General features: G+C 50.2%; 2 protein-coding genes and 1 long non-coding RNA gene across 7 annotated transcripts; 2 read left to right on the top strand and 1 right to left on the bottom strand.

Moving 5' to 3' along the window:
* The first annotated feature begins 2,032 nt into the window (after nt 1-2,032).
* SERPINA5 (serpin family A member 5) lies at nt 2,033-11,977 on the top strand. Of its 3 annotated transcripts, none has more exons than XM_025443548.3 (5): nt 2,033-2,174; nt 7,689-8,321; nt 9,689-9,959; nt 10,279-10,426; nt 10,955-11,977. In XM_025443548.3, the coding sequence occupies exons 2-5, from the start codon at nt 7,706-7,708 to the stop codon at nt 11,141-11,143; spliced, it is 1,224 nt and encodes a 407-aa protein (XP_025299333.1). In that variant the 5' UTR covers nt 2,033-2,174; nt 7,689-7,705; the 3' UTR covers nt 11,144-11,977. The 3 variants fall into 3 exon arrangements, with proteins under 3 accessions (XP_025299333.1, XP_025299335.1, XP_025299334.1); XM_025443550.3 differs by lacking the exon at nt 2,033-2,174 and adding an exon at nt 2,303-2,419; XM_025443549.3 differs by lacking the exon at nt 2,033-2,174 and adding an exon at nt 5,876-6,231.
* An 11,150-nt stretch (nt 11,978-23,127) lies between these two features.
* SERPINA3 (serpin family A member 3) lies at nt 23,128-34,012 on the top strand. Of its 3 annotated transcripts, none has more exons than XM_035719998.2 (5): nt 23,128-23,279; nt 24,798-25,451; nt 27,498-27,771; nt 30,332-30,482; nt 32,327-34,012. In XM_035719998.2, exons 2-5 carry the CDS (start codon nt 24,815-24,817, stop codon nt 32,459-32,461), a joined length of 1,197 nt encoding a protein of 398 aa, XP_035575891.1. In that variant the 5' UTR covers nt 23,128-23,279; nt 24,798-24,814; the 3' UTR covers nt 32,462-34,012. The 3 variants fall into 3 exon arrangements, with proteins under 3 accessions (XP_035575891.1, XP_025299244.1, XP_025299245.1); XM_025443459.2 differs by lacking the exon at nt 32,327-34,012 and adding an exon at nt 31,544-31,955; XM_025443460.2 differs by lacking the exon at nt 32,327-34,012 and adding an exon at nt 31,544-31,955 and having other exon boundaries at nt 23,173-23,275.
* Nucleotides 28,463-31,676, bottom strand: LOC112657431 (uncharacterized). Its single transcript, XR_007412525.1, has 2 exons — nt 30,218-31,676; nt 28,463-29,251 (listed from the first exon to the last, which is right to left on the bottom strand). It is a non-coding gene; the product is annotated as an uncharacterized LOC112657431 (long non-coding RNA).
* Nucleotides 34,013-70,135: the final 36,123 nt, after the last annotated feature.

Here is a 70,135-nt window from a genome sequence, read left to right on the forward strand (position 1 = left end):
CCCACCGCCCTGCCGAAATCCCTCTCTTCGGACCTTAACCCAGTCTCTGCCTCCTTCCTTTGGGGCACCTTCGGGGCAGCCGGGGCAGGGAGTAAGGGGCTGCCACAGACTTTCCCCCAATTCTCAAGCTATGCCTTACAGCACAGTCTTGGAAAGTAGTCCATGTGATGTCTCCAGGAACAGCCCACAGCTGGAGAAGTCCTACTTCCCTTGGTTAATCCCATCTTTCCCAAATACTTCCATGCGGAGCCCATTCTGGGGTATTGTACACGTTACCTGTTCTTGCTGTAACTAATTCATGCCAACGTAGTGGCTTGGAACAGCACAAACTTATTCTCCTACACTTTGGGGTCCAAAGTCCAAACTAAGTCTCACTGGGCCGACACGGAGAAGTTAGCAGGGCTTTCTCCTCCTGGAGTTCCTTGGCCATCGAACATCCTTGGATCCCCACATGGCAAGGTCTTCTGCTTCCCTGGTCATGTTGCCTTCTTCTGAGCCTGATTCCTCACTGCCTTCACTTGTAAGGGGCCCTATAATGAGGTTTAGGACCCACCTGGATAATCTGTGCTAGTCTTCTGCATTTCAAGATCCTTCACTTTGGAACGTCTGGGTGGCTCAGTGGTCGAGCATCTGCCTTCGGCTCAGGTCGTGATCCCAGGGTGCTGGGATCGAGTCCTGCATCGGGATCCCTGCAGGAAGGCTGCTTCTCCCCCTTTGCCTGTGTCTCTGCCTCTCTCCCTCTGTCTCTCAGGAATAAATAAAATCTTTTAAAACAAAAATTCTTCACTTAATCACATCTGCAGAGTCCCTTTTGTCATATAAGGGAAGATCCACAGATCCTGGGTATTAGGATGTGGCTATCTTTGGGGGACATGTTATCCACCCCAGCACAGGCATGTAATACGATTTCCACCCTACAGAACACAGTTTAGGAATCTCTAGGTTCTTTAAAGGACTCTTGCTATGTCACATGGGACAATGGACGGAAGAGACCTAGCTTTCCCCTTGCTAACGCTCCCCCTTATTAGCTGTGTGCCTTTGGGCTGATTACCTAACCTCTCTCTGCTTCTGTCTTCTCACTGATCCGATGGAGATACTAGTACCCACCTTCCAGCACATCTGGGAGGCAGCGAGCACAAAGTAAGTGCTCAATGCCCGGTAGTGATGGTGTTAACCTGTGGACTGAGGTGGGCCTCAGTCTCCTCCTGGTCTCAGAGGCAGTAGAGGGACCCTGTTTGCTGAACACCAAGATCGCTTCCCCTGGGCAACGTCTGGCCCCCTGTCTCCTCTGCCAATTCCCCACCCCAGCTCACCCACATCACCCCTGGGTCTTGGCCACACGCAGGACACCTGACACCAGGGCCCGGGGACCTTGGGAATGAAGCAAGGGTTGAGCCAGCACCCTGCACCAGTATCTTGGAAATGCTCTTGAAATGGCGGGGCTGAGTTCCAGAGCCCCAAGGTCAAGGTCAAAAAGGGCAGTTCAGCTCCAGCTGAGCCTACTGAAAACCCAGATACAGTCCTTTCCTAAGGAAAAAGCCTTGACCTTGAAGTTGGTGACCTGGGCACCAGGCACCATTCTGTCCCTAATTTGATGTCCCGCTCATCTTTCTGAGCCTCAATTCAGTTATTTGCACAGCAAGGGGACTGGATCCAATGGTCCCTGCATCCAGCCATGGTGACAGTCCCTCTGACTTCCTCTAGACTCTCACCATTGAAGGAATCCTGTAAGCTCTGCCTGGGAATCCGGTAGTGTTGGGGGGTGTGGAGACCTCGGGCTCGCACGATCCTGCCCCAGATGTAGAGCCAAGTGGCTGTGGGAGCAGAGGAATCAGCCTGGAGAAAGGAAGGCTTGCCAGAGGGTGTCCCTTTCTCTGTGTCTGGAATGCCAGCAGCAGGTGGCCTCCCTGGGGACCCCGTGCTGTGGAGGCCAACGGGGGTCTGTGTAAGACTGGTGAGTGGGTGGCCCCAGGTCAGAGCTCAGGTGGCTGTGCCTGCAGCCTACCCGTTGGCAAGAAGCCCTCCAGGACAGGACGGGGCAGGGCCAAGGGGGCGGGGGCGGAGTCAGGGCTCTGCCCAGGTCAGTGACAAATGCTCCTTCCAACAGCTTCTGGTTTTCGCTGAGCGTGAGGGACTGGGACCTCCACTGTGTGCACGCTTGACTGTGAGACAGAGTAAGTACAGGCATTGAAGACGGACAGGGGGCCCACGGGCTTGAGGGCATGGGGCTTGATAGGATACTGGGGTTCTGGGATTTGAGAGGCTTCGAAGCTTTGGGGCAGCGCCAGAGTGACCAGGAAAACTTCCCGCGGGGGTGGGGAGAGAGCCAGGGCCTCAGAGGCCGCAGAGTCCACCCTCTGCCCCAGAACTGTGAACTTGGGCACACACTACATCTGGCAGCACCTTGGTGTCCTTTTAGGTAAGATGCGAATTATTACACCTTCCCCACAGTGGCTGTGAAGATTCGGTATGTGGTAGCTCTCGCCCAGGAGGGATTTTGATCCCTGCGGCACATCTGGCAACATCTGGAGACATTTGTAGTGGGCACAGCTGGGGACAGAGTTGCACTGGCGTCTAGTGGGTAGAGGTCAGGGATGCCCCTAAATCGCTGACAAGGCACAGGAGAGCCCCCATGACAAAGAACAGCTCCGAGGTGGAGAAACCCCGAGACAAGGTAGAGGGGACAGAGTCTGGTCCACAGGCGGTGCTCCTCTGTCTGGCTTTCGGCACCTGCCATCTCGGACCTTTAGAAATCAGGAGAAACGACGGAACAGCTCTGTTTCCCTGAGTCAGGGCGGCCCCGGCTGGAGCTGCCACCTACAGGGGTCTCAGGGGCTGCTCGAGCTCCGGATGCTGTGTGGCGATTTGTTAAATAGGCGAAACTTGGACATAAAATAAGTATACTTTTCGGTTTTTCTAAGGAGAGGGGCAGTTGCTGCCCAGCGTCCTTGGTCACGGATCAAGAAGCATGAAGGATAAGGCGGTGGGCAGAGGGGGCCGGGAGGCGATGGGTTCGTTTGTGCTGGTGGTAGTTTCACGGGTGTACATGGCCCAGGGCTTTTTGTATGTCACTCGTATCTCAAGAAATGAGTTTTTAGGAAGGAAAAGGGAAATGGAAGCCGAATAGCAGAGGAGAGTTGTTCCAAGCCACCTGGCAAGTTAGCCCTGGGTGCAGGAGGGCTTCGCGTCCAGCACAGGTTCTAAAGCCTCTGAGCCATAGAGAAGGACTTCATTCATTCATTCATTCATTCATTCATTCTTCCAAAAAGGGGTCTGAGCACCAGCCCTTGGCTGCAAACCTCACAGCAAGAGCCTTTTCGGTTGCTTTTCGGTTGCTCTCTGCTAGGAGCTCGTGCTCTAGTTGGGAACAGAGGCCGGGAGGCAGGAAGGCACCTGCAAATGCACGTGGGACCCGGGCTTCCATCACTGTGGGGGCTCAGGGGCCATCCTAGAGAATAACAATGCACGGGGAGGGGCCGGGCAGGGGCAAGGCATGACAACAGCGAGGAGCAGCAGACAGGTCTCCTTAGGCACACACCTCCCACAGCTGAGCTCCAAGTTGACCTGGTAGGACTTTGGGACCTAGCATTCGGAATAAGTGCAGCAGTTTTGGAGTCCATGGATGGTGGGGATTAGTGGGAGGACTTCCTCAGCGCCTGCCCAGGCCCTGCCCTGCCCAGCCCGGCCGGCTCAAGTCACTCTGGCCTGGGGTGCCAGATGCGCTGGATCCATCTGCTCTTCTCCCTCGGACATGCGGGGACCTCTCTGCAGAAACACTGGCATCGGGGGGCCCAGGAGAGGGCCAACGAGGCCAGGCTCCACTCTCCTGATTGAGAGCCCATCTCCCAGGGGCCAGGCTCCCAGGGCCTGGAGCAGACTCGCCCCAGCTCACAGTTGGCACAAAACTCTGTCAAAGCTGTGTCTTTCCGCCGGAGGCCTAGTAATATGATGACAGCACAGTCCGGGTTTGAAACTGGGAAGCCTAAAACCAGCACCCTCATGCCTCCACTCTCTCGGACCCCCTATTTCCTCCTCTGTACAATGATGGTGAAGATACCAGCTCCGTGTTGCTGTGGAGGAGCATAAATGAGCTTGGGCGAGACCTGGGGATACTCACGAGGACCTAGCTACAGGGGAGAGGGAACAAGGTATCTGTCTCAGAACCGTGAAAGGAAGAACGAGGCAGTGTGTACACCAGTCACAGGAATCTGGATTTTAATCCCGGCTCCATCACTCACTGGCTGAGACAAGCTATATACCATTTTGCTCAGCCTCAGTTTACCCATCCGCAAAATGGTCTCAATGATGTTTCTTCCTTTGATGGGTAGATGCAGTAATATTTGTAGAGTATTGAAGAGGTTGTTAATGAACACTGTTTTGGGTTTCTTTTTTTTTAAGATTTTATTTGTTTATTCATGAGAGACACAGAGAGAGGCAGAGACACGGGCAGAGGGGGAAGCAGGCTCCCTGCGGGGAGCCTGAGCCTGATGCAAGAGTTGATCTCAGGACCCCAGGATCACACCCTGAGCTGAAGGCAGGGGCTCAACCACTGAGCCACCCAGGCGTCCTCAAACACTGGTTTTAGTAAGAGAGAGAGAGTGAGCCCAAGTGGAGAGTTCTAGGTCCCAAACCTGCAGCCCAGGGGAGAGGGCATGAGGCTGGGGCCGCCTCCAAGGAGACCCCGGTATCTGGGGAGACTCGGTGGGTGCTGAGAAAGTGGCTCTGGCCCACCAGACCTCTGGTGCTTGGTGGGGGGCAAAGGGGCAGTGGTGGGGAGAATTGTTTATGAACAAGCTGAGGCCTGCAGAGAGGAAGGAACTGGCTCAAGGCCACCGGGCCAGCTGAAGGCACAGGAGGCCAGAACTCTCTCTCCTGCCTGCGGCAACTGCCTCTGGGCTCCATCCAAGCAGGAACCTCCCTCGGTGTCTGCAACTATTCTCTGAAAGCATTTCTTTTGAGGCAATTATCAGCTCGGTGTTAATCTGTGATAATAAGGGAGCGGAGGTTGAGCTGAAGTGTTTGCTCAGCAGCATCCTGCTACATTGACGGCTCTAACACTTTGCAGGAGGGACCATACTGTGCTGTAAAATTGGCTAGTTTAAAGGACACAGAGATTAAACCACCCACCCACATCCTCTAAAGACTGACACCCAGGGTGCAAACAGAAAGGGGGTGTCAACCTGGGAAGCCCAGACCCTGTGGCTTAATTATCTGCAGATGAGCAGCTATAGTGCTGGCTGCTGAGGCTGGGGATCCAGAGACTGGAGGCGGTGGCACAGAAGGAGGGCCCGGGAGCTGGGGAAGCCAAATGGCCTGGCGGTGTAGAGCACGGGCTGTGAGCATCGGAACTGAGCTTTGCTGGGACGCCTGGGTGGCTCAGCGGTTGAACATCTGCCTTTGGCCTAGAGTGTGGTCCCGGGGTCCCGGGATCGAGTCCCGCATTGGGCTCCCTGCATGGAGCCTGCTTCTCCCTCTGCCTGTGTCTCTGCCCCTCTCTCTGTATCTCTTATGAATAGATAAATAAAATCTTAAAAAAAAAAAAAAAGAACTGAGCTTTGCCGCCATCGGCCAGGGACTCGGCCTGTCTGAGCGTCAGGAGACCCCTCTGAACGGCGCTAATAGCAGAACCCGCCTCTGAAGGTGGGTGTGAGGCCGAGGGAGGGCAGATAGGAGGAGACAGCGCAGCACCCAACAGCAGGCCCGTGACTGCTGAGGCTGCAGTATTTGATTCTGGGTGGCCGGAGCTTCTGCAAACAGAATGTTCTAAATGAGCCTCCTTTGTGAGCTCAGGTGCGATCTAAACGCCAGGGTTGGTGAGCGTTCCCTGCTCAGGTCACTTGATTTTGCTCAAACTCAGGACTGCAGCCGGGTCAGCCTGACTCCCAAGGTCACTGGCCCCTCTCCCCCTGCCCCCCCACAGTGGGGCACTTGTATGCAATGCCCATTGCAGCTGTTTGAGGCCTTTGGGTTTGGGGTTTGTGTGGGTCATGTGACTCTGGCAGGACCCTGAGGCTGGGGACTTGATGACACTGTGTCCTTGGAGGAAGAAGACCCAGCTGGAGGGAGATCTCACCCTCTAGGGCTTTTCTCAGCACACAGGCCACTAGGCCCACACGAGAGCAAGTGTGCAGTGAAAGAATGTACCCCACAGCACAGCTGAGGAACCGGCGACCTCGGTGGGGCTTTGACTGGAAGCTGCCACAGCCACGGCTGACACTTCCACTGCAACAGGTGTGAGCCTTGACCTGTGTCGACTCCTTAAAGCCCCCAGTCAGCACCTGGGACAGGTAGTGGAGTCACCTCCGCTGCACAGATTGGGGTGGGGGGGTGGTCAGTGGCTCAGGGCATGACCGACTTACCCCAAGCCACACTCATGGGAAGTACTGGGGCTGAGCTTTGAACTCAGGAGGCCGGGCTGCCGAGTCTGGGCTGGTCACGGGGGACCATGGACATGGGGGACTTTGGAAGGCCTGGGCCCAGGAAGGTTTTCTGGTTGGAGAGGAAGGGTCTAGGCAGATGGACCAGGAGAGGAGGGAGGAGGCAGGGGCTGAGGACCTCTCAGGGCCCACCTAGGAGGCCTCCTTCTCTGGGGGACAGAAGGAAGAAGACATGTCTTGGCTCAGGGTTGCAGTAACAAAGCAGCACACAAGAGGAAATGGGTCTGGAAGGGCTGATTCCTCCCGAGGCCTGTCGCCTGGACCCGCAGATGCTGGCCCCGTCCCTGTGTCCTCATGTGGACGCCTGTGTGTGTCTGGGTCCTCACCTCTTCTCACAAGGCCTGCCCATACAACCTTGTTTTGACTTCATCACTTCTTTAAAGACCCTTCCTCCCAATACGGTCACATTCTGAGGTGCGAGGTGTTAGGACTTCATTGTAGGAATGTGGGGGACACAGTTCAGCCACCACAGAGTAGGAGGGAAGTCGAGATGCTCACAATCAGAGCGTAGAATTTTCTCATGGGGTTGGGAGTGGGGAGGTGCCTCTGATGAGGAGCAAGGATGGCCCCCGGGTCCTTGCACAGCCCCGCTTCCCGCCCCAGGGGGTGGGTGGGAAGAAGGAGAAAAGAACTAATTGGCATCCACGTGTTCCCCAGCACATCTCTGGAGCCTGGCACCCTGCCGGCCATGGGGGAGATGCTCAATATGTATTTGCTGAGTGAACGAGGATAAATCCAGCAGTGCCGAGGGGCCCGTGGTGGGGGAGTGGTAATTGGTCTGAGTTCACAGAAGGACCACTGGGCCTTGCAAACGCTGCCTCCAGGGATTGAAGTGACAGTCACAGGCCACCTTGGAAGCAGGCTTCTCATTGCCTGGGAACCTCAGAGATGCTGATGAGGCAGAGAGAAGAGAGCCATGCACTCTCACGTCCCACCCCCTGTAGCACGAACCCTGATACGGACGAGAGGATTCTTGCTCTGGTGGCCAGCCCCCACTTCTGCTCTGCGAACTCTGCTTTCTCCTTCCTCTCCCGACCTTTAGGTGCTCACGTCCCCCAAGTCTCTGTCCTCGAGCCTCCACGGCTCTCCTTACCCCGCTCTCCCAACTGCACAGGCTCATTATCTCCCTTAGATGCTGCATGCTGGGTGGTCACAAGCCTGGGACACCGGCCCTACATACCCAGTCCCCTCTCTGAGGAGGTGCCCCCGCTGTGCACCCTCCCTGAGGACACCTCCCCACTGTCCTTTCAGAGCGAGGAGCAGCCACCATGCAGCTCTGCCTCCTTCTGTGCCTGATGCTCTTCAGCTCGCCGGGCACCAGCCTACACCGCCACCGCCCCCGGGAGACGAAGAAGAGGGTCAAGGAGCCGCCTGTGGCCAGCACGGTGGCCCCCGCCAGCAGGGACTTCGCCTTCGACCTCTACAGGGCCTTGGCTACGGCTGCCCCTGATCAGAATATCTTCTTCTCCCCTCTGAGCATCTCCACGACCCTGGCCATGCTGTCCCTGGGGGCTGGATCGTCCACAAAGGTGCAGATCCTAGAAGGCCTGGGCCTCCATCCCCAGGAGGGCTTGGAGGAGGCGCTGCACCGCAGGATCCACCAGCTGCTGTGGGACTTCGCCCAGCCCAGGGAGGACATCCAGCTGAGCCTCGGCAACGCCCTGTTCATCAGCCCCACCGTGCGTCTCCAGGACACCTTCCTCCAGGCCGTGAAGATGCTGTACCTGGCAGACACTTTCCCCACCAACTTTGGGGACCCTGCAGGGGCCCAGAAGCAGATCAACGATTACGTGGCGAAGCAAACCAAAGGCAAGATCGTGGACTTGGCTAAGGACCTGGATAGCACTGAGGCCATGGTGATGGTGAATTACATTTTCTTTAAAGGTAAGACCCCGGTGCTCTGGGCCGAATGCTCTCCTTTCCTCTGCTTTTGTCAAAACGGCCCCCAAGTCCCACACCCATAAAGGAGAGAGAGTAGAGTTAGTCCCTTCTGGTGCCTTGTTGACAGAGTGAGGCCAACAATCAGCAGAGGGTAGGTCAGGCATCTTCCTATGGTATAAGGGGGGGTCAGTGACCCCAGCTGCTGTCCCCCCTCCACCTGCTACCCTGGGAAGAGCTGGCTCTTGTTCATGGCCCTTGGGACCCAACTTCCACCACGAGATTGCCATGGCCACCGTACAGCCACTCAGGAAAGGATTGTGAGTCTTAGAGGGGCCTTGGAGGGCTTCCCCCTGCCCCAACATCCTTGCCCCCATGCCCTCCGAGGGGCTAGGCTCTTCTTTCAGCAGAGAAATCCCTCGACAAGCACCTGGCCTCAGGAGAGTCTCCCCCCGCCCACAACAGCTGATCCCCCAGCTCCATCTCCCTTACGTTTCTGGTGGATACCCCTACTCATCTCCACTCTCATGTCTGCTTCTCCTTCTCGATGCAGAGCCCCTTTGGTGCCCCCATATGGGGCCTGGCTGAGGATGTGGAGGCAGGAGTAGATAAAGAGGGGGACAGGGAGAGAGGAAAGAGGGAAACAGCTTGTTAACTGCCTCCCCCTTCCTAGGAGCACAGATGGCGAGCATCCAGCTTGGAGTCCGAGTTTTCATGTCTCCCCCCCACCCCCCATGCAGGACTCTCTCTCTCTGACACCAGGCTGCAGGGGACTACTGTGACAGAAGCTATGTGGCGTCCTGGGGTGGGCTCCGTATCTTACATCTACTAAGAAGATGCAGAGAACTATCTGTATCTCGTTGATGCAGAAGAGCTGGAGGGATCAGACACAGCAGGAAGCATAAGTGAGGGCTTCTCAGTAGGAAAAGTCCTGTATGTCCAGGAACCTTACAAACTCTCTCCCCCAAACTGAGATCAAAATCCAAAAATGGGAAAAGAGTGAAAAACAGAATAACTCCCCAAGGTGTAGTGTGGCTTTGTCAGCCGTCATTACTGCGGACCTTCTTCTAGAAGATATTTGACCTTGAGTAACCCCAGAGATCAAACAAACAACTTTGGCAGTTAAGGGCCTCCAAAGACATGAAAACCATCCCCTTTGCTTTGCACACGTGGAAGGAAAACCCCATAGAAAGTTCAGGCACGTCCCTGAAGTTATAAAAAGGCTCGCCTTTCTAGTCCAAGGGTTGCGGGATCCCCGCCACTGAGGAGGAGACTGCGCAAGGGGGGATGAGCTCTGTTTGGTGGGTTTACTGTCTCGACACCGTTCATCTGCAGCTCGGACTTTCTAACTCCTTTTCCATTTTGATATTTAGCTAAGTGGGAGACAGGCTTCAACCACAAAAGCACCCGCAAGCAGGACTTCCATGTGACCTCGGAGATGGTGGTTCAGGTGCCCATGATGAAACAGGAAGACCATTATTACTACTACGTGGACCGGAACCTCTCCTGCAGGGTGGTGGGTGTCCCCTACCGAGGGAACGCCACCGCTCTGTTCGTTCTCCCTGGTGAGGGCCAGATGGGACAGCTGGAGAATGGAATGAGTGAGAAAACACTGAAGAAGTGGCTCAAGATGTTCACAAAGAGGTATTCCACAGGCGACGTGAGGCCAGGCTGGCCCTGCACACTGCCAGGGAGACACAGCAGTGGTGGGAAGGTCTCACCCAGCCCATAGCTGCCTCCCAACCTGGAGGCATCGAGTGAGGGCCCAGCCCCCGGGGCCTGAGCGCCCACTTTCCTAATGGGGCCGTCAGAGTGTGTGGGGACCCATGGGGACAGATCCCATGGTCCAAGTCCAGAGTTGGGTGGGCTCTAGGCAAGGGGTTGGAGGACCATTATGAAACTGAGGGCAGGTAGCTGGCATATGAGTTCAGCCAGCCGATGAAAGTTCCTATTCTCTTTCCAGGCAGCTTGAGCTCTATCTTCCCAAGTTCTCCATTGAGGGCTCCTACCAGCTGGACAAAGTTCTCCCTACGCTGGGCATCAAAGATGTCTTTACCTCCCACGCTGACCTGACTGGCATGACCAACGACACTAATATCCAGGTGTCTGAGGTGAGCTCAGAAGATTTCTGTTCTATTTTGCTCTATTCTATTCTATTCTAATTTATTCTGCTCCGCTCCTTTCATTCCATTCCACCTTCTAAATTTACTCTCCCTCTTTCTCTCTCTCTCCTCTTTTCCTTCAAGAAACAAAGATATCACTTTGCACCTCATCCTATGTGCAATGGGAAGCCATATCCAGCACCGCGTCTTAGAAGGAGCTCTCAAGAAGCAATCAAAACTAAGACTTAGGTGCTAGCTCCTTCACTCACTAGCTGTGTGACACTTACTTGACCTCTCTGAGCCTCCTTTCTCTCTATAAAATTGGAGGGTCACATCCTTGCTTCAAGATTCCATGAAAATTCAAGGGAAGGCACAGATCCCAGTGCACAGTAGTGGCACGACTACCTGTCATTTGCTACCTGCTTGGTGGCATGGTTGCACAGAGAGTTGGACAGTGATGGCAGAAGCTTCACCGTCTCCAGTGATGGCATCTCCCAGCCCCTGATGGTTTGGTGACATCTGATCTTTCCTTTGCAGATGGTGCACAAGGCTATGGTGGAGGTGGACGAGTCGGGGACTCAAGCGGCTGCAGCCACAGAAGCAATCTTCATGTTCAAGTCAGCCCCAATGAGGCCTCATAAGATCATGTTCAACAGGCCCTTTATGATGCTCATTGTGGAGAATGCCACGAACATCCTCTTCCTTGGCAAAGTGACCCATCCCTGAGGTGGGTGTTTCTCCTGAAAGGCCACAGGCCTCCATAGTGGAAGTCCCTACTGGGAGCTCGTGATTGACACAGGTTTTGTTGACTAATGAAGCATTTACAAGTAATAATAATCATAGTATTGATATACTAACGATGGCTTCTTTTCACACAACTGCAAGATGTGGCCACCTTGAGGAACCTTCGAGAGCACTTGGTCTGGCCCTCACTCTTCATCAGTGGAGTCTAGCATCGAGGCCCAGAGAGGTTGGTTGACTTGCCCAAGGACACACAGCATGTTAGCAGTAGAGAGAGGCCCAGAATCCAGGCCTCTGATGCCCAGCCCAGTGCCACTGAGCTCTGTAGGAGGATTGTTCTGGCAGGCATTTCTACCAAAAAATGTAGTTCTAAGCTGAGGCCTTCTCTTGCAAGCAATACCAGCCATCCATTCATCATGGTTTAGAAAAAAACAAGGAATGGGGCTTCTGTCCCAGCTAACCAGCTGTGGGGCATTGGGGTGATCCTATTCCTCTCTGGACCTCAATTTCCCCCATGCATCCAAGGAAAGATCAGGTGAAAGGTTGACATCATATAAAGAAGCGGGGGTGTTCCCTGCCCATCACCATAGATTTTAACACATTCCAGTGCTCCTTGTCCTAGAAGAAAAGCAAGTGGGCACCAGGGTGGAAAGGGCCCATCACATCATCGAACTATCCTGAGGCTTCATTACAACCTCCTGGCGTGGCTAGGGGCAGGAGAATAGAGACCTGTTGCAAACACTAGAGTATCAGTTGAAGACATTGATGACTAACCACGAATTTTAGCATCAACAAGAGCAATAAAGCATTTTGCAAACACTGAGTGTCATTGTCCTTACGGAGGTAATGCTGGGAACGGTCACATTAATAGGTTACCGTGTACCAGGCCTTGTGCCACGTGTTCACCTGGATGGTTGCCTTTATCTGCTGTGAGGCAGGTAGCGCTATTATCCCCATTTTACAGATAGGGGAGGCAAGGCTTGGAGAGAGCAGGCTACTTCTCCAGTCACACAAGGGTGGAGGCAGGAATTGCCCCAGGGAGTGCAGCCCCCAGACCCACATTTTCAGTCTTGTGCTCTGCTGCAGGGAAGACATGATGGAGAACCAGAAGCCTGGTTCCAGATGCATCACTCCCCTGGGATGCAGGCAAGCTTACTCTCCCTCCTCTTTTATGAAAGCCCCTACAGACACTTCCTCGTCTAGCAAATGAATGGGATCGGACACTTTAAAGAATCAATGAATGAATGAATGAGTCCTTCACTCGAATTGTCCTCTAATTAGCCACCCCTTTAAATCTGAGTGCTTGCCCAGCCCACCCTGCATGGCCCTAGTGTGCTCCCAGGGAGGCTGTACCCACTGCCCTGATCCCAGAGTCTGCACTGTATTGCAAAAGGTCAGAACCTCAAGCCTTGGGCACACCTCAAAGTACTGAGCACCTACTTTGTGCCAGCCTTTGGGGACACTTTACACCTGTCATCTCCTGAATCCCTCGACAACCCCGCAGAGTATGTCCCTGTACCCATTTTACAGAGGGGATGTGAGGGTGTGTGCAGAGGCTGAGGGCAGTGAGAGGCTTAGGCCCTAGGACCCAGATGGCACCTGTGTTGACATATGGTTGGGCAGATGGCTGAGATGGAACCCGGACAGCTTGTCTGCATCTGAGCTTCCAGTTCAGGGACAGCATTTCAGGATTGGGCCTCCTCGTGGGCTCAGACCCACTCCCGTGTGCCTTTCCCTTGCGAAATGTCTCTCCTGCCTTGGCAGATATTTCTCTCACTGTTTGCCCAACCAGTCCAAGGTCAGAGGGAGGCCCTGCCTGTGTGATGTGTGTAAGACCAAGGTCCAGAGTCGTCTGAAGTTCACTGGGCACATGGTCACACAAGAGCTACCATGTATGAGGTCGGGATGGGCTCCAGGGTGGCTGCATGTCACACACTGAAGCTCCCGGCTGGGTGTCATGGCAGGCCTCATCACTCAACTGTCACACGATCCTGGGATGAACGCAATGGTATAGCATGGGGGGGTGGGGGGTGGAGAGAGAGAGAAAGAGGTCAGGAAAACCTTCTTGGAAGAGGTGATATTGAACTGGTCTTGAGTAAATAAGCTTTCACCAGACAGCAGGTTTGGGAACAGGGGAGAGACTCCAGCAGAGAGAAGGGCCGGAGGATGATGTTGAGTAAGCTGCAATGTTTGGAAACCACGGAGACTTCATTCCAGGCCAGGATAGGGTGTGTGAAGGAGAGTAGTGAGGATAAGGTGCCCGCACAACCATCTGGGACGGGGACCTTGAACAAGAAGCTGGTGTTACTCTGTTCTATTTCTTCCTGATTTTAGAATGGCTTGGTCATCCGCATCACACCCTGAGCCCTCCCTGGACCCCTCGCATCCCTCATTCTCACACGGGCACATGAGCAGACACCTCCACTCAGCCCTATAGGGGGCACTTGCACCCATGTGCACCTGCTCCTCCAGTGGCCCTTTCTCCAATTGACCTCGTCCATCCTGTCCATTAAAAAGGCAGCTTAACAACAGAAACTGTGTTATTGCACAGTTCTGGAAGCTGGAGTCTGAGACCCAGGTGTTAGGCTGGTTCCTCCTGAGGCCCTTCTCCTTGGCTGGGCTCACAGGTGGCCTCCTCTCTTTGTGCCTTCAAATGGTCATCTCCTGGCATTCTAACCTCCTCTTCTGTCTCCCAGCCTCCCCAGGTCTGATTGGACCAGAGCCCACCCTATGGGCCTCATTTTAACTTAATCACCTCTTTAAAGGCCATGTCTTCTAATACAGCCTCATCCTGAGGTTCTGGGGGTCAGGGCTTCAACAAATGAATTTGGGGGCAGGGGACACAATTTAGTTCAATAGAGTCACCTCCATTTGAATTTCTGCTGCTATTGTCAAGCCTCGTCTTGTTCTTGGGAACCCACTTTCATTTCTCTCTCTGATCATATGGATACTCAGGACCTCCCCTTGTGAACCCACTGCCACCAGAATGGCAGAGGACAATGCTAGGGCTGAGAAGTCCTGCCCCCACCTCTTCTGCGGAGACCCAGGCCAGAAAAACGACCTGGGACTCCAAGAGGAAACACTTCACACCCCAATGAGCAGCCATGCCCAGCCCACTCTTGTTTATTTAGCTCTTTTACCCAAAGGCCATTGTTTGGGGGCACTTACAGAGCCTCAGACATGGAAGTCATACAAGGTACAAGTGCAAGCCCAGCAGACATGGACTCTGGCCACAACCAGCTAATCAAGCAGATAAACATGGGGGTACAAACTGTGGTGAAGGTAATTCATTCATCTGCAGATATTTATTGAATGCCCACTGCTTATCTGGAACCGTCCTGGGTATTGGAAATAAATGAAGAAAACCACAAAAATCCCTGCCCCAGTGGAGCGACATTCTTGCATGGAGAGACAATAAAATTTAAAAAAAAATAACGAGGAATAAAATAGAAAAGTAGAGTATGACATATGCCCATTGGTGACAAGTGCTATGGCACGTGAGCTTGACTTGGCACCTTGTTTCTGCAAACAGAGCCCAAGGAGAGAAGGATGCTAAGTGGCGCCCACTGCCTTGACTAAGTGGTCCAAACCCTAACCCCCCGGGGTGATGGTGTAGGAGATGGGGCCCTTGGGAGGTGATTAGGTCATGAGGGTGGAGACTCCATCAATGGGATTCGTGCCCGTATAAAAGACACTGCAGACAGCTCCCTGGCTCCTTCCCATGGCAGGGCACAACCAGAAGTCCATGACCAGAAAGGGCTCTCATCCCACCACGCTGGCTCTGATCTCGAACTTCCAGCCTCCGGAACGGTGAGAAATACATTTCTGCTGTCCAGGAGGTGCCCGTCTGCGGTGTCCCCAGACACCTGGGAGCTGTCACGGCCCGGGCGAAACAGAGGAGACGTGGGAATTAAGTGTAATGTGGTTTCCTGATTGGGATCCGGGAAGCGAAGAAGGACAGTAGGGGAAAAACTGTTAAGACACAAATGAGTCTGCACCATACTGACGTTCACGTCTTGGTTTTTGATAAATACGCCGTGGTGACAAAAGATGTTTGTGTCACAGGAACTCTCTGCACTGTTTTTACTACTTTTCTGAGTATCTTGAGTTATTTCAAAACAAAAAGTTGTTTTCTTTAAAAAAAAAATGTTAAGGAAAGAGAAGAGAAAAAGCAGAGGAGAGGAGAGGAATGGGATTGGTTTGTAACGGCAGAAGCTAGAGGCCAGTGAAGGGAGAAAGTGGGGTGCCCAGAGCGACAGCTGGGGAGACCCTCTACCCCGGGAGCCGGGGGTCCAGTGGGGGCTCTGAGGTGGTGACGTTGAAGCTGAGATCTGAAGGACAAGCCGGACTGAACCGGGCAAAGATTATGGGCAAAGACCCAGACGGGGGAGACTGTCTTGCTCTAGGAATTGAAAGAGGACACACGTGGCTGGAGCCCGGAGTCCTGCTCATCACGGTGTCCCTGTGCAGGTGCTGGCGCAGGGAGTGACAGCAGTAATACTAGGTCACACTCAGGATGCCACCTGCTGCATGCGTGGCACTGCCCTGCATCCCCTGCATGTATATCTTAATTCACAAAGTGTCAGAGAGGCCCCTCCTGCAAGGTACTGGGGCTGGTGAGCAAGTGCTATCGGTGTCCTCCTCCAGCCTCACCCGTGAACGGACCATCTGCCACCTTTCCACAAGGAATGAGGTGGGAGGAAGGTGGCCCCAAGGTGACTGTGTCCTTTGACCATCTGGGACATCCAGCGTGAGTCCATACACCACTCCTGATGGTAGTTTTCCATGAAGACATACAGAGCACAGATAACGAAACATTTCCTACATAGGTGCACGCTGCTGCTCACACGTATGTGCACACACACCCAGCCTGCTGGAGAGCAGTGGCTGCCCGGCAGCTAATCCAACTACAGTTTCCATTGTACTAAGATCTGAGCATTTGCTGCACATGCCTGGGAGCGAGGGGTCCCCCAGAGTCTTCCCTCTGAGCCCTCCATCTCCCTCAGCATCCCAGAGAGGCTGCCATGAGCCCCCCGTGGATTTGATCAAGTCTCTGTTCTTTCACAAATAACAAGGTCCTTGGCCTGGGTGGAGGCAGGAGCAGGAAGGTGAGTCTGGTGGGTGGGGGTGGGATGGGGTGAAGGAATACCAGAGGTGGGCTGAGATGTGGGACCTGAGCTTCTGCTCCTGGATGCTCCTGGATGCACTAAGTGAGGTGCTCGTGAGCCAACACACATGTCCCTTCATCCCTTGTGCGGTGGGAATGATCATGATGATGCCCTTTCACCAGGCTGGGAGCAAATCGGGCAAAGGGAAGAAGCTTTGACCCTACAGCAGCGTTTCTCAAACGTAACTTGAGGAGCTTGTTAAAAATTCTTATTCAGGGTCCTTCCTACCCTAGGAACTGTAATGTTTGAGACGAGGTCTTTAACAGGCCCTGCTCAGATTCAGATGCACACGCAGCGTTTGTGTCTCCACTTCTCGGGGTGCGTGACAGCACAGGGCTATCCTACTAGGCCCAGGCCCCAGGCACTCCTATGCCCCCATCTCCCCACCACCACCACTCCGGCGCAGCTGCCACCCACCTAGACTCAGAGCCTGAAGACCCTCGTCCTCCAGGGCCTGATGCCCCTGGACGCTCTTTGCTTTTAGGTACTTTTCCAGCTAATTCTTTCAGGGCAGCAGCCAGGTAACAAATACATAAAACCCAGGTGCATCTTGGAGCTCATGGCCACTCTGACAGCTCAGAGAGTGCTTCCTCGGGTCTCTGCTCAGAGGTCCCTGCCCAGGTAGCCGTCCTGACTCCCCCAATCCCGGCCCTGGGGTCCCAGTTCCCCATGCCTTCCTCTAATACTTTCCGCACCAGAGTTAACATCTTTCTACGTGTCTCTGTCTCTCAAGGACCATGAGGTCCCCGAGGGCCCGAAGTGGTCTCTACTCCCCAGTACCTGGCACGGGGCTTGGCCCAAAGTGGACTCTCATTGGGTGCATGAACTAGGAGATGGCCAGCTGGCTGCAGAGGACTCTTGCTTCTGCAAGTCCTCAGGTCACTGCCTGAGACTTCTCTATTCCTTGGGTGGGACCCCCACCGCACACCCTGCAGGTGGGGTTGCTGATAACCTATAGGACACCCAACTAAGAACTCCAGGTGATAAATCACTTTTTAGGAGAAGTACGCCCCAGGCCTAGTGAGGCACGTTTGCTCGCTGACTCAGGCAGCTCTATGTGTAGGGAGCAAGGATGAGCGAGAAGGGCGTCCCCACTGGCCAGAAGCCAACAGTCTCACTGCAGAGATTGGGGAAGTGACAGTCACCGGACAGCGGGGGAAGCAGAGTGGGGACACATCTGGGCTAGTCAGAGGAGGGGCGGTTCTGCCAGGAAGGACCCCGGGAGGCCTCCTATCACATGATGTGCAGCCCAAAGTGTAACAAAGCTGTTGACTCACCGATGATTGCATCAAACTGAAGCCTGAGACAGAACGTCCTGGGAGGTTTCCTTGTTTGTAAAGGAATTTGAAAGCCTCCCTTCTCCTGGTACAAGTGGGGGGCCGTGGGATCTGCAGGGACAGCTCGGCTCTGGGGAGTGCCCTTCGGACCCCTGCGGTCTGGCGTCCCAGCTGCAGTTCTGGTGTCACTGTGGCAGGGAGCGTGGACCACAGAGATGGACAGTAGGGAGCGGGTGTCCACGATGTGGAGAAGGGACACCCCCACCCCATGTAGAAGAGGGGCAGGGGGATGGCCCCAGGTCCTGGCTGTGCTGGGGAGCAGAGGCATCATTCACTGGGAGGCGGGAAGACTGCAGGGAGCAGGGAATGGCTGGGGGTTCAATTTAGGGTCGGATCCTTTGAGAGAGGAGAGAGGTCACTAAGGAGAGACGCCAAAAGGAGGCGCTGGGGTCCACATTCTGCTCACCAGAAACCTCTGAAACTTGGAAAGAGCCACATGACCCCGGGTGAGACATGGGAGCTGATGGATGAGATGGAAGCGTGGCAGGTGGACACCACCCTGCGGGGGGAGTGGCAAGGAGGCCGGGGGAGACCCGAGGCCTGGGAGAGGCTCTGAGGTGGGGGAGCCCACCGAGGGGGCACAGGAGGGAGCGGGGGCTGCAAGGGCCTCCCCTCACCCACACCCACGTTTACAAAGAGCTCCGCAGCCGGTGGCCACTTCACGTCCCTTGACCCTGACCTCAGAAACCCGTCACAGCCGGGCCATAAGCCCCCTGGTGTTTTCTGGACCAATAGTCCCCACTCAAGCCAAGACAGTACAGGAATCGCAAGGCCACGGGCTCCCTGACGAGGCTCACAGAAACCCCAGAGGTGGAGAAGCGCTAAGGAGGAGATGTTAACCTGAGAGAGGGGGACAGGGGACCCCTTGCTTTGTTATTATGATGGTTACAAGTGCACCATGTTTGTCCTAAATATCCACCCTGATAGTGGCAAGAAATCTACCAAGTTCTGGGTCAGTTTCCTATATTTATTTTTTTAAGATATTTATTTATTTATTTATTTATTTATTTATTTATTTGAGACACAGAGAGAGGCAGAGACACAGGCAGAGGGAGAAGCAGGCTCCATGCAGGGAGCCTGACTCAGGACTTGATCCCAGGACTCCAGGATCACGCCCTGGGCCAAAGGCAGGTGCTAAACCACTGAGCCACCCGGGCTGCCCATAAAAGCCCTCAGTAGCCAGGCTGTCAGGACCCATCTCACTTTTGAGGGCTTTCTCTGCATCTTTGCTTAATAAATTTCTATCACTTTGCCCGTTGTCAGTGGTCCTCGAGAGTCATGTTTGACCCTGTGAAATAAGAATCGAGCTCTCCCGTATCCGGGCCACGTACTTTGTATGAAGTTGACCTGCTTTCTTATATAATATTTAGGTGTCCCTGTTTGTTTTCTTCCCTGATCCTAAGAGCTCAGCGGGTAGAGGATGTGGCTCGGGGTTAAGCTACTGCTGTATAATAAATGACTCCAACAAAAGTCCACAGCTTAGAACAATAAATGTTTACAACCTCACCGTTTCTAGGGGTCAGGAATCCGGGAGAGGCTGAGCTGGGGGGTTCAGGCTCAGGGTCCTTCCTGAGTTTATGGGGGCTGCTGTCTTCATAAAAGCGGATGGACAGGCTGAATGAGTAAGGGAATGAGTAAGGAGGTACCCCAGCCCCATCTGACGCAGGGGAAGAGTCTGCGGCTTAGGGTACGTAAGGGTGTCGGGGGTAAGTCGGGGACCGGGCTGCTCTAACTCCAAGTCAGGAATTCTCAGATGCACCTGTAACGGGAAACAAAAGTGGATGATGGCATCTGCTTCCTCCTCAAAGGGACCAGGACGCGTTAACAGATGAGCAAGCAGAGGCGGGAAGTGTCCCTGTCCCACCAAGTCCTCCCGCAGGGACACCCGAGGGCACAGCCAGGGCGGTGCTGAGGGTTACTGGCCAGCGCACCTCCCATCCGCAGCCAGCACCTCCCCGGCCACACGAAACCAGGGGTTGGACTGTTGCCTCCTTTCTGCCTCCTAAGAATTCTTTAAGGAGCAATGATTGACAGAAAGAGGCTCAGAGAGGTGAGGTAACGAGACCAACATCACCCGGATGGCCGCTGGTGGCAGAGCCGCGACAAGGAAGGGGCCCGGCCCAGTGGGGCCCTTCCCAGGACCGCACTTCCCCAGCCTCCAGGAGGAAGCTCTCTGGGAGGAACTGGTGTTTGTCCCTCCCAGCCTCACCTGCCTCACCTGTTCTCTGGAGGTGGGACACCCCCCTACTTGGTGTCCTGCCATCCACCCCCTACCCCCCGGCGAGCCCCTAAAGTACATACACTCTCCCATTTGCGATAGGAGCCCCAGTGGGGACGCAACTCTTTTCCTAAGACTTTCTATAGCCTGCCTGTGCCAAGTTGGCATTCAGGAATCACGGGTAACTACGGGAAGGCAGGGACGCCCGGGTGGCTCAGCGGTTGAGCGTCTGCCTTCGGCTCAGGGGGTGATGCCCAGTTCTGGGATCGAGTCCCACATCAGGCTCCTTGCAGGGAGTCCGCTTCTCTTTCTGCCTATGTCTCTGCCTCTCTCTCTGTTCTCTCATGAATAAATAAATAAAATATTTTTAAAAAAACAGGAAGGCAATAACTATGGAAAATGATAGATCACAATGGTCAAGCTTGCAAGACCCAAGTCAACCCAGTCCCGACGGATTCCATATGTGGCTGCGGACAGTAAGAGTGACTGACCCACAGACGGAGCACCTGCCGGCCCCAGGTCCAGGGATCATCACTCTAGGTCTGACTCTTGCCTCTTCTCCTCTGAGGCAAGTGCAACAGCCACACCCAGACAGACCCCAAAAGCCAGTGCTGCTTCCAGCCTCGGCCTGTCTCTCTCTCTGCACTGAGCCTTAGCAGTAGGTTCCTGGAGACTGTGGCCCTGACCCCCGCAAAGTCAAGTTGAACCTTCCAGCCCTCCCTTGGGCTGTTCACCTGCGTGCATTTCCAGTCCAAGAAACACGCCGTCTGCAGTCACAGGTAGAGCTGTCAACAGACAGGGACAGGGCTCCCATTTAGCTCCCATTCCACAAAAAGGAGGCAGCCTTCCCGACACAGAGCTATAGACAAGCAACACCTTATAAAATTAGTGATCCCAACAGCTGTAGAAGAATTATACTCCTCAGGGGCGTGATGGGGTGGGGGGAGCTCAGTCAGTTAAGCGTCTGACTCTAGGCTTTGGCTCAGGCCATGATCTCTAGGTCGTGGGATTGAGCCCCATATTGGGCTCCAAGCTCAGTGCAGAGTCTGCTTCAGACTCTTTCTCTCTCTTCCTCCCCCTCTACCCCTACTCACTCTCTCTCTCAAATAAATAAATTAATCTTAAAAAAAATAATTATACTCCCAAGATACGCGTTTTCTTTCATATGTTCAAGGATGGAAATCCTTTTCCTTTTCTCTCTCTCTCTCTCTCTCTCTTTTTGGGGGGGGGGCATGGGAAGGTAGAAAGAGCCTGAACGTGGCATTGGAGCAGCAGCTCCACCACTTAACAGCTAAGGGCCCCTGGGCAAGTCGTAAGGTTAGATGTTAGAATTTTTCCTCTCCCCCCAAACCCACCACTCTGGAGTCTGGCACAGACTAAGCCTTGGTGACAACAACATAAGATGGAAAGGGGACAGAGATCTTTTTCAACATAATGATGTACCATATAAAGAGGTGCTAAGTCCCAAGATTGGTGGGCACTGGCCATCTAGTAGACATTCTGTCTCCAGACAATGCAGCACCCACCCGACCCCACCCAGAGGGCAGCCCAATGACACTGAGTGAATGAATGACGATCTCAGGTATCAGGGAGAAGCAGAGGGCTTCCAGGACTAAGAGGCCATGAGGGCAAGAAAGAGAAGGAGAGAGAGAGAAGATTCCAGTGGGGAAGGGCTCCTCTGCAATTCATTGGATGGAGTCAAAGGAGGAGGAAGAGAAGGGGTCAGAGGATGAGGAGGAGGAGGAGGAGGAAGAGGAGGACCCAGCAATCAGACCCCAGGAATGGCAGAGCAACAAGGCAGAAGGAGCCTGGGATCCCAACAAAGGGGAGCCTCCATATCAGCCCACCCCCACACCTAAATTTCCATGAGGGAGGAGTAAACATAGCCTTGTTTTAGCCACTATTTCTTTGGGAGTCTGTGTAATTTTTTTAAAGATTGTATTTATTTATTTGACAGAGAGAGAGAGAGCACAAGTGGGGGAGCGACAGAGGGAGGAGAAGCAGACTCCCCGCTGAGCAGGGAGCAGGATGCGGGGCTCCATCCCAGGACCCTGGGATCGTGACCTGAGCCGAAGGCAGATGCTTAACCAACTGAGCCACCCAGGAGTCCCTGGGATTCTGTGTAATTTTAAAATATGTATTTGATTCTGAAAATACTTGGAACTTAAAAGGGCATTAAGTCACCATTGTAGAGAGGATGGGACCAGAATCCTCCTTAGTTACCCCAGTGCTTCCTGGACAACACGTACTGGGTAAGTACCCTAGGCCACAGCACCACATGGTCCTGTCCTCAGCGAGCTTACGCTCCATGTTATGTCACTTACCCTTCGTACCACCCTGGCAGGAAGATGTCTGTGTCCACATTGTAGAGACCAGGAGGTTAAGCCTGAGGGATTCCCAGTTGCTTGAGGCCACCAGCTGGCAAGGGTCCATCGAGGACTCGGGAGCCACACCCTTACCGGTAATCCAGTGGTTTCCAAACTGTGCTCCATGGCACCCTCTAGTCTGTCAGAGGTTGTCATGGATGGAGGGTCGTGACATGAGGGGTCAAGGGGAAGGTGTTCTCAGGAGCCCAAGAAAGACCTGGCATGCAAGAGAGATCGGAGGAGACCTCGAGGTCACCACAGCTCTTAGTGGGAATCAAGAGTAGAAGGGCCCTGGGGTGAAGAGGAGGCCACCCAGGATGGATAGTGCCAGAGACCAGAGGCCCCCGACTGACACCCCCAACCTGGGAATGAGGGAGGGGTGCTTCAACATGCAAATCAATCTACAGGCAAATAGAGCATTGAATTTTTAAAATATATCTGAGGGGAGGTGGGCGGGGGGTGGGGGTGAGTGGGTGATGGGCACTGAGGGGAGCACTTGATGGGATGAGCACTGGGTGTTATTCTAGATGTTGGCAAATTGAACACCAGTAAAAAATAAATTTATATAAATATATATATCTGAGTTTGTGTATGAAGATTCGCATCAAAGAAAGTGATTTTTAAAAGAAATCACAACAAAACGTCAGCTGGGGGGTGAGATTCGGGCAAGTACTTTCCAATGTCCTTCTGTATATTTTCTGGGTTTTCACATGTTCCTTAATGAATATTTCATAAACAAAAGATACAAATGAAAAGGGAAACTTGTTTTTTGGGTTTTCCTTTTTTTAAGAAACAAATGAAGGGCTGTCCTGGTAACTGGATTATTCCACTAGATCTAATGAATTCATGTTACCAGAAATGATCGCCCATTCCAGTCTAAAAACAGAACACTTGGGCGTCCCTGCCAACATTTCCCAAGCAAGGGGAGGAGTTCTTTGCACGGATAAATAGGTGTCAGCACCCGTGAAAATCCAGCACTCCGGGCAGGCGGTGGCTTTGGAATCCACTGAGTACGTCCAGCTGTAGAGGCAGGTAATCCAAGATGCAGTGGGTGCGTCCTGGGAGCAAAGGAACCCATCTTTCTAGGGTGGTTCTAGGCCTTGGCCTGGAGCCTGGGAGGCGGGAGGGAGCCAGGCGGAGGTGTGCCAGGGCGCCGGGGACAGTTCTGGGGCTGGCCCCGGAGGCCATGCCCTCTGAAGACAAGTCTTCCCCTCTGGGTCTGAGTTTTCACACCTGCAAAGGGGTGGACATACCACTAGGGCTTCTTTGACTGTTCCTGCCTCCAACACTTGTGGATTCTGACTTTAGCCAGCTGGGTGCCCCCATACGCAGGACCCTCCGGACCCCAACACACCTGAGGTGCCTCCCCTTGTCCGGCACCCGGCACAGCTCTCACTCCGTGGTGCAGACGGAATGTTGCAGGGGGTCCCTCCAGGCAGAGCACATGGGGTCTCCAAGGGGGCCTGGCGGGTGGCTCCTCTCCCCTCTCCCCTCTCCCCTCGCCCCACCGGGGGCCTTGGCCAGGGAGACAGGCCGGCAGTGTCTGTCCAGCAACTGCTCAGAAACAGAGCCAGCCTGCCAACTTGCCCAAACAGAGTTCTTTTTCTCCAGAAATAATTCAAAGCTGGTGGGGGGGTGCAGGTGGTGGGCAGGATGTTTAACTCGTCCAAGGAAATGGTTGCATTAGCCCAAGAGTAAACAGAGAGTTGAGGCAATTGAGCTACTGTTGCCCCTCAGCTGATCTGAAGGTGTCTCTAGTGGCTTCTTGATGGAAATCAGTTCAACTCTGTCCCTTGCCCCCTCCCCTTCCTCTACTTCCCCTCCCACACCTCCTCTCCCCTCCCCACCTCTGAAGCTCTGCTTTTCTCCTCTGAACTCTGGGCCTGAGTGGGCAGAGGCTGAAGGTAAGTAAATAATCATGTTGGCTGCAGTCCCTGGCTCTGACGGCTCCTGCCACAGCTCCGTCCCCTCTCCCTGTGGAATCACAGCTCTGGCGTGGCTGGGAGTTTCAGGGAAGGGGTGCCCTGTGGGAGGAGATAGGCCTCTGGAACCCTGTTAGGAGCCCGACACCTTCATGGTTTCTCGCCCGTGAGCTGCTCAGCATGTTGTACTGAGATGGGGATTGAGGCTCAGAGAGGTTCATCCCCTTGCCTGTCACCACGCAGCAAGGGCAAGCAGCCAAAATGAAATCCTAGCCCAGGTCTGCGCAGCCCCGAGGCCCACACTGCGTTCCCCCCACCGGGTAGCCAGGAGCCAGGCCAAGCGGTGTCCTGCCCCTGCTCCTCCCGCCGCTGGCTGTGTGACTGCGGGCGAGCCCCTTCATCTCTCGGTGCCCAGTTTGTCGCCAGTGGGGAAAATGACAACAATTACCTCCAGTGTGATGTGGTCTTGTATGTTGGGTGCCCGGGAGAGTGCCTTCCCCTGGAAAGTCGCAAAGCTAACAGAGGCAGAGACTGGAGCACAGGCCACACTGGGAGGGAGGGGGTGGCAGTGGGAGGCGCTCGGGGCACCATCGGGCTCCCCAACACTTAAAGGAGCTTTGCCTTCCAGAGCAGAGGACAGAGGGCATGTCACCCCTCTTGGCTCTGGGGCTCCTGGTGGCCGGGCTCTGTCCCACTGTCCACTGCCTCCCGGAGGGCATGCGTGACCCGGAGAACGTCACCCAGGAGGATCTACCCAATGAGACGTCTGAGAACAGCCTCCGATTAGCCTCCAGCAACACCGACTTCACCCTCAGCCTCTACAAGGAGCTGGCTTCGAAGAGCCCCGACAAGAATGTCATCTTCTCCCCGATGAGCATCTCCATCGCCTTGGCCTTCTTATCCCTGGGGGCCCAAGGCACCACCCAGACCGAGATCCTCGAAGGCCTCAAGTTCAACCTCACGGAGATCCCCGACAGGGAGATCCACCGGGGCTTCCAGCACCTGCTGCGGGCCCTCCACCAGCCCAGCAGCGAGCTGCAGCTGAGCGTGGGCAATGCCATGTTTGTGGGGGAGCAGCTGAAGCTGCTAGAGACGTTCGTGGAAGACGCCAGGGCGCTGTACGCCTCGGAGGCCTTCTCCACCAACTTCCAGAACTCTGCTGCCGCCGAGAAGCTCATCAACGACTATGTGAAGAATAGGACGCAGGGGAAAATTGTGGATTTGGTCAAGGACCTTGACCTACACACGGCAGTGGTCCTGGTGAATTACATCTTCCTTAAAGGTGGGTCCCTGGCTTGGGGTTTGGAGGGAAACAGGGTTTTATTTTATTTTATTTTATTTTATTTTATTTTATTTTATTTTATTTTATTTTATTTTATTTTATTTCATTTATTTTATTTTATTTTATTTTATTTTTATTTTATTTTATTTATTTTATTTTATTTTTTATTTATTTTATTTCATTTTATTTTATTTTTTTATAAATTTATTTTTATTGGTGTTCAATTTGCCAACATACAGAATAACACCCAGGAAATAGGGTTTTAGTTCTGAGCCTTCGGGACCATTTCTGGCCTGTGTAGCAAACCGTGGGATTAGGGAAACCGCCACAGAGCAGGTGCCCTTGGTGGGAGTGGGCAGGAGTGGGAGGCACCACATTCCCGGGATGCCCCCTGCCTGTAACCATTGAGTTCTTATTTTTTTTTATAAATTTATTTTTTATTGGTGTTCAATTTGCCAACATATAGAATAACACCCAGTGCTCATCCTGTCAAGTGCCCCTCTCAGTGCCCGTCACCCAGTCACCCCCACCCCCCCCACCCCCCGCCCACCTCCCCTTCCACCACCCCTAGTTCGTTTCCCAGAGTTAGGAGTCACATTGACTTCTTGTAGGGTTTTCCAAGTGACGCTTCGCCTCTGTAGGGAGTAACTGCAAAGGAGCCCGGCAACCCTTTGTCTGAGTCAGAGCAGCACTTTTTACTCCAACTCAAACGTGCCTGGCTCCCAGAAGGAAGGAGCTGTCCCTTCAAATTGCTCCAGGGTGGGCAGGAACTTCAGCTTCCTCCCTGCAGAGACACCTTTGGGGACGCTCAGGAAGCCCTTTGCCTGTGCCCACCGGGGCCATTCTGACCTGGGCTCCGTCCTGATCAGGGACTCTGGTCTGGGAGGTCCCAGCAAGTCTGGGGGCCATCTGCACGGGGACACAGCATTCAAGGAGACCGGCCATCCCAGGGCTCTGCAACCAGGCTCCCCTGTAATCTTGAGGGTGGTGCCGGCAAAGGTCACCATCCCGGGAAGTGCCTTGGAGGGGGCACCATCCAAGACAAGACCCCTTCCCAGGCTCTGGCTGGTCCAAAGCCCGATCCCTTAGATAGGAACGCGACACTAACCTCCCCAGCACGTGCGTTCCTAAGAGGCGGAGAGCAAACAGGAAGAGTCAGCCCGTGGAGCCGCAGTCCTAGTGGGAACAAAAAAAGTGGACAGAGACCCAAAGAAGCATCATGGAGTCAGGGGGTGGCGAGGTGCCTGAGAGATAGGAGCTGCATGGAGACACACAAACCTACACTAGAGGTTCTGGCTGAGGTCTGGGGCCTGTGTTTCTGGCTGCAGGTGAAGGCACGGAACCAGATTTCTCTGTAAAACTAATCTGGACCCGATATGTTTGCCTGTTGTATCTCCTGATTTTCTCCTAGGATTTTCTCCTCCAAATTCTCCTCCCCAGGGACACACCAGCCCAGCCGGGCCTTCCCCTCCTCTCCTGCCTCGAATGGTGGGACACAGGCAGGGGGTTTGGGGTGGGTGGCTGCACATTTCCCTGCAAGTCCCCAGGCTCTGGTTCCCCCAGGAGCTCCCACCCACCCCATTGAGGGCTCCAGTCCTCTTGTGCCTCTGTCCTCTGTGGACCTCCCTCCAGCCTACATGACAAGGCGTACATGGGCATGCAATCAATTATTAGCGTTGTCTCCTTTAGGGGGTCAGGGATTCTGCATTCCTCGCCCTGCTGCAGCCACCCACAGTGCTCCCAGGCCCCTCTCCCGTCTCTCCCAGACCCACCTCTCTCCTGCATCCACTATTCCCAGATTCCTGTCGCTCTCTCACATATCACAGCTAACCCAGTCTTTGTCTCATAGCCGTGTCCCGACCAGATCTGGGGGGCTCACCCCCACCCCCGGCGGCCACCCACTGGCCAATGCTTTCCTGCAAAGCACGGCAGGGCCAGTGGCGTGGCTGGTGCTCTGCTGAGTGTCTCCATCATTCAGGGGACCCCGGGCGGAGAAGGGGTGGAGGCAGGGCAGCCCTTGTGTTCACAGACTCCTCTGACCTCCAGCCAAGTGGAAGACACCCTTTGACCCCCGAGATACTTTCAAGTCCAAGTTCCAAGTGAGCAAGAGCAGGTCGGTGAAAGTGCCCATGATGAACCTTGAGGACGTGTGGGTGCCTTACTTCCGGGACGACGCGCTGTCCTGCACAGTAGTGGAGCTCCAGTACACCAGCAACGACAGTGCGCTCTTCGTCCTCCCCGACGAGGGCAGAATGGAGGCAGTGGAGGCCATGCTGCTCCCAGAGACGCTGAGGAGGTGGACACATTCCCTGCAGATGAGGTGATGACCCCAGGGTGCGGCCGGGTCTGCTTCCTCCTCAGCCATTCCCACCCCCTCCCCACCCTCCCTGGACTCCCCATGCCCCCCAGCACCCAGGGCCTCCCTGATGGCCGAGGCTGGGGCTGCAGTGCTGGGGGAAGCCACCCTGGCACAGGTGGAGCTTGGGTTTACCCTGCCCTTTGCTGCCCCGGGGGGCTTTGGGCCTGAAGGTATCTCCTCTATGAGACACAAGGACCTGGGACGGGACAGGGGCAGAGGCTGCCTCTGACTGCAACATGCTCAGGTCCCAGGGAATCCTCAACAGCCGGCATGCTTGTCTCAACCTCTCGGAGGCAGAGGGGACAGATGGGCCTGCCATCAGGTGAGGGCCAAAGCAAGACAGGCTCTGAGCAGCTCTGCGCCGGCTCTTACATTCATTCATTTATCCTTTCACCCATTTTGGCACAGGTCACGTAGGTTAATGGGGAGCCTAGTAGGTGCCAGGCACTGATTTAGACCCCAAGGGTAGGTCAGCAAGTAAAACACAAATCTCCTGCCCTCGTGGAGCTTACTTTGTACTCAGGAAATGAGAAAGTAAATAAATATGACAAACAGGGAAATGATTTAGTATGTCGGACGTTAGGAAATGCGGATGAGGCGGTGGATGATAGAGCATGGTAAAGTGATTAGGAAAACTGGACCGACAAGGAGGTAGTTGGTGATTTTATTTTATTTTTTTTAAGATTTATTTATTTATTTATGATAGACATAGAAAGAGAGAGAGAGGCAGAGACACAGGAGGAGGGAGAAGCAGGCTCCATGCCGGGAGCCCGACGCGGGACTCGATCCCGGGACTCCAGGATCGCGTCCTGGGCCAAAGGCAGGCGCCAAACCGCTGAGCCACCCAGGGATCCCCTAGTTGGTGATTTTAAATAGGATTGCCATTAGGTGACATCTGAGCATCAATATGTTAGAGGTGAGGGGCTGAGGCCTGTGCGTATGTGGGGGAAAAGCATTCTTGGCAGAGGGAACAGCCAGTGCAAAGCCTCTATGCAAAGCCTGGAGGGTTAGTGAGACAAGAGAGGCTAGAGCAGGGTGAGAGTCAGAAGTCAGGGGGCTCCACGGGATGGCGCAGATTGAGGAGGGCCATGCAGACCCTTGGAGAAACCTTGACTCTTCCTCTTCTAAGTGAAGTGTGGAGTCCTCACTAGGTCTTGGGCCAAAGGGTGAATGATCGGAGTATTGTTTTAAATACACCCAGGAGGCTGAGTGGAATAGAGCACAGAGGACAGGCATGGAGGCAGGAAGCCAGCTAGGAGCCCTGTGCAGCGATCCAGGCAAGAAGTGTGAGGAGTCGTCAAGTTTCAGATGAACCTGAGGGTAGAGATAGGCTAGGACATGGCATCCAGAAGACTGATGTCAGGGGAACAAGCAAGGCACCGTGAGTTCTGGCCCGGTCCTTGAGGGTGGAGCCACTGGGAGGCAGTTCTGGGCTCTGTCCCTGTGATGGGGACATAAGGAGACAACTGTGGGTCAGATCCCAGGAAGCCCCAGGACACAGGGACCCGGCTCTCCCATCCCTGTTCTCCACCCGCAATGCGTCCTTCCTTTAACAGCAGATAGCTTCCACCTGGCAGGGGCTCGGTGACTATCTATAATCGGATAGACTCGCCATCACACACCTTCGATTTACAAAGCACAGAGGAAATACGCCTCTACATGCTCCTAGCCCACGGTGGGTGCTCAATCAATACTTGTTAAGTGAATGGATGGATGGGAGAGTGAATGAATGTGGAGAGAAAGAGATATCTCCCCTGCTCATGGGACTCAAGGTTTATGGGGAGACACAGCCTCCCCTAGGCTGGCAGCTGTAAAACCAGTGACAAGAGTCTGAGGGATATAAACAGAGGGAGATGGAAGCTGACAGGTGGTCGCTGATAGCTGCACCTGCTTTTGCTCCAAGAACGCACCAGCAGCTCTGCTCAGGAGCAGGAGAAGCCCCTGCCCTCAAGGAGCTCGCCAGACACCAAGAAGGGGACCTTCAATTGCTTGTTTCAGGATTCCCCGAGACCCTTTGAACGCGATCCCTCCGTGTCCAGCCCCTGCTTGGACACTACGCCTTCCCTCCGCTCTGTGGAGCAGCCCCTCTTCTCGAGCCTTCCTGCCAGTTCATCTATGTGCCTCCTGTTCTGCTCTTCACCCAGCTAGCCCCTTCCCCTCCCTCTGGACTCAGGCTTGATGGAAGCCTTCCTGGTGCCTGTGGAGCACGCTGTGGAATCCCCGTCAGAGACAGGTGTTTCCTGCTGCACTGCAGGCTTGCAGGGGAGGAGCAGGGCAGGTACTGGCACCGCCACGACCTCCGTACTGGCACACGTAGGCACTTGCCCATGTGCATGGATAATTCACATTATCCACAGGATTAAGCATAAGCACAGGAGGTCAAGAAACTGGGGAAAGGAGTACTTACTTCCAGCAAGAAGGGGATGGTTAGAGAGGAAACCAAGGAAGACCATGCTGTGAGGTGGGAGAAAGTGAGCAGTGAGTCGAGCAGGTGTTCAAAGTCATGTTTCTCATTTCCTAGGAGGATAGACAACCTCTACCTGCCAAAGTTTTCCATCTCCAGCAGCTATAATCTGGAAGATGTCCTTCCCCAGCTGGGCGTGAGAGAAGTCTTCACCAACCAGGCCGACCTGTCGAGAGTCACAGGGCACAAGAACCTGGCAGTTTCCCAGGTGAGCGGTTCAACTTTGGATAATTCATCCTCTGTATCCAAGCCTGAATGGTAAAGGGGAGGCAGACGTTTGGGGAACCTTGAGTTTGCATGAATAACTGCATTGCTCAGTACCCTGTCCCCCTCATGGTTCTGCCCCAAGCCCAGGAGAGCTGGGTGGCAAGCATGTTGGAGGCTAGTCCCTGCCTCCCCTGCAATATCCTGTGACACAGAAGCCACTCGTGGGGAAGAGCCTGTGCTGGAACCAGGGATGGACCCCACCCCATGCTCTATCTTTTATTGTCTACAGCAGCAAATAATTAAAGTGCTGGACCCCCTCGGTTTTTCTATAAAATGGGGGTGATAGTTCTTGGCCAGTGTGCAGTGCCCGGCAGAGTAGGGGAGAGGCACCAAGTAGTGGCAGCCGTCGGGCAGTAGTGATGGGTGTGAGAGGAGCATACAGGGCCCCTTGCACTGCACTCCCAGAAACAAGGTCCTCGGAGTGAAGCAGTTGTCTGAGCAGCCCTCCGCTCTCCTCTGCACCCCACCTTCCAAAGGACACGGTAATGGCAATGAAAGGGCATGCAGAAGGGCCTATGTGGTCCTCAGATGTGAAGCCACATCTTTGCACAGCAGCCTGGGCCCCGAGGACATTTCGGATGGGGCAGGAGCAGAGCTGAGGGCAGTGGGGCCCTTTGGGCCTGCGGGGCACCTGCAGCAGCTGCTTCGAGGTAGAGAAGCTGCCAGAAATTCGCTTGCAGGACAATCGCCTGGGTTGCCCCGGCCCCTCCCTCTGCAATAGCGAGTGTTTGGTGGGGGGACAGCACAGTGTCTGGACTCCTCAGAGAGGCCTCCAGCTCAGGGTGCCCCTCCTCTCCATCTCCGTGATCCTGGGCAGATGTCTCGGAGCCTCAGAGTCTCGGTTTGTACCTCTGTGTGTGGGAACCACGCAGGACCCCTGACAGGGTTGCCAGGACGAATGAAGCGATCGGTGACAGGCCGGGGTGGAGGCTGCATGAATGTCAGTCCCTTTGGGGCTCCCAGGCAGGCTGCTCACCCCTTGCCCACCGGATCTTCCCGCAGATAGTCCACAAGACCCTGCTCGATGTGACCGAGTTGGGCACAGAAGCCGCTGCCGCCACGGGAAGTAAAGTTGTTTTTTTATCTGGAAAGATCGGCCCACTGGTCACTGTTCGTTTCAACAGACCCTTTCTGTTCTGCATACACCACAAAGATACGGAGAACATCCTCTTCTGGGGCAAGGTCACCAACCCCAATCAAGCCTAGGCCTCCCCCCGCAGAGGTGGGGCCCCTTTCAGAGGTCTGTGGGTGCAGCCTGGCCTCTCTGCACCGAGGAGCCACGTGCCAGGCTCTGCCCTGCTCATCCTTTAGAAGGTGCCAGTGACTACCTGCTGGCTTCCAGGGAGCCTGTGGGCTTTTTGATCTGAGGCCCTGAGGTCTCCAGACAGCAATAAACTATCTTTCTTGGACTGGACACTTCCTTTGTGCCTCTCTGCCCCAATCTGCCTGACTGCACACCCCATAGCTGCCTGTGCCCGGAGCCCAAGCTCTGGGACCTCCCGCTGGGCTCAGTCTCAGCCAGGCTCTGGGCACCTCTGCCTTGGGTTACCGTGCCCTGGTTAGAACCAGGCTTGGTGCTTGTGGCCAAGCCCACCTGACCCTCAGGCCTATGAGGGGAGGGGATCCTGCTGCCTGATTCCGTCTTCTGTGGGCTCCTTGTCCCCCCAGTCTTGCCCTTTCTTTCCCCTTGCCTGGGCCCAGGATGTGTCCACGCGCTGACCCCCAACCCTGACCACACCTGGCACAGCCCCTGGACCCCTCGCTCCCGGGCCTTCTCTCTTCCAGGATCCCTCAGCAAAACTGGGGAGAGTAGCTACTTTGTGGGTTCCTGGTCAGAGCTCCTCACCTGCCTCCCGAGTTCTGAGTCCTCCCCAACAGATGAAGCCCTTAGCAGCCAGAATGGAGGGTGAGAGAAAATGAGCAATGCATGGACAGCCGCAGTTAAAGCCAGCCACACAGTCGTTACTCTGCTGGTGTTATCAGGAACTGTGTGATCTCTACGGCTGACGACTGACAGCTAAAGAGTGGAGATCTTTCTGCCGGGCAATCTGCCAGGACCACTACCATTTAGTCCTTGTGACCACCCTATGGGATAGATACTCTTCTGAGTCCCATTTTATAGATGAGGACACTGAGGAGCAGAAAGTCTCAGTAGTTTTCAGCTAGAAATCATTACCAGCAGAGTGTGATGCCAACCTGCTCGATGCCACAGGACCTCTCTAAACCACAACAAGCTTCTGCCCTTAAAGATGCTCATGGTGATGACTCTCATGGGCTTTCATCTGATGGGCAAGACTGATGATAAAACTAGGCTCTGGAAGCTGAGAGCGGGGCACCAAGCTCATCTTTCTACAGGGAGATAAAGAGCTCTGATGTGCATATGTTTAGTCAGAGATGCCTGTGGGTCATGAGAGAAGAGATGTCTGCAGCTATCTGTCGCTCGAGAATTTGGGGTGGAGAGACGGATGTCACGGTCATTGCGTGTTGGTGGTTAAGCGAGACCATAAGAGGAGATAAACACCTTAGTGTACATGGTGCTGAGACCCCAGAGGCACCCTTACCCAAACACCAACACATAAGGGGACAAGCAGACCACAAGGAGATTGCAAAAGAGCAGGAGAAGACACAGGAGGAAAAGTGTGGCCTTGTGAAGACCCAAGGAAGAAGATGCTGCAGCAGCAAGGGACGGTTGGCATGGAATGGGGCTGAGGAGCCCTGGAGGAGAAGGGTGAAGAGCATCCTCTAGAAGAGTCCGACACTGGTCCATGGGGGACCTTGGCAGGAACAATCCCAGGGGAGGGTGAGAGCAGGGACCAGCCATGGGGGGTGGCCAGATGAGCCGCCAGCTAGGGGAGCTATGATGTCAACACCCCTCCATAGCTGTTTGACATCGAAAGGCAGGAAGAGGGGAGCTTGAGAGTCACATAGAATTAAGGGAACCGGGGGGGGGGGGCACTTGATGGGATGAGCACTGGGTGTTATGCTTATATGTTGGCAAATTGAACTCCAACAAAAAATAAATTAATTAAAAATAAATTTAAAAAAAAGAATTAAGGGAGGATTTTCTTTCCATTTTCTTTTGTGATGAGAGACTTAAGCATGCTTACATAGTAAAAGTCAGCCAAAGAGCTTGAAGATAGAAAATAAAAGAAGTCAATGCTCAGCGGGGAGTCTCCTTAAGGATTCTCTCCCTCGGAGTGCGCCTGGGTGGCTCAGTGGTTGAGCATCTGCCTTCAGCTCTTCAGCTCAGATCATGATCCCGGGGTCCTGGGATCGAGTCCTGTATCAGCTCCCCACAGGGAGCTTCTCCCTCTGCCTATTTCTCTGCCTCTCCCTGTGTGTCTCTCACGAATAAATACAATCTTAAAAAAAAAAAAAAAAAAAGGATTCTCTCCCTGCATCCCTTCCCCTGCTCATGCTCTCTCTCTTTCTCTTTCTCTCAAATAAATAAACAAATTTTTTTTAAAGTGACTTTATACAGACTCAGTTTCCAAAGCTAAAACCGCTCACTACTGGCCTAGCTGGTAAATCCCAACCAAGCTTTCTATCACCCTAAAGCCACCGGAAACTCATCACAGCCCACGAAACCCCGTAAGTACTTCCCCCAACTTCCCCCTTTGAGGCATTACTGAGATGCTGTCCAGGTGGTGTTCTTGCTTGCTCAGCAAGTTTATGAAACCCAGATTTGTGTGATCCAGGGAGTTCCCTGGGGATCTCTGTGGAGGAACTTCAACCTTAGGAAAACTCAGGATTCCCAGCAGAACGGGGAGGTGCCAGCTAAGGTGCAGAGGGCACATGAGTCTGGATCCCAGGGCTCTAAGCCCTGCTGAGGTCCTAAGTGCTAAGTGACCCAGAGGGGGTGGCCTTGTGCTTTCTGAATCTCCATGACCTGTGGGTGAAGCTCTGTGAAAACATGGGAGCTGGAAATCTGCCTCGGTACTGAGACCTCCTGGCTATAGTACACTCACTTCCTTGGAGCAAATACTTACTTTGCACAAATCCACACTTCTGTGCCCCCTCCACGGCGAGGAGGCAGTAAGAGGAATTAAAGGGAGAGAAAGGCGACAGCAGATGGAGCAGGGGAGAGATGTGTGAATATAAAAAGGGACACTTTGAGGCCGACTTAGGGAATGTCATTGATTGGATCGAGTAGAAGGAGGTAACACTCGGGCTGCCATATGGGAGGCTTGGGAACCTGGAAGACATCATCTGGTAAGACGAGTAACGTAGAGCAGTGCTTCGTGAGGTAGGCCACAGAGACCAGAGATGCCTGACCATCACCCACGAAGGAAAGCGCAGAGAGCAGCGGCTGATGTGGTCACATTCATACATGGGAATAGGGCGCAGCCCCACAGAGGAGTGAAGTGCTTCCCCACGCCACGGCATGGGCGAACGTTGAACACACTATGCTCCGTGAAAGAAGCCAGACACCAAAGGTCACGTACTCCATAATTCCATTTATATAAAATGCCTAGCCTAGGCAAGTCCACAGATACAGAGAGCACTTTAGTGGTCGCCAGGTGCTGGGGGGCGGGGAAGCATGCAGAGTGCTGCTTAGTGGGGCTGGGGTCTCTGTTGGGGGTGCCTGACACCGCCTGAACCTAGATGGAAGTGATGGCTGCGCAGCATCGTGCATGTACGCACCCCCGTCAAACTGTACGCCTTTAGATGTTTGATTGGGTGCATCTCACCTCACTAGACAGAGAGGGAGGCTTGCAGGCACAGGAACTCAACGCCTTGCCAGATCCCAGTTCTAACAAACCAACGGTAAAATGAAATGATGTGTAGGATTTGCTCCAAACAACCCGAGGGAGAAAAGGGAGTGGAAGGTATGGGAAAATGGTGCTGACCTCATATTAATAATAATTGAAGCTGCTGGAGGTATGTGAGGTTCATTACACCATAATTCTTCCATAACAAAGATTTGGAACAAAAAAAAAAAGTCTTATTCCCCAGTATTCAATGCATCCTCAGCACATAGTGGGTCCTACATAGTGGATGGATGGATGGATGGATGGATGGATGGATGGATGGATGGATGGACAGGTGAGTGGATGGATGGATGGATGGATGGATGGATGGATGGACAGGTGAGTGGATAGATGGATGGATGGATGGATGGATGGACAGGTGAGTGAATAGATGGATGGATGGATGAATGCAATGAGTCTCATGCCACACCCCTGCTATATCCTCCCCTAGGTGAACAAGAGAAACCCCTGAAGACCCTGTGAAGTCAACAACAAGGAACCTCATGGGTATTTATGTCCAGGCAGTGGATGAACACAGTAAAAGTAAAGTAATAATGAATCTGGGAGAAAATCAAGTCAGGCTCACACCCACTAACCCGTATAAACCGTGTCTCTGCACTCAGCACGCAGGCCACCTTAGTACCATCCCTGCCACCAGGCCACCTCAGGAAGGACAAGGCATTTCAGTTGCAAAAGTCTTGCAAATATGCTTTCTGCTGAGTACACATTAACTTTTCTGTTGGTGCTCTGTCACAACGGAGAGTTCTTTTGGCTCTCCAGAAGAACTGGTTATTACAATATAGGCAAAGTGCAAAAGGAGTCACAGCATTTGAGGCCGACTTAGGGAATGTCATTGGTTGGATCAATGACAATTGATTGGATCAATTGAAGTTGTATAAGCCAAGCTTCGCGCAAGCAAGAACTATGACTCTGGCATCTGCGCTCCTGTGCCGGGCACAGGAGCGCCTGGCGGGAAGCAGACGTCCACAGGTGGAAGAATGAGGCCAGGAAAGGGTGGTGTGTTGCTCCAGTTAGGTCAGCCCTTTACCGATTTTAAAGGCTGTCCCTATGCATCGCTAGATTGGATCTTCATGACCTCATCTCGAGCGGTGAGGAGGGTGAGGGAGGAATGACACTCGGGAGGGCGTGCAGCGCTGGAATCGAGACTCCCCCCACCCACTGCAGGACACCAGCCCCAACCACAAAGCATCACATCTGCTCCGTTGCTCCTTCTTCCCTGTGCGTGGGTTTCCACATAACCTTGAATTTAGAAGTGGGTTGTTTTCCTCATTATTGGGTGTGCTGAGAGTGGACATTGGGCCAAGGGAGTGTCAGTACAGCCTGTGTTAACCCCAGAGGCCCAAGCTGTCACCGTCCTCCCACAGGGACAGACTTCCGTGTTCCGGGCCATGCAGACCTGCCGGATCTCCTCCAGCTCCTTGGAGAGCACTCGACTGTAGCTGAGTGCGGGGCTGTGGGTGCGGCTGGAGCCCTGCCGCCTCCCCCCACCCCCGCTTGGTGAGCCTGCCACAGCTTGTCTCATTGTGACACATGCACGCAGGCAGCCCACGCTCCAAGAGCTACGCATGTAGGCAGCTGTCTGGAGTGGCGTTGGCTTGCCCTGCCTCCACAACCTCCGACACGCTCTTCCTCCCCTTTCAACCTCTGCTGAAACTCCTTGCCTCACTCTCTCCTGACCCATGTTCCAGTCTTAGCTCAGAAACCACCTCTTCCAGGAAGCCCTCCAGGAACTCCCCGCCTTCTGTGCCTCCCGTAGGCTCCCCATTCACCCTGCGTAGGCCGCCTCTGATGGAGATGTGATCAGCCTCTCCGCATGCCCATCTTAGGCAATCACTAGCAAGCCTCTTCCAGGTAATCCCTCACGTCCCGGCTGCCAAATATTTATTGAATGAGGGAGTGAATGAACATGTTTCTCTCTGAGTCTCATTTTTTTTTTCCCTGTCTGTCCAATGCTCAGATTGGATCATAGTGTCCTGGTAGCTCAATAGCTCTTTGGTTTGGAGGACTTGGCCACTCCACGCACACCGCATCAGGTGAATTCTGTGTGTCTGTCCCAGTGGACCTGAGCCCCGGAGGGAGCAGCTGCGTCTCATCCATCGTGCATCCCTAGCACGTGGCTCAAATCCCGCACAGAACGCCCACAAAAACCTGCACATGGGTGTGAATAGCAGTTTCATTCATAATTGCCAAAACCTGGAAGCAATCAAGACATCCTTCAAGAAATGAAGGGAGAGATAACCCGGGGTTCATCCAGACAATGGAATATTACTTGGCCGGTGTTTGTGCAGTGAGTGAATGAATGAACACATGAATGGATGTTCAATATAATAACGGAATCAAAGTTTTACAAACTTTTCAGCAAAACCAGGATAGTCGCCAAAGCAGATGAGCGGGCAAATGGACAAATGAGGACTCCTCTGTTCTCAGCTGGTAAATGGTAAGGAACAACCCTTTACAGATGAAGTTTTCCCAGGGGCTGTTTCTGTTGCTTCTCCCTTTTCCAGAGAGAACTCAAGGACTGCCTGCGGACATGGAAAATCAGAGGCAGGACAGGGCGGTGTGATGAGGATCAGTTCCATCATAATTAACACAAACCCAGGGGTCCCCCATGAGATTGCCACAGGGGGAGTGAGGGATGGTCTGGTTTTGGGGTGGAGTCCCAAAGGATGGTGCTTGGTTTTGTGGGGCTAAGTGATGAAACCCTAGGAGGGATTTTTTTTTTTAAAGAGAGACAGAAAAATAAATAAATAAAAAATAAAGAGAGACAGAGAACACGCGAGCAGTGAGGGTGGGGCAGAGAGATCGAGGGAGAGAATCCCAAGCAGTCTCCACGTTCAACAAGGAGGCTGATGCGGGGCTTGATCCCCTGACCCTGAGATCATGACCTGAGCTGAAATCAAGAGTTGGACGCTTAACCAACTGAGCCACCCGGGTGCCCCTAGAATGGAATTTCCAAGGGTAGCCCATAAACCATTTGCGCTTTCAACAAATATCCATTGACAGTCCGCCCTGTGCTGAGTACTAGGAATTGAGCAGCGAATACACAGACAGAATGATGCCCTCATAGAGCTTACCTTTCGGTAGGAAAGCTAGATAAATATTTCATATCATTCCAGATGAGCATAAGAAAAATAAAGCAGGACTTAGGGTGGTGAGAGCAGAGGCAGGACCTCTCTAAGAAGGTGACCTCTGAGCAGAGAGCTGAGTGAAGTGAAGGAGTGTACAGAGTAAGTGCTGCAGAAAGGTGGTTCACTGTTCTAGGTAGCAAGTGCAAAGGTCCTGAGGCAGGATTGAGCTCTTAAGTCCTAGAGTAACAAGAAGGCCAGAGTGGTGAGAGCAGAAGGAGGGAGGAGAAGGATGGTCAGAGGGGAGGTCAGAATATTGCCAAGGCCCAAATCACGTAGGGCTTCCTAAGAGGTGGTGAGAAGTGTAGAATTTCTCCTCAGGGTGATGGCGACCATTGGCAATCTTGAACTAGAAGTGAATAAATCTGATTTGCCTTTCTTTTGAAGATTTATTCTGTTTATTTGAGAGACAGAGAGAGAGAGAGAGAGTAGGGGGAGGGGCAGAGGCAGAGGGTCTCAAGCAGACTTCCTGCTGATGGCGGAGGCCGATGCGGGGCTTGATCTCGTGACCTGAGATCATGACCTGAGCCGAAACCGAGAGTCAGACGCTTAACCGACTGAGCCACCCAGGAGTCCCAAATCTGATTTACCTTTTAAAGGTATCACAGCGACTTGACGGGATGAGCACTGGGTGTTATTCTGTATGTTGGCAAATTGAACACCAATAAAAAAATTAATTTATTATTTTAAAAAATTTAAAAAAATAAAAATAAAAAAGTGTCACAGCAGATCCCTCAGTGGAGCAAAGAGTTAGCTCACACCATTACTGAAATAGGTTCTAGTCTTCACTGAGATCTCCGTCAGAATCCTGCGAAGGGAGGCAGGTCTGCTGGGGTAATAGCATCTTGCTGCTATCTGGGGGCCCACCCCGTGCCGGGTCCTGGGCTAGGGCAGTATGGCGCAAGATCACTCGAATTCCTATAACCCTATGACGAGGGGATTCTTAGCACCACCCCAGAGAGGGCAAGCAGAGGCCCCAAGAGGTAAAGTGACTTGGCCAAGGTCTCTGGGCTCGCACATAGCAGCAGAGCCTGAGCCAAGGCCGGGCTGCCAGGGTGTCTCCCTGCACCATGAGATGCCTCCTCGCCTGCTCTCCTCGGGAGCGCCCTGCCAGTCCAAGACCAGAGATGAGCAACGGGGCTCAGGCAAGGTGAGTCACCCAAGGTCACATTCCAGGATATGAGGATATGATGGAGCCGGGATTTAAAAGGGGTCGCCTGGAGGAGGTGCTGTGAGCTGTTGGGTGAGACCCAAACTCTGTGTGTGAGCAGGAAGCAGGCGGGGTGGGAAGGAAGGACAAAGTGGACTGCCTCAAAGGTCGGGCGGGGGGGTCCTCTCCCAAGGAGATGAAAGGAACACCCAAGCAGCTGTCTTGTGTGAACAGAAGCGCACATCCCTGCACACCTGCTGAGAGAGCCCTTGGCACCAAGTGCAGGTGAGGGATCTGTTTCCCCCCGGGGGCACACACCCCCGGGGGTGTTTGCCCACACCCGTCCCTGGGTTCCAGAGGTGCCACAGGTCTCAAGTCAGCCGAGTCTTCTCTAGGCGCCTCCCGGGCTTTGGGAGTGTCCTAGGGGATGACTGTGCTGGGGGAGTGATGATGCGCTGAGGGGCCCTGAGGGCCAGGATACCAGCGAGAGCAACCGTGTACCAGCAGTAGGATCACACTATCATAACACTGTTGTGCTGTCATAATAATATTTATCTCCATTTTACAGGCAAGGGGACAGACACTCAGAGCCACCAAGGGCTCAGCACCCCCAGGGTCACACAGGCAGAGAAGACAGCCCTGAAGCTGGGCTTGGTGTCCAGACTGTGGACTCCCATCCCCAAGGGCTGCCAGAAGGTGACCCCCAAGCCCATTCTTGGTTCTTTCCCCGAGAGTGATGTTGGGGTTCGTCTATCCCTCAGCCGGGTGCGTGCAACCCTGTGACCCACATGCCACTAGCCCAAAGGATGTCTTTGGGGTTGAGCACAGAGCCGTGCAGGGCCCACGATGAAGTAGAAGACCCGCCACCACTTCCTCCGTGATCCTGAGCTGCAATGCTCCGTGCTGAGATGGACCAACTGGGGCAAGGTGGGTCAGCCCTGCTGCTCCAAACACTGATGAGTGAGACAGTTTGCCCAGGGCAAGGTAGACTGGCCCAGCAGCAGAGTCCTGGGAAGTCGGCCCCTTGCCTTCTCCGCCAGGCATCACCCTGCTAGTTAGCATCAAGCCAGGGTTTGAGGCCAAAGGCCTGTATTCTTTCTCAAACAGCACTGGGTCCCTGTGGCTTCCATATCACACACATTCCAGAAAAGGCAGTGGAGGGTGAGGGAAAGAATGTGGGGTTTGAGGTCAAACAGACTCTCATCTGAGCCCTTACTTTGTCCCATCCTAGCTGTGTGACCTTAGGCAAGCCACAACACCTCTCTGAACCTCTGAACCTCCACTGCCTTATCAGATCACTGGGGACCCTGAACAGTATTTGGGAGGGGAAGCAACTTTCTAAGATCACATCCTGGGGTGAGGGGCCGTGTGCAGTCAGGTGGGGTGGGGTGTAGAGCCAGAGTCCTCCAACTTCAGGTCAAGTGATCTCTCACAGCCAGTGACGATGGAGGGATATGAGCCAGAGCGAGGGATTACTATGTCCCGGGTGTAGACTGAGTTTGGGGATGGAGCAGTAAACAGAGCAAAATCAGAGTCTAGTGTGTGGCTGGAGGGCACACAGCAAGTAGACCACTGCACTTGTAGCATGTGAGTGACAATAAGTCTCACAGTCTAAGGGGTGGACAAAAGGATAGGTGACCTGGCAGGTGGAGGGATGGTTATGGGTGGGGGTAAGTAAGAGAAGAGAGAAAAAATGGTATAAAAATAAGGGCCCAGGGATCCCTAGGTAGCTCAGCGGTTTAGTGCCTGCTTTGGGCCCAGGGTGTGATCCTGGGGTCCTGGGATCGAGTCCCACGTGGGGCTCCCTCCATGGAGCCTTCTTCTCTCTCTGCCTGTATCTCTGCGTCTCTTATGAAGAAATAAATAAAATCTTAAAAAAAAAAAAAAAAAAGGGCCTGGTCAATCCCTCCCATGGGGTCAGTCGATGATTCCAGAATTTTCCTTGCAGGTCATTCACAAGGCTGAGGTGACTCTGAATGGACAGGGCCCCTCAGTGCATCTGTGGCCTGAGTACAAGTTTAGAAATACTTTTTTGAAGTCTACAGATAGAGCTTGCTCTAGGGTCGCCAATTAATGTGCATTTTGGGTGAAAATAAGTGTCCTGAATAAAGTCGTGTTGCCCCTCCTAATCATACCATAGGGTCTGTAACCATCTGTGGGTTATGGGCCATGCCAGTCCCTGTAGATGGGATGTTGGCTGGTCTCCAACTTCTCAGAAGGGAGCCACACAGACACACAAATCCTGTCCCTGGCTCTCACTATGCTTATGCCCACCAGAAGCAGTAAGAGGGCAGCTGGCAGGTGCAAAGAGCTCCACTGAATTCAGGGCAGGGGCTGTGCTGTGTGATCCCATGTAAGCCTCATTTTGCATTTTGCATTTACAGCCAGAGATAAAATTGATTTTTCCTTTCTTCTCCAGTGAGCACCAAGGAGTCCATAAAATTAGCCTTCCCAGAGTGGGGAGCCCAGAACCCCTAAAAAGGAGAGGTGAATGGCCCCAAGGTACTGGAGAATAGGTATCTCGCTTATGTTTTGTTTCTTGAGGATTGGCGATGGGTGTTCCGAGTTCAAATACTTGGGGGCCAGGTTGGGCAGTAGGCAGAGATTTTGAGTTCAGGAGCAGAAATCAGCTGAACTTGGTGTTGGGAAAGCACAGGGAGTGGCGAGATCTGTGGATCTGGAGGGCCTCAGCTAAACGTGGCACACAGGGTGGCCTGTCTGTGACAGTGGCTTCTTAGAGGGCATAGAATTTACATTTTGACCAGGGCACTTGGGTGGCTCAGTCGCTTAAGTGTCCAACTCTTGGTCTCAGCTCATGTCATGATCTCAGGGTCATGAGATGGAGCCCCGAGTAGGGTTCTGTGCTCAGCGGGGAATCTGCTTGAAGATTCTCTCCTTCTTCCCCTTCCCAACTCTCTCTCTCTCTTTCAAATAAATAAATCTTTTTTTTTTTTTAATTTATACTTTGACCTAAGAATGTAAGCAGACCTAGTAGTTCTGTTTCACCCAGGCCTCTTCTAAGTGGTGGGCCTGCCCTCCCTAGGGGGTTGTCCTCACCTGGCTGCTGGAAAACCACCCACCAATGCCTCCACCTTCCAGCTGATAGGAAGGAGGTGAGGAAAAATGGAAGGCACCCTCTTCCTTTAAGTGTACAACCCGTGAGTACCACCCCTCTCTTCAGCTCATCTCCTATTGGCCAGACCCCAGACACATGGTACCCCTAGCTGCAAGAGAGGCAGAGAACGTTGCTTCCATCTTGGGTGACCATGTGCCCGGCCAGAAATTGGGGATTCTCAGAAGGGATGATAGACTACTGGGCACCCCCCACAGCCTCTGCCTAAGTTCCTGCCAGCCTCGGTTGGATATTGCCTTGCAGAAAGGTGTCCCAGGGCTGCTGGCTTCTCAAATTTCAAAAGAAACTGAAAAGCTAGGTTTTTAGGTGAAAATGTTTCCCCTTTTGAATGTTGACAACCAGTTCAATTTTTAAAAATACCGAGCAGGCCGACGGCGCATAGGGTAAATGAAACACACAGCTGGGCGAAGTGGAAGGCCATCTACAGGATCCCCAAGGCTGACCCTAGGACAAGGTACCGGCTGCCGGAGTTTTGGTGAAAGCCCAGCCCTGGGGTATGACCTGCACTGAGGTGTCCAGGCCACCACGAGATGGTCCCCAGAGAGAGAAGGTGTCAGCTACAAAGTAGCTTCGATCACAGGACTGGGGGTCAGAAATGTTTGAGCAGATTTTACAAAAGATATTCAAGACTCGTCTTTTAGACTGTTTCTGCCAATAGAGCCAATTTGTGAAAGAATCACTATTATAACAAGCTAATTAGTGATTTTGTTGAATGGAGACAAAAAACAGTAAGTGGCTTGGAAAATATAGAAACATTTGTGAAGTATCTATGTCTTCCCTTATTTCCCATCCTGACATGAACAATCAGAATTAAATTCAGTCACCTTTGGTATTTTGCTGATTTCCAGTCACATGAAACTGCAGCTGTGTACGGGATTTTCAATCCTATTATTTTGAAGGTACCATTTTTCCATTTTGTTCAGCAGTTTGTTTTGGCGTGCCTGAGAGCTTGTCAGGCTCCAGATACGTATGGAAGCTGGGTACTGCTTGCACTTTGCCCTTGGTAGGTCTTGCTAGGAGGTAACCAGGGTCTCCTGCCTGTCCCCTCTGGGCTGGATACAGTAATAGACGGTGACACCAGGAAGAAGGTGTGGGCAGAGCCGGGACTCCTCAGGCCAGACAGAGCCCGAGGCCTAGAGCCAGGAGGGGTTCCAGGGTGGAGAAGGACCCTCCCAGCTGAACGGTCACCCACCCTTCATTCCACAAGTATCTGTACCCACAGCCTGCCAAGCGCTGGGCGTACACTCATATGGTCAGTGGCAGGAACCCACCCTGCAGGACACCCTGTGGGAAACATGGGATCTTTGACCCCAGAAGTCCCAGGGAGGCAAGACCCTGGCATCAGCACCCCTGCTCAGGTAGCTGCGGGGAAGGGCCAGAGCTCCTTGGGCAGAGATCCTGGGCACACGGTGAGGCGTGTTGTGGGTGGGGCTGCTTTCCTGGTTTAGGAGGAAGGAAATCATCAGGGCAACCAGGATGGGGTGTTGGGAGGGATGACCAGAGTCTGGGGCAACCCACCCTGACCCCAACTCCCCATCTCCCACCGCTGGAGGCAGTGCAGCCTTCCAGGGAGAGAGGGACAGAGAAGGAAATTCAGCGTCTGACCAACAGCTCTGCCCAAGCACCTGTGTCAGGAGGACGGGGTTAAACTACACTCAGGTGTCAGCAGTCCCTAAGGAGAGGGGGTCACTGGAGGCCCACCATGAGGGCTTCTCTCTGCACCTTCTTAAGGACCCACGTGGGCCTGGGCCAGGGTGGCTCCATGGTTAGGAGCTGGACTCCCAATCCCCCAATCCATACTTGGCCTTTGTGACAAATTAGGAACTTCCATCCCTCAGCCCACCTCTATAAACTGGAGGTTCTCTCACCTGGGAGTGGGGGGACGCTGGCACCCGCCCCCCACGTGGGGAGCGCTGAGCACAGTCCCCAGGCCAGGGAAGAGCCTTGGAAGTGCTCTCTGCTATCACCACCCGGACTGAGTGGAATGATGGCCCCTGGAAAGGTATGTCCGCATCCTAACAACCAGACCCGGCCACCATCACCTCTGTGGAAATGGGGGCTTCGTAGATGTCACCAGGTGAGATATCACCCTGAGCCCAACGACAAGTCCTTCTAAGAGTCAGGAGGAGACCCAGACCCAGAGGAAGGCCGTGTGGAGATGGAGGCAGAGAAGGGAGGTCGGCCGTGTGGGAGGCTGACAGCCAGCAGAAGCCGGGGGACAAGCAGGAATTGTCCCCTAGTGCTTTCGGAGGGAGCGTGGCCCCCGCTGACACCTGTGCCTGAGACTTCTGGACTATAGAACTGTGAGTCAAGACAGTTCTTTTGGTTTAAGCCTGCCAGCTTGTGGTCCTCTGCTCCGGCAGCCCTAAGACAGCAGTACACGAGCGGTGCTGGAAGTCAGAGTTGGCAATGCACTTGGCGTGGCGAATGGGTGCTGGGTGATGCCCACACGGGGCTCCAGATGCAGCAGGGTGACTCGCATCCCCACCTCTGGAGTCAACAACTCTGTGTCCCTTGAGCTCCCCAGATGGGTGAGATCTGTTCTGGGCCCCATCCTTTGGGGCTGGTGGAGAGTCCCCTTCAGCCACCTGGGGCTCTTCCCCAGGCCCTGCCGGGCTCTCAGTGGTGCTCTCCCCTCAGAGGCCCTGCTAGGTCGCTCCTCGTCCAGGCCTCCAGGGGCCCGGGAGATCTCAGGTCATAGCTCCCACCTCTGGACCATTTCCACCCAACCCTGAGCAGCGCCTTCCAAGGCTTTGACAGCCCCTGGCCTCTGCAAGGGAGTGAAGTGCTGGTGTCCTGTTCAATGCACCCACTTCTCCTTTTCAGGTTTAAGGAAGCTGATCTGGCCAAGACTGTGCCCTACCTTCACCCCAGCGATGATGTGACCCAAGGCCTCAGCGTGAGCTCAGACGTCCACCATACCAAGGCCAGGAGGGGCTCTCTGGCTGCCTAGCCACATGGCTCTTGGTCCTGGGCTACAAAGTTCCTGCAACAAGGAAGTTCGCTGAAGCTGGTCGGCCTTCTGGGACAAGCACACGTGCCAGTAGCACGGGCCGTGTTGGGGTAGGTCATCCTGCTGCACACAGGGCAGCTTAACACAAACCCTGCCCCCGAGGAGCTCACCGGGGTTGCTGTGCACACCGGGGCAGAATGTGAGTAACCTCAGCTATGACGGAGGGCAAATTGAGGACAGATTTAGCCTGACGAGGATGATGAGGAGGCAGCATGGCCCTGTCAGAAGGCGCTAGGTGGCATCCTGGTGCCAGCCAGTAGTTGTTGTATGGTGAGCAAGTACAACTGTAAATGGAGACCAGAGTGACACTGGTCTCATACCTTCATTCAGTCCTCACCACCACCCTGACAGTGGGGAACATTTGGGGACACAGAGGAGGCTTCAGTAACTTCCAGTTCCGAGCTCTCAAAGGGAAGCAATGTCTGCTCCAAAGCCCTCAGTGCCCTCCACACCTGTCCTGAGCCCAGATCCCCCTTCTCAGGCATTTCGGTCTTAGTGTCCACCTGTCATGCCTACAGCAGAAGGGACCATGTCCGAGCCACTTGTCTCCAAGGCTGGGGGGCAATGGGGGACCCTGACCAGCTGGCATCCCAGCAGACCCGGGCTGTTCCCCCAGGAGGAGCAGAGGAGAGAGAGAGAGATTGAGGTCAAGGGGAGAGGCGTTAACGCAGAGCACCCTCTGTCTGACACGTCTACACACGTGCCCACATAGAGGGCAGGCTGGGGGCGAGCGGGAAGGCCGAACCCCAGAGGTGGAGGCAGAGAAAGGCAGAGAGAGAGACAGGAGACAAAATTTCACAGACTCCCAAAGCAGAGCAGAAGAAATTGTTTCCAGAGGCACTTCGGAGCTGGCCCCCCTGGCCCCTACAGCCCCGTCACTTAGCAGGTCTAGAGGTCCCCTTGCAGCTGCCAGGATTGGAAGGAGGGGGGTGGGCAGGGGCGGTCGGGGGCCTGCTGGAGAAAATCTCCCAAAACCAGGCTTGGCATCCAGGCCTCTGATTGCCCTGCGCCTGGGGGAGGGGTGGCAGAGAAAAGTGGTCCAATATGGTTGGTGCACATGCGTACCCCAGATGCCCATCTGCTTGTTAGAGGAGGCCAAGTGGGTAACCCGAGAGCCCCAAAGGCGTGGCCCTTAAAACCAGGCCCTCCCTAAGTGGGGGGGGGGGGTGGGGCGCTCCGTCTGCTGGATCTGGGGTTGGCAACACTAAAACACAAAAACCTCACGTGCAGCTCTAGAGGAAAAGCAGTGCGAGGTAAGGAGATCCAGCTGAATTCTTCCCTTTTTTTTTTTTTTATTATAGTGAGAATACTTAACATGAGATCTACCCTTTTAGCAAATTAAGTGTACATGCAGTACCATTAGCTATAGGCACAAGATCGTACAGCGGGGCTCTGGGACTTTTTCATCTTACCTAACTACGACTTCTATCCATTAAATAGCAGCTCCCCACGCCCTCTCCCCTCAGCCCCTGGCAACTACCATTCCACTCATTGCTTCTAAGAGTTGGGCTATCTTCAATACCTCGTGTGAGTGGAATTAAAATTCGCCCTCCTGTGCCTGGTTTATTTCACTCGGTTTAATGCCCTCCACGTTCATCCATGTTGTCACATATTATAGATTTTCCTTCCTTTTTAAGGCTGAATAATACTCCATTGTATGTATGTGGTTAAAAAAAAAAAAGGAAGCCTACAGAAGGAGAGAAAATATTTGCAAGACATTCATCTATCTGATAAGGGGTTAATATCCAAATATGTAAGGTGCTCCTACAACTCAACAGCAAAACAAAAAATGCAAATAATCCATATTAAAGACCGGATAAAGGACTTGAATAGACATTCAAGCCCTACAAATGGCCAATAGGCACATGAGAAGATCCTCAGTGTCGCTAATCATCAGAAAAGTGTAAATCAAAACCACAGTAAGATAGTCACCCCACACTTGTAAGGTGGCCATTATCAAAAAGCAAAAAAATTGAAAATAGAGCTACTCTATGATTCAGCAATCCTCTTTCTGGGTATATATCCGAAAGAACTGAAGTCAGGATCTTGAAGAGATGTCTGCACTCCCATGTGCACTGTGGGATTATTCACAACAGCCAAGACATGAAAACCACCTAACTGTCCCCCGGTGCATGAGCAAATAACAAATTTTTCTCATTCTTTTCCTCTTTTATTGTTCAGCACCTAATATTAGAGCATTTATCCCCAAGCTTTTCAAGTACAAAGCTTCCCCCATGGAGATCAGGCCAGGGGATGGTGGGGCAGAGGGGGTCAGCAGGTGGCATGCACTGACCCCTAGCCCTTCCCAAGCTGTGGGTTCTGCTCCCTGTTCTTGAAGCAAGGTTTCAATTGACACTGCTAAAAATATTTAAAGTGTAAACAATTCTTAATGACCATGTTATATAACTTATTATTTCCCCCAGGGAGGGAAAAGTCGTTGGCAATGTCCCAAGTCCTCACAGCCAGAGTAGGGAAGAGGCTGATCTGGGGAGCTTGGGCCTCTGGGTCAGGCAGGCCTGGCTACTCTCCTAAATTCTGACCTTTTTAGCTGCATAACCTTGGACACGTTGCAGAACTGGCTTCCCACGTCATGGGGATAACGCAGTACCTTTACCCTGGGATTGCTGACAGGGTAAAACGAGTTCTAACCCCAAAACACTAAGGAGCCTGTGGGCCTGGGATACTCGGGAGCTCCCATCCTCTGGGCTGGGGACCCCAGAGACACTACTACTAGTTCTCAGCTTGAGCATGGACACCTCACCCTCTCTCACTCCCCACACCTTATCTGCTCAGCAACAACACTGGTCTAACATGGTGGTTCTCCTCCTTGCTGCACAAGAAAATCACCTGGGAAGTTTTGAAAGGTGTGGAACTTCCCACCAACCCAGGTCTTGCTCCCACAGTTTCTGGCATCACTGGTCTGAAACAGGGCTGGGTATCAGTGCTTTCCGAAAGCTCCCTTAGTGATTCTCACGGGCAAGCCAAGTCGAGAACCACTGCTCTAGCTAATTGGTGCTTACACTTCATGGCTGGACTCAGCTTTATTCCAAAAATATTTGATAAAGCACCTAGTGGGCTTCAAGCACTGTGTTTAGGTGTCTGATCCAGGGATGTTCTCCTTCATCTCACTGCCTGAGAGATGCCTGATGTGCCTGAAGCTGGGAGTTGTGAAGTAAGGTGCATTTCTTTCTCTGATATTAACCTGCCTCCATCTTGCCAACTTTTCAAATAAACTAACTTTGTGAATAACCACCTTATCGCTCAAGTTCATAGTCCTAAGATCTATAGAGGTTAAACACGGGGGAAAAATTATCTGTGAACAACTCTAACTCACGCTTACGTTAACATGGGTCATGTCTATCCCATCTGATGTTTGCTTCCAATTTAATAATTGTAAAGGAGGCTGGAGGAACCAATAATTTTCAGGCATATGAATATGGAGGGAAAAAAGGGGAGGAGGAGACGGAGAGAGAAGAAGGAAGGGCCCCTGTTCAGACGACAGCAACATGATGACAAAATAGTCGGGAACAAGCCAAGAAGCATGTTAATGCTAGATGGGAGAAAATCTTCATGCTGCTATGAACATAAAGAAGAGTCAAACAAAAGGAAAGACACATCACACAGCCTTGGGCAGGAAGGCCTTGCATCATAAAAATGTCAGTTCTTCCCAAGTTAATATATAAATTTAATGGGAACTCAATAAAAACACCAACAGGATCTGGTCACTAAACAAGACGATTCTAAAATTCATATGAAAAAATAAACCAGCAAGAATATTCAAATTCTCAAAAAATAGAGAGTACTCGGGGAAGACTAGCCCTACCAGAAAGCAAAATATCTTTTAAAACTCCAAAGTATAAATTATAAAATAATAATTTAATAATTATAAAACATATAATGAAAACCATATGGTGCATTTATAGGCAGACTCATCATTGGAACAAAATAGAAAATCTATAATAATCCAACATACATAATAGAATTTAAATCATGAAAAAGAAGGCTTTTCAGATCAGTAAAGAAAAGGTGGATTATTCATTGCATAGAGCTGAGTGTTAAGTTGTCATCTGGAAATGAAAAGATCCATAACTTACAGTAATCATTGAATCTATTCACAAATATTCCAGTTCTTCTCTTCTTCTGACCATGTGATTTGCTCTGATTGATGGAATGTGAGCATAAACGTGTTTCTTTCAAGAGGAAGTCTCTAAGAGCCAAATTATGGTTCACCACATCTCTCTCTATTCTTGCCACAGTGACCAATGACGCTCTCTGTCTGCCTGGGTCCTAGAGCCCAGAGCTAACACAGAACGGATGCATAACATGAATGAGGAATGAGCACTACAGCATCCATTAATCTTATTCTGGAGGCACCTGGGTGGCTCAGTGGTTGAGCATCTGCCTTTGGCTCAGGTCATGATCCCAGGGTCCTGGATCAAGTCCCTCACCGAGCTCCCCACAGGGAGCCTGCTTCTCCCTCTGCCTATGTCTCTGCCTCTCTCTGTGTGTCTCTCTTGAAGAAAATAAAAAATCTTATTCTGTTGCATTCACAACATACAGTGGGATAAATTTCATAGACATTTAAAATTTAAAGGTTAAAAAATGAAACCCTTAAATTGCTAGAAAAAAACCATGAGAATTTAATACCTTAGAGAGAAGAATGCCTTTCTAACTAAGATATAAGAGCCCAAAACCATTTTTTTAGAAGATTATTAAGTTTAAATGCATACAAAGAAAAAAACTGCTACATTACAAAAGCTGTCATAAGCAGAGTTAAAATACCAAGGGAAAACCTGGAGGAAAGACTTATAACTCATATCATGGAAATTTATACATTTATAAATTATAAATATATACGTGAAATTTATATAAATATATAAATTAACATTATAATGATTAAAAAAATATATATATAAATTTCACATATATATAAAGAGTTATTATAAATCAATAAGAAGGGGATCTCAGGGTGGCTCAGCAGTTTAGCACCTGCCTTTGGCCCAGGACGCAATCCTGGGATCGAGTCCCACATCAGGCTCCTGGCATGGAGCCTGCTTCTCCCTCTGCCTGTGTCTCTGCCTCTCTCTATATATATATGTCTATCATGAATAAATAAATAAAATATTTAATAAATAAATAAATAAATAAATAATAAATAAGAAAAAAGACTAGTGACCCAATACAAAAATTAAACAAAAATTTTAATCAATTATTCATTATGAAGCAAATTAACTTGCCTCTTAGATTTATGAAAATATTAGGTTAAGAAAAATGCAAATTAAAACTACAAATGAGAAATTCTGTTTTACCTGTTAGATTGGCAAAGATGAGAGAAGCCAATGTCATATTGATAAGAATGTGGGAAATAGGGACCCTCGTATTTTCCTAGAGCAAATATAAATTGACAGTCTCCATGGAGAGATATCTGATAATCTCTCAAAATTATAAGTACACATACTTTTTAATCCAGCAATTCCATTTCTGGAAGTTTATCCCATCAGTATGCTTACACAGGTGAGAATTGATAGGTATAACAAAGTTATTCATTGCAGTATTATCCAAAGTTGCAAAAAAAGAAAAAAGAAAGGTAACTGTTTATTTATTTTTTTTAAGGAAATGGTTTAAATACCCATTGGTAAATGACAGTTTACATAAATGGCAGTTCATACATGTCACAGAATATGATGCAGGCAAAAAGCATGAGCAAACGTTTTGCCCTCTTTGTGAGCCAAGATGGAAAGATGAGCCAAACATGTTGTTAAGTACATGAAAAGAGCAGAAAAATGTGAATATCATGCTGTCATTCGAACGTGAATAAAATCTTTCTGGACAAAAATATTCAAGTTGCTTAAAGCATGTCAGCCTCTGGGAAGGGGACCTTAATGTCTAGAAGGGGTTTGGAGGAAGCTTTTGCCATTTACCCCTAATTCATTTTGAATTTTGAACAGTGTGAAAATTACCTATTCAAAACACCACTTTAAATATAGGGGTGAACAAAAAACTCTGACTGTGACTAGTTCTCTCGAATCTACCAGCACAGGACCACAATGAGGACCCATCAGACAATGAAATTAAGTGTTTATGTGTTTCTGAGCATTGGAAACAATTATGTAACCCTAGATGCTCTGAAATCTCATACCAAGAAGGTTCAAGGCAATTGACCATAATTTCCCGCTGCATTGAGTTTCGTATATTTCAGAATTGGAAGACATTTTTTCAGAGAAGCTAAGACCAAAATTTCTTTAAAAGGTCAACTCTAATTTCATTTCAGTTGAGAGATTTTTTTTTTCTAACAAGAGCCATCAAATTGCTCCAGAATGTCAATGTATTTTTCATCTCCTTATCTTGGACAGAGGTTCCCATGAAGATTGCGTTCCGCTCTCTTCTTGGTAGAGAAGACCATGAAAAGCCTTTGCCCAAATGGAGAATTTTCTATCCACCTAAACCACTAATTTCAAGTGACAAATACCAACTTGAGATCACCTGGGGAAAATGATGATGCTATATCAGGCAGTTGTGTGTTTCAGTAAGGGCTGGGAACAAAATTGGGCCTCCCTCTCAGAGGTCCGCCCTACCCTACTGTTGCTCATTCTAAAGACATCATGCATGAAATCAGCATAAGAAGGAACTTCCAAGTCAGGAAGACTCAGATTTGATTGCACATTTCATTGAGGTATTTATGCAGAATTTCTCACATTCCAAAACCATCAAGGGATTCCCATCCAAGCAGACAATGGAAGGTCAGGTACGTGACCATGACAATAAAGATTTAGACAATGAACATCCCTGAAGCACCATTAGGACAGAAGAGCTAAGGATGATCTACAATGTAATGAGCCCCATCCAAGCCTCCCCTTCAGCTACCTAAAAAGGAGGGATAACTCACTCATAACCTGTTTCCTGATAATGATCGACAGTGAATTTCCAGCCAGCTGGATGGGGAAGCAGAGTCAGATAAATGCAAATTTTAAAAATGAAGAAATGTAACACTTGTACATCTGAGTTGGTGGTGTAAAACAAATATTTACTACATTTTTATCATTGTTATTATTATGTTAATATTTTCAGGAGATGCCAATCTTCTGGTCTTCCAACATGTTGATTCACATAACAATGCATGTCCACGAATGGGGCTCTCTCAGGCTCTGTGTCACCCCCCAGCCTGAACCGGCTTGTTCAGAGCTGGTGTCTCTGCTGCTCTATTGTCAGCCCCTGCCTTCCACTAACTGTTTAGATCCTTTGGGTCAATGCTGCTCTTGTAACTTGCGCTTGGCTATGGGTCCATTATTACTACCAGATGTTGTCCCTTAGCTCCACCTTCTATTCCCATATCAGTTCCACTCACTCCCATATCTGCTTTTTAAAGATTTAATTAATTTATTTATTCATATTTATTTGTTTATTTTTATTTGAGAGAGAGAGCACAAGCAGGGGGAATAGCAGAAGGCGAGGAAAAGAGACCCCACGCAGACTGTGCTGAGCGCGGAGCCTTACACGGGCAGGGTTCGATCTCATGACTCTGAGATCATGACCAGAACCAAAATCAAGAGTTGGACACACAACCAACTAGCCACCCAGGCGGTCCCCATATTCTGTTAGTTTTAAACCCCACAGGTGACCAAGATCGTCCAGAAGTGTTTTCTGATTTGCTTACGCTGAGTGCCAAAATCTCTGCTAAATTGATCATACAAGGTGTATTCAATCCATTCATTTTGAGCATATAAGAACAAAATTCATTTGAATTACTGACCTTGTATTTTGGAATAAGAACTACATTTGGTTAATTTAAGCAAAAATATACACATCGTGGGGATGCCAAGGTGGCTCAGTGGTTGAGTGGTTGAGTCTGTCTTTGGCTCAAGGAGTAATCCCAGGGTCCTGGAATTGAGTCTCGCATCAGGGTCCCTGTGGGGAGCCTGCTTCTCCCTCTGCCTATGTCTCTGCCTTTCTCTGTATGTCTCTCATGAACAAACATATAAAAATCTAAATATGTATGTATATACATATCATGGATCCTATCCAAGGACTTCTCATGGTGCTTTAGTTGGCCCCCATCGGGGAAAGAATGAAACCCTTAGCCAGGACTGCCAGAGGACAGCCTCTGTTAGAGCTGATGTGTACCTTTTTTCTCCTACCTCTTGAGCCCTGTACTGCAGATTCTCTGCCCTTTGGTTTGGCCTTGTCATCCCTGCCCTTTTATATTAGGATGTCATCTTGATGGGAGCCCCTCTTACAAGTGCTCATCAAATGCACATGGAAATGTTAAACTTCCTTTCAGGTAGAATGTTACTGGAGGCTCCATTTCTTCTCATACATCTCTTAAAATCCTGGCTGACTGCTGCAATTCAACCACTCAACAAAAAAAAATTACATTGGGTACATTCTCCTTGCCTCTTTTTAAGCTCTGGGGATGGCTTTGCCTGTTTGCAGGCTTCTCTGACACACATCCGATCTGGTCTAGCTGTTCTCAAAGTCTTCCTATCTTCTGAGCCATGGCTCAAAGGGTTTCCATGAGTGCCAAATGAGGTCACATAATTAAGGTGCCTCACCCGGTGCCTGGCATGTGGTGGACATAACAAACTAGAGCTAGTAGTATTATTGTCTCATGTTTGTGCCATTCCTTCAAGACCTAGCACACGATAGTCCCCTCAGCAAATACAGTTTAGTGATTTTTAAGGAAAGTTCCCCACCTTCTCATTACCATCTCCTTCTGTTCCCCCTAAAGGTGAGCAAAAATGTGAAATGACTTCCAAAAACCAACAACGTGACATGTTAATCCCACACAGTTATGGAAAACCACCCACCATTTTGATCCAATGCATTCATGTGCATGCAATGTTCATTTTTTAAACTCTTCCTTCATGCTAGGTCTTGACAGCAAGTAGAGAAACTTAACAGGAAGTGGGACAATAAATAAAAAATTGCCAACCCAAGGCAAAAACATCATGTGCCAATGGTAATCAGATTATCAGTGATGTTCTCTAACACTGTAGAGAGGCAGCCAGGCTCAGAAGTCCTCAGAGACTCAGAACCCTCTGCCCAAGAAGCCACAGTCATGGACACCAGCTGCAGAGCCCTCTGCTCAAGGCATCTGCTAAGGCTCAGCTCCTCCCTGCGCTGGAGATCACATTGCTAACTCTAGGACCTCCTCCTGCTCTTCCATCCTGGTTCCCTCACCACCATGGCACAGCCACACCCAGGCTGAGGTTGGCCAACATCCAGACAGACAAGCCCATTCATGACCATCAAGAATCAATTTCTGAGTTCCAGCCATGCAGACCCTGGGCCACAGGGGTAGGGGGTTTGAGAGGCAGGCTGCGCATTGTTTTCAAGCTGCTTGCCCACCAAGGCTTGAGTAAACTTACTTGGCCACCCTCAAATTAAGAAATTATAGGGGCACCTGGGTGGCTCAGTGGTTGAGCATCTGCCTTCAGCTCAGGTCATGGTCCTGGGGTCCTGGGATCGAGTCCTGAATCAGGAAGCCTGCTTCTCCCTCTGCCTATGTCTCTGCCTCTCTTTGTGTGTCTCTTGTGAAAAAATAAATAAAATCCTTTAAAAAAAAGAAATTATAAAGTAGCTCTGGAAATGTTACACCAAATTGCTTTGGAAATATATGACTTTTAACTGAAAGAATAAAATGTTAAAATATTAGATCAAACCCTATGAAATTGTCATTTTTGTAGGTCAAAATCACTGAATATTGGCAATTTCCAATGATTCGATCCAATGGTGATGGGCTATATTCATTAGTATTCATCATATACCATATACTGTTCTCTGTGCTTGAACTCTTAGAGGGAGGGTTATTATCAGACAAGGAGAGTTCACATCCAATTTTGACAACCACTCCCTTGCATTTAGTTTTAATTCCTTTTCCCCCTTCACCTGGCAAACCTCCAAACCTGCTGATACTCAGTCACTTTACAGACAGGGTACTAATTCTGGGGATACCCAATGCCCCCCGAAGACGCTATCAATATTCAGAGATTTAGTTGTGTTTACCACGCTCCAAGATAGACTAGCTCAACCATCCTGGGGATATTGCCATACAAGTGCTGAAATCAAATCAGAAGTTTCTAGTAGTCTACAAAAAACAGAGGGAAGAAGCAAGTAAAATATTCCTCCTTTTAATTTTGGGAAATATCAAACACATAGAAAAAGTAAAAGAATAACACAATTTAGAACCATATACCTTTCTCCTAGATTTACTAGTCATTAACATTTTGCCACAGACGATCTCTCTCTCTCTCATTCTCTCTCTGTATACACACACACATACACATACACACACACACATATATACTTTACACACTTGTGAGCAGAAATACACACAAACGAATGCATTAATGAACATTCAGAGGTGGGTGCTTCATGTAACTCTAAACATCCACTCTCATGACTAACACCGTTCAGACCCCAGGAAAACGGAAACATGTCTCCAGGTCTCTTGCGTCATGTCATCAAAACAAAAGATAAGTGTGTCCAGATGTTGGGAAGGACTGTGGGTTGTGTCCCTGTGGATTCTGGAGACAGACCCTGTTTCTGAGTGTGAAGAAGAGTTGAGCACTTGGGTAAGAGGAAAGAGAAATATATTGACTTGCCAATTCTTTCTCTTGGGTAGCAAGAATTCATCAGATACCTGCATAATGATGTATCATTTTCTGGAAGTACCAACATCCATTTTCCTGCTTTTTTTGTGTGTTATAATTTGTGCTTCTGGAAGTACTCACAAATTAGCATAATATCCCCAAAGAGTTGTTCTCATGATAGCTGAGGAATATTTTTCAATATTAAATAATTTAGATCAGTCCCAAATTTGTGTAAGATAGACCTAGACAAAACACACATGAAGCGTGTGGTGGATTTTTCCACATTGCCAGTTATGCTAGAGTTGCAAATTATTTCATATTTATTAAAATATTTAATAAGATTTAACTAAATTTAAAAATAAATTCTGCCTTAGTTGAATAATTCTTAATTAAAATTTTATATTTACTTATTTTAATTTGCATTTTGTCATTTGATAAAAGATAATTTAAAATATTTTAGAAGATAAAGTCTTTCAAAAATGAGCAATTTTTAATTTTCTTTTACATTTTTCATTTATGCTTTTAGGAAAGAACATTCACATTTTCTATACTTTGAATTAATTACATTTTATTGTTTAAAATACTTTAGCTCATTGCTGTCAATAAAAAAGATTCTGTAATAATCTTGATTATAGTAATATAATTAATGATTTTGCTAAAATGAAGGCATAAATAAATAAAAATATTTTTGAAACATATAGCTATTTAAGCATTCTGTGTTTATATATTATATTACACAACCAAACATTGACAGTTCGTCCTCAGAATATTCAGACACTCATGATAATAATTCAATTCAGTTTTTTCTTAAATATTTTGCCAACTTAGTCACATAAAAATCACAGCTTTATAGGCTGCTTGTTTTGTCATTGTACAAATTATATTTGAAAAGGTACAATAGAACATATAACATTTAGTGATTTGTTCATTTGGTTTACAACCTTTAAACATCTAGTTTATATATGTGCAAATATGTACTATAGGCATATAGTATGTGGGCTTCTAATCCTACTCATAACCCAAAACCTCCAGATAAAGTCTCATTCTGGCTCCTGCAAATGTTAGGTCAGGACTACCCACATCTGGAGACGTACACTTATCTCACTCATATAAGATATGAATGGGAAAACACACACATATTAACAAGCCAAAAATCAAATTATAACAGGGTTCTCCAGAACCAGTAGAAAAATTTGGAAGACAAAGAGATATAATAGTAAGTAAACTATTAATTTACTAAAATGCATTTATTAAAACAAATAGTCTTAACAAATGCCACAAGGAAAGTTGATGAAATTTTATATTCATTCTTCTCAATTTAAATTTTGGGAACATTTTAGAAAATTAAGAAAAGTACATCTAACTTAATCTCATGCTTGATGGTGAAAAATCACAGACATTGCCATTAAATTGGGGCAAGAAAAGGATGCCAGGGATTTTTTTTTTATTAGTTCACATTGTTCTTGAGTGTCCATCCAATATAATTATGCATAAAGTAGATACAAGAGATATGATTTCTGGAGGAAGAGATGAAATCAGGTTATTTTTAGGCAATATTGAAATATCAAGAAAACCCAAGAGAATCATCTGAAAAGCTATTAAGAAATAATGGGAGTTCAATACTATGGCCAGATATGTGATAAATATGCCAAAGTCAATAGCTTTTTTATATACCAGCAAGACCAGATGGGAAGACACAAAAAAGGAAAGAGGATTCCCTACATAACAACAATAAAAAACATAAAATCTCTAAGAATGACTCTAAAAAGGTAATGCAAGAATCTGTATGAAGAAGAATATGAAACTTTACCCAGACCTATAAAACAAGCCTTAAGGAAATTGAGAAACCATGTTCCGGAATGGGAAGACACGATGGGGAAAAAGATGTCAATTTGTCCCAAATTAAATCAAGATTTAATGTAATAATAGTCAAACTTACAGAAGTTTTTCATAACTTGACAGAAGTCTTGTAAAGTTATTCCTTTAAAAAGTTGGACTAGGTAACAGAATTTTTTGAAAGAAGGGTCAAACGCAGTCCTTAACGTCCAGTTATTAAAATGTATTATCAGCCTACACTAATTAAAAAGCACGGTACTGGTGTGCTCACAGATGCGTGCAAATTCAAGCAAAAATCGACCTGCCTGTGGCTCTGAAGATCTTGCTCCTGCCCCTGCACCCCCAGTCCCCGGTTGCTGCTAACCTCCCTCATCCTCCTCAGGACCAATTCAGCAAAAGTGCCATCAACACACATCCCTGAGGTATTCCTTGGTTTATAACTTTTTCTCTGATGATAAAATTCATATAGCTGAAAAATGCAAAAATATTAACGTTTATATGTTACATATATAGTGTTCTGTCCTTTTGGGGCCAAAGTCTGCATTATTTTAGGCTTTTAATTTATAGCGTATTGCAATGCAAGGAAATCTGACAGGTCTATGCGGTCAAATCTATTGACCTCTTACAGTGTTAACTTCCTCCCTTATCTTTACACTTAAAAGATTCTTCTCGATTTAATCTATGATAAATGTGACACTTTAAAGTCGGAGTGGGGACATGACTTTTTCAATCTACACATTGTTTGGACGACGTGGTAACAATGCAGACAAAATTAATTCTGTTTCATCATTCTTTATATCAATATATTCCACAAGGAAAAACAACTTAAATATGTAAAAAATGAAAAACATTAAAATGTGTTAAAGAAAAAACAGACAGATTTGTTTGTATTTATGACGTGTGCATCTGTGTGTTTTCTCCTAGGCATGACCCTAAACCCAAAGCCCATAAAAGAAAAGATGATAAATTTGACAGATTTACTATGTGTAATTTGGATATTCAATGTGGCAAAGGTACCACGAAGTCACAAGACAAGTGACAAACTAGAAAAGCAGTTTCAGGCTGTGTGTGTGTGTGTGTGTGTGTGTGTGTGTGTATAAAAGTTGGAATAGGTTGGGAGATAAACATATATTCAGGCTACACATATATATGCCTCACTGTATATAATTTATAGTTACATAAGTATACATAATTTGCATATAATCTACAAATTATTAATACATTATTTAATCTAATAATTTAAGCTTAATTGATCATTATGCATTAATATATTACTAATTAATTATAAGAAACAGAGCAAAGGGATTATAAGGGAAAGGAGAGAAAATGAGTGGGAAAAATGAGAGAGGGTGACAAAACATGAGAGACTCCTAACTGGGAAACGAACAAGGGGAACTGGAAGGGGAGGTGGGCGGGAAGATGGGGTGACTGGGTGACGGGCACTGAGGGGGGCACTTGATGGGATGAGCACTGGGTGTTACACTATATGTTGGCAAATCGAACTCCAATTAAAAAAAATACCAAAAAAAAAAAAAAGAAAGAAACAGCGCAAAGTACAAAAAGAATATGGACAGCTCACAGAAGGAGAAATATGGGTGGTATTTAAACATGCAGGGTCATAAAGAGAGAAATCAATGAAATCTACAACGTGATACCATATTCCTCTATCTGACTGACAAAGATCTAATGGGATCGGCAATGTGCCGTGTGTCAAGAGTCTGGGAAAACAGGGACCAGCAGAAATTTGGGGAGGGCGCATAAACCGGCACAACCCTTATGGAAAGTAATTTTTATGAAAATTTAAATACTCTTTCATCGACTGTTTTCACTTGTAGGACTTTGTCCTAAGAAATCAATCACTCAGGAGCACACACACACACACACACACACACACACACACACACACACACAGAGTATTGCCTTAGTGGTAAAGACTGGAAGCAAGCTAACCATGGCACGGATTGAATAAATCATGGGATAGCTGTTTGTAGGGACGTCCAGCTTTTACCTTTACCCTCTCAGGGTCCTTTTGGGCTGGGTCTAACAGTTAAATTGACCTAAGACAGATCAACAGGGGAAAAACAGCATACGATTTTATTTAATACTAGTCTTATGTGCCACGGGTGAACCTTCATAAGGAATGAAGACCCAAAGCAATGGTGAAACTTACTTGCTTTTATATTAGGTTCAACAAAGCCAGGCAATGTGGCAAAGTGACAAGACTCTGAACCTCTTCCCATTTTGGGGTACTGCACTGCTGTTTAAAAGAAGGAAGCAAGCCATCCCTTTTGGACACCAGCCCTGCCTCTGGCTCATGGGGCTCCAGCTGAAGAAGAGACGGGGGTCATGGCTCTTACAAAGCACACCGGCTTCCTGGCTACAAAACCTACACAGCTGGCCTTTTTTTTTTTTTTTTAAGATTCTATTTATTTGTTCATGAGAGACACAGAGAGAGAGGCAGAGACACAGGCAGAGGGAGAAGCAGGCTCCCCATAGGGAGCCCGATACAGGACTCGATCCCAGGACCCCGGGATCACGCCCTAAGCCAAAGGCAGACGCTCAACCACTGAGCCACCCAGGTGCCCCATGGCTGGCCTTATTTTAAGACACCAAGCTTGCACTCTCCATGCCCCAGGGCTCACAGTGACGCCCAGGACATGCAAGCAGCATCACGTTCATGGAGTCCTGCCTAAGACTTCACTGTCATAAGAAGCAGTTCATGGTCAAAGACAAGAGAATTAAAAAAAAGAGAAATCTCTCCTTCCTGTGACTAGTCATTCTGAACAATCAGTTTTTTTTCCCCCATGGGATCAAGAGGTATCCAAGCAGATGGCTACAAGTAGAAAATAAAAGACAGTAATCAGGTATTGGCAGCTTTTCATTTTCCTTAGCATGTGAATTTTCAATCTACAGATGGGGATGCAAAGCATTCACACAAATCAGAATGTTTCTGTGAACATGTTTCAGCAGTTCAACTTCACATGATTACAAATAAACCCATTAAAATTTTCTAGACAGTGCCAGCATCTGAGGTTTATTTTTTTTTATTTTTTTAGTGTTTTTAAAATTTTTTTTAATTAGAGTTCAATTTGCCAACATATGGCATAACACCCAGTGCTCATCCCATCAAGTACCCCCCTCAGTGCCTGTCACCCAGTCATCCCCACCCCCCGCCCACATCCTTTTCCACCACCCCTAGTTCGTTTCCCAGAGTTAGGAGTCTCTCATGTTCTGTCTCCCTTTCTGATATTTCCCACTCATTTTTTCTCCTTTCCCCTTCATTCATTTGGGGAATAAAAAAATAGTGAAAGGGAATAAAGCATCTGAGGTTTTAAAAAAAATTAATTTTCTTGTTAACGGCAACCCAATGGTATTTGTAGAATTCTTATCATATAACTGATTCCATCATTCAATCTACTTTTCTGGGTTGCCCAGAGTGCAAATACACATTTTTGATGTCTGTCTTTTGTGCTATTCTTCTAAGTTCGCTATTAAAATACCTTAAACTGCTTTTTAGAAAAAAGAAAGAAGCAGACCTACAAATATAGGAAATTGTCGCAAGCATGCTAGGAAGGTGAACGCATGAGTTGTGTCTTTCCACAAGTCAGCTTCATTCAATCGCTCTGCAAGGTTAACACAATTTTTTTAAAGATTTCTATTTCTTTGAGAGAGAAATAGCACAAGCAGGAGGAGGGGCAGAAGGAGAGGGAGAAGCAGACTCCCCACTGAGCAGGGAGCCCGATACAGGGCTCCATCCCAGGACCCTGGGGGTCATGACCCAAGCTGAAGGTAGACACTCAACCCACTGAGCCACCCAGGCGCCCTGGTTAACACAATTATGAAGCAGGTTCAGGATTCCAGACTCAATGACGTTTCACTCTGTGAGTTTAACTTGGCTTCTCACACGGCACATAAAGCGAAGCACAACGAACAAGCTAGAACAATGGTTGGGAAGTTAACAAACGTCAAGTCAGTCCACGAACACACAGTTGGGATGAGGACTCGGTCTGGTCTGGGTCAGCTCTCAGCACGTGCGGCTCATTACGTTCTCGCAGTGGAGGATCTCAGTTCTGTTGGGAGCTCAAGCGGGCAGAGAGCTTTCAGCCACAGTTGAGTTTTAAAGTAATCAGACGTAGAAGGGGTCAGTGTCTAAAGAGTCTGACAGTTTGCTACAAAAATACTCCCTTTTTAAAGGGATTTAATCAGCCTTGGGTCTTTGCAGTCCTCCTCTGCTTCTGCTGGTTATCAGTTCTGAGTGGGTCACTTAGCTGGTGCTCGTTTTAGCGATACCTGGTCTCAGCTACAATCCCCATAGCATGGACAGCCCGGGTGGCTCAGTGCTTTAACGCTGCCTTCAGCCCAGGGTGTGATCCTGGAGGCCTGAGATCGAGTCCCACGTCGGGCTCCCTGCATGGAGCCTGCTTGTGTCTCTGCCCCTCTCTCTCTCTGTCTCTTGTGAATAAATAAAATCTTTTTTAAAAATCCCCATAGCTACTTGTGTCATTGTTTAACACAGGTCCCTGGTTGGCATGAGTGACTCCATCTTGCTCTCTCCAGAAATGATAAATTGCTATGGGAAAAAGTAGGAGACTACGCAGTGCATGTAATGTGCTCCCATATTTTTAAAAATACATATAATTCCCTTCAATGGATACAAAAACCTGGCAATAATTATTGCCTCTTGCTATCTATTTGCAAACACACACACACACACACACACACACACACTCCTGCACACACACACCATGAAGTGTCCTGCTTAGCATGGGGGTCAGCTATAGCATCCTTTTCAAAGACAAAGACTGGGTGTTGTCCATCTGTGGTCCCTGGGGCCTGTGTAGTGCCTTCGGGCTGAGTGTCATCCTACTGAAGTCCTCTGCTGAAATGCAAATATATTAAGAGCCCTACAATTTAGCGTAAATTAATGCATTAATATTTCTGTGGTGACCGAAGGAGCTGCAAATGAGGGAGCCACCGCCAGCTCACGGAGCTCAGAAAAGACAAGAGGTGGTATCAGTGGTAACTCACGCCAAGGGTGCCGTCCTGGATCCACTTGGAAACCCTTGGAAAACAGAGGGCATGTAATTATGTTGATGAGCCCTGCGTGAATGTTCATTAACAGGCACATGGAGTCAAAAAGCCAGGGTCCAATCAAGGCGTTGTGTGTCCTGGTGATGAGATCTCCAGCAAATTCCTTGACCTCTTTGAACCTCAGTACTATCACCTGTAAAATGGAAACAAAGTTAACAGCTCCCATAAGTCCCCCATATAAGTGTGTAGGGAGAAGGGGGGGATGTAGGGACAGCGGTAAGAGAAAGGAAGGGGCCCCTGGGCGGATCAGTCAGGTAAGCCTCTTGCTCTTGTTTTCAGCTCAGGCCATGATCTCAGGGTCCTGGGATGGAGCCCAGAGTTGGGCTCTGCGCTCAGCAGGGAGTCTGCTTGTTCCTCTCCTCTCTCTCACCCTCTCTCTCAAATGAATAAATAAATAAAATCTTTAAAAAGAGAGAAAGAGAGAAGGGAAAAGACATATTTTTTCTTCCAGGTGCTTTTATATTGGGAAATACTCTTTGAAATGAATGCGCAGGCAAGTATCAATTGAGGCACTGGAGAGCAGATTATATCTATACACACACCATATGCCTCCCTGCCTTAGAGGACCTTTGCTCTGTGGCCCTGACCCCTCCTGGCAGGTATAGCTGGCTTCTGGAACCTTCCATAAATATTTGCCACCAATGACCCAAATTCTGGCCTGCCACGGCCCAACCCAGTGGTGGGAGATGGAAACTCACACAGAACAGAGGGGAGGCCAATGGGGCTGGGGGAGATCCACATGCCTTCTTGTTCTCCTTCTTTTATATAAACACTGTCACTTGCCATCAAATGTGAAGACAATGTTGATTAGGGAGCCCGCATGACAGCTTAGTGGAAAATACTCTCAGCTCATTACGCAAACATCCAAGGCCTCACTTTTAATTACTCGGTGAGTGCCAGATTAACTCCTAGTCCCTGCCAACAGCACGGCCTTTCTCTTGGAGAGGTCAGAATGAATCAAGAGAAAACCAGATGAGCCTGAGCCTGTCACCCACTCCCTGACTCCTTGATAGGAAAATGTGTTTAGCCAGAAAAGCAGGTCACCGCTCAACAGAGAGGCCATCGTTGAGCCGGAAAATAGCCTCATTTCCTGCTGGGTTCTTTGCTTTGGTTTTAGCTCCATGTATTATTCTGGGTGGAGAGACCTCCTAGAAGACTGTTTTCTCTGGGGAATCGCAAGAAGTCAGCATGGCGAACGTGAGCTCACTTCGAAGACTCCGCTCTCAGGCCAAGTAAGGGCTTCCAGATGCCTCGGACGCGGCCAGAGCATGAAACCCGAGGACAGGACCCTTACCATTCGTTCCATTTCCTCATACACGTGCACAGAGCACCTACTGGGTGCCAGCTCACTGCTCCACATGCTGGAATCAGAGCGAGAAAGAACCGGGCTACAACCCTGGAGACTTGGTTCCCAGAAAGACAGACACAACTGGCTTCTGCACCTGGACGTGGGGACAGAGGTCTGTAGGGATCCTGTGGGGCACAAACAAAGAAGTGGCAGGAGAGGAGGTGGGAAGAGCTCTGCAGAGGGGAGCTGGATCTGAGATCTCCAGGGAGCAAGGACAAGAAGGAGCCATGGAAGGATCAGGACAGTGCATGGGACAGGAAGGGGACCTATGCAGATATGGAGGACGTGTGTGGTGCTCCTTAACTGCCCAGGACCTTTGAACACCCCCTCCTGTGTTTGAGAGGGCCCCTCTTAGAAAAGCTGGCCTTCCCAAGGAGAAAGCCAGAGGGTCTCTTTCCCGGCGTCCCTTGCAGCTATACACAACCACAGGACCTTGAATCCACCAATCCGCCTGGTGCCGCTGTGGGTGACAGGCAGCTGCATCTTCCAGATGGGTGAGGAAGGAAGACGGGGGTGATCCAGCTTCGGCTGCCATGGTACTGAAACCACAAGAGGGACCCAAGTGGGAGCCCCCTCAATGCCCAGAAATGTGAGAGATAGAAAGCAATAATGGCCATGTTAAGGTTCTAGGTTTGGGGGCTTCTATTAGTGCAGCAATATGTGCCTGGTATGCACGGTCCCAAGAACTTCCACCACAATGCTATGAGGTAAGTATTGTTATCATCCATTATCATTACTACTCTCCCCACTTTTATCCGGGAAGCAGCCGAGGCCCAGAGAGGTTGAGTAACTTGCTCATTGACACACAGGCGGCTCGTGATGGAAGCTAAGATTCAAAAGCAGACCACCTGGCTTTTGGAGTCGGTGCCTGCGGCCACCAGTTACATTGCCTTTCTTGAAAAGCACTGTTGCAACCAACCAGAGGGTCGTTGAAGGGTTTTGAGCAGGGTAGTGGCATGTGCTTTAGAAAGATTGTGTCAGCGGTGGCACGGAGGAGAGGTTGAGGACAAGTGTCAGGGCAAGGGTGGAAGCTGAGGGGGCCCTCGACCACTGCAGCATCCAGGCCAGCAATGCCCGGGCTTCAAAACCACCCTGTGGCTGTGGGCATGGAGACAAGGAAACAGAAGCCATAGCTCAGGAATAGATCCCTGGCTCGGTCACAGGGATGGGGACAGGAGGGACACAGAGAGTGCATCAGGGAGCGTCCCCACAGTTTGGGGGACCAGTCAATAATTATTTTACTGATTTTAGCAATCACTAAAAGACATGAATCCTGGGGCATCTGGGTGGCTCAGAGGTTGAGTATCTGCCTTCGGCCCAGGGCATGATCCCGGGGTCCTGGGATTGAGTCCTGCATCAGTCTCCCCACAGGGAGCCTGCTTCTCCCTCTGCCTATGTCTCTGCCCCTCTCTCTGTGTCTCTCATCAATAAATAAATGAAATCTTAAAAAAAAAAAAAAAAGACATGAATCCCTCATTCCTCCTAATTGTCCGCTTTGGTGGTCAGCTCGTGTTATAGTCAGCCCCAGACATCTTGTAAACCTGAGCAGAGCCAGGTCTTGCATCAGGAGAGATGTGCGTGGTCCTGCCATGTTAACAATCAACCCTAACAATCTCAGTTTCTTACTGGGAAAACGAGCTGGCCCAGCATGTCCCCTGGGGGATCAGCAGAGGGCTGTGCTCCACATTTCCCCGCTCTAAGGCCCCCATCTCCAAGGCCCCTCATCACCCTTATACCTGGAGAGAGCTTTGGAGAGTCTCGGCCAACAGTGAAGTGACACTGGTTACATGCACTCAACTGATTGGCCGGAGCGGGGGCTTCTGACCCACCCAACGGTCTGCAGGTCCCCGGATGGAGCATGTCCTACCTACCTAAAGGGCAGTGGGCTGATGCCACTGTACCTTGATTTTGTTCCAGTTAATATTATTGTGAGTTATTTATGCCTCCTTTCCTTTGGCTGACTGTGAGCTTCTCGAGCAACAAAACCCTGCCTCACTCCCTGGAGTAGCAAATCCTCACATTGACCTGGGTGCCTCTTGCACAGGCCGGAAATTCATTGAGTTGTGCGTTTTTTCTATATGTATGTTACATTTCAATAAAAAGCTGATTTTAAAAAGGTAAAGGCACACAGGCCACTCTGGTTGGATAAAAAACAGAAAACCGAAAACCTCGCCCCAAAGGCTCAGAACTTGGGAAGGTCCCAATCACTCGTCCTCTGAATCACTTAGGGGGTCAGAAAGCCGGTCCTCAGTCTGAGAGCTGCCAGTCAAGTAGCAGGACCGACTGAGCCTCCTCCCTCATCTGCTGTCCACGGAATCTCTCCGCTCTCTGGCTGAGGCCGCGCAAAGGCACCGAGTGGGTTAAATGTGCGGCCGGGCAGCACGAGTCTCTCGGATGCACAAAGTCCATTAGCTGGAAACCTGGACGGGGAGATGCTGTTTGTCTCCCAGCCCGGGCTCCTGGGACCTGGCAAATATCTGACCCCCTCCTGGATGACTTTTCCAGGGTCAGCCTATTACGGACGAATCCTGACTAATTCGGTCACCCTCCCATTTCTCAAGTATGATTTGTGGCTTAATTGCAGCAGGAAAAAAATAATGAAAAGTGCACAGCCTGGGCCATATCCATAATTCATAACCACAATAAAACCCTTGATGTGCTGTCGTGACTTATGGCAGTCTGAGGGCTGTGCACCCTGGGGCCGGCAGAGGGCCCAGATGTTTCCGTTAGAGAACAGTTTAGAGTTCACAGCCTGGAGAATCCAGCCTTCCCAACTGTTGGAGCAAAGTTTAGTCCTGGTTGGAGGCAAAAGCCAGAGCCTGGGCTCAGGGTCCGGAGACTCAGGAGAGGTGCTTGTTCAGGCCGCCCTGGAAAGTCGAATGTGTCAGAGGCTCGGAGGCTTTAGCTGGCATCTCAGAGGCAACTTCAAAGTGTCTCAAGCCTATGGAAGTGCCTCATCATGCAGGAAGCTGGCTATGCCTGCCCTAAGAGACCATAAGGATGATATATCAGTTAGGGGGTTAGGTTGTGAGTAATAGGAAACCCAGGTCAAATTGCTTAAAACATAAAGGTAATTTATTGTCTCACACAATGGAAAAGTCCAAAGATGGGACAAGCTTCAGGTATGGTTTGATCCAGGGACTCAAATGACATCACTGGGGAGAAGGTGTCTTCCATCGTTTCTCCCTGCTTTCCCTCTCAGCCTCCACAGTGGCTCGCTGGCAGTTCCAGAGACAAACTGGCTGTACCAGTTCCAGACCCCAAAGCTTCAGGGGAAGACAGATTGTCTTTTCATCCACAGCTTGAACAAAGGCCCCACTCTCACTGGCATCCATTGGGTCAGGTGTCCATTCTTGAACCACCTAGAATGTGAACAGTAGAAAGGAAGGTGGAGCCTGGTGAATAATTTAAGCCATGTGGGTAACTGAGAGTCAACCCCACATACTCCATGCATTTGAAAGTGGAGCCAGGGTGGTTCCCAAAGGGGAGACTTTTCTCACCAATGGACACAACTGGGAAAGCAAAAGGCAGAATCTGCTACCTGGATTGGGAGCAGAAAAGGGAGGGCCAGAGGCTAGGTCCAGACCAACACTTTTTTGTAAATGGGGTCATTGGAGCTCAGCCATACTCATTGGCTTATGCGCCACGACACATAATGGCTTATGCCTCACGACAGCGAGAGTCAGGTGATCACAACAAAGTCTATCGAGCCCAAAAGCCTTAAAGAATCACCATCTGAAAAAAAATAAAAATTAAAAAAAAATAAAATAAAAAGAATCACCATCTGACTCCTTACAGAAAATGTTTGCTGACCCTTGGCCATATGGGGGGGGGGGGTTCCCCCTATCGGAGGCCTTCTGAGCCTATAGCTAAACACAAGCAGTCAGACTCCATGAAATCATAGCTCCTGCTTCTTGCCCACTCTCAGCCTGGGGCCCAAGGTGGTCTCAGGAGAGGCAGGATGCAGGGACAGTTGGTGCGGGCTGCGGGCCGAGCACCGGGTCTGGAGGAGGGCACCTGGTCCTAGATGCACTGCCTGCTGCCCAGGTGACTTTGGGCAAGTCACGAGCCTCTCTCGGCCAGGTGGCTGGGATGGCTCCCAGGATCTTACATCGGTCAGTACATATCCTTCTTGAGCCTGCCATGAAGGGAGAGCTCTCTCCCCACCCCCCTGCCCCAAATCTGTCTGCAGGAGGTGGAACCCATAAGCAGGGGGTGCTAAGAGGCACCATCGTCCTGGGGCCAGAGGCAGGGCGATTGCCTTCGCTCTGAACTCCTGTGATCACCCCCTGTTGATCCAACCGTTGCCTTCTTCCAACAAGCACCTTGGTCACCAACAATAATGGTAATTACCTGCTGGAATAATTCTCCAGCTTGCCACGCTTCCCACGGTAGTTTTCATGTTCACAGTCGATGCGTACTCATGGGCCTCCGTGTTTGGACGGGTGCATGAATAAGGCTGCAAAGCAAGAGGCCCACAGGCGTTACCATGAGGCGTCTAGGAGCCCGAACTCAGCTTGAGAATCTTTTACCGTATTCTCTTTTTTTATTTTATTTTTTATTTTTTTATTGGTGTTCAATTTGCCAACATATAGAATAACACCCAGTGCTCATCCCATCAAGTGCCTCCCTCAGTGCCCGTCACCCAGTCACCCCCACCCCCCGCCCACCTCCCCTTCCACCACCCCATGTTTGTTTCCCAGAGTTAGGTGTCTCTCATGTTCTGTCTCCCTTTCTGATATTCCCCACTCATTTTCTCTCCTTTCCCCTTTATTCCCTTTTACTATTTTTTATATTCCCCAAATGAATGAGACCATATAATGTTTGTCCTTCTCCGATTGACTTACTTCACTCAGCATAATACCCTCCAGTTCCTCCACGTCGAAGCAAATGGTGGGTATTTGTTGTTTCTGATGGCTGAGGAATATTCTATTGTATACATAGACCACAGCTGCTTTATCCACTCATCTTTCGATGGACACCGAGGCTCCTTCCACAGTTTGGCTATCATGGCCATTGCTGCTAGAAACATTGGGGTGCAGGTGTCCTGCCATTTCACTGCATCTGTATCTTTGGGGTAAATCCCCAGCAGTGCAATTGCTGGGTCGTAGGGCAGGTCTATTTTTGACTCTTTGAGGAACCTCCACACAGTTTTCCAGAGTGGCTGCACCAGTTCACATTCCCACCAACAGTGCAAGAGGGTTCCCCTTTCTCCGCATCCTCTCCAACATTTGTTGTTTCCTGCCTTGTTAATTTTCCCCATTCTCACTGGTGTGAGGTGGTATCTCACTGTGGTTTTGATTTGTATTTCCCTGATGGCAAGTGATGCGGAGCATTTTCTCATGTGCATGTTGGCCATGTCTAGGTCTTCCTCTGTGAGATTTCTGTTCATGTCTTTTGCCCATTTCAGGATTGGATTGTTTGTTTCTTTGGTGTTGAGTTTAATAAGTTCTTTATAGATCTTGGAAACTAGCCCTTTATCTGATACGTCATTTGCGAATATCTTCTCCCATTCTGTAGGTTGTCTTTGAGTTTTG

The sequence above is a fragment of the Canis lupus genome, chromosome 8 (genome assembly GCF_003254725.2).
Source record: "Canis lupus dingo isolate Sandy chromosome 8, ASM325472v2, whole genome shotgun sequence".
Classification (NCBI taxonomy): domain Eukaryota; kingdom Metazoa; phylum Chordata; class Mammalia; order Carnivora; family Canidae; genus Canis; species Canis lupus.

Bases quoted from the DNA above. Each gene is read 5' to 3' on its own strand.
- SERPINA5 (XM_025443548.3), top strand. From the start codon at position 7,706: ATGCAGCTCTGCCTCCTTCTGTGCCTGATGCTCTTCAGCTCGCCGGGC. The intron at 8,322-9,688 runs GTAAGACCCCGG...TTTGATATTTAG, and splicing joins GAATTACATTTTCTTTAAAG to CTAAGTGGGAGACAGGCTTC. The intron at 9,960-10,278 runs GTATTCCACAGG...TTCTCTTTCCAG, and splicing joins CTCAAGATGTTCACAAAGAG to GCAGCTTGAGCTCTATCTTC.
- SERPINA3 (XM_025443459.2), top strand. From the start codon at position 24,815: ATGTCACCCCTCTTGGCTCTGGGGCTCCTGGTGGCCGGGCTCTGTCCC. The intron at 27,772-30,331 runs GTGATGACCCCA...CTCATTTCCTAG, and splicing joins ACACATTCCCTGCAGATGAG to GAGGATAGACAACCTCTACC. The intron at 30,483-31,543 runs GTGAGCGGTTCA...ATCTTCCCGCAG, and splicing joins AGAACCTGGCAGTTTCCCAG to ATAGTCCACAAGACCCTGCT.